General features: G+C 43.7%; 2 protein-coding genes across 3 annotated transcripts; both read left to right on the top strand.

Moving 5' to 3' along the window:
• The first annotated feature begins 16651 nt into the window (after nucleotides 1-16651).
• LOC135527542 (solute carrier family 26 member 6) lies at nucleotides 16652-32881 on the top strand. The gene is made up of 19 exons (XM_064956042.1): nucleotides 16652-17171; nucleotides 18662-18801; nucleotides 18942-19052; nucleotides 19616-19791; nucleotides 19971-20135; nucleotides 20267-20419; nucleotides 20850-20932; nucleotides 24788-24935; nucleotides 25078-25191; nucleotides 25466-25543; nucleotides 25627-25722; nucleotides 28967-29073; nucleotides 29479-29548; nucleotides 30235-30327; nucleotides 30546-30668; nucleotides 30834-30989; nucleotides 31204-31258; nucleotides 31595-31728; nucleotides 32482-32881. The coding sequence occupies exons 1-19, from the start codon at nucleotides 17044-17046 to the stop codon at nucleotides 32503-32505; spliced, it is 2154 nt and encodes a 717-aa protein (XP_064812114.1). The 5' UTR covers nucleotides 16652-17043; the 3' UTR covers nucleotides 32506-32881.
• A 5141-nt stretch (nucleotides 32882-38022) lies between these two features.
• mgll (monoglyceride lipase) lies at nucleotides 38023-53123 on the top strand. Of its 2 annotated transcripts, XM_064956837.1 has the most exons (8): nucleotides 38023-38176; nucleotides 39301-39445; nucleotides 42239-42345; nucleotides 44087-44223; nucleotides 49230-49340; nucleotides 49612-49701; nucleotides 50397-50612; nucleotides 51916-53123. In XM_064956837.1, exons 2-8 carry the CDS (start codon nucleotides 39321-39323, stop codon nucleotides 52036-52038), a joined length of 909 nt encoding a protein of 302 aa, XP_064812909.1. In that variant the 5' UTR covers nucleotides 38023-38176; nucleotides 39301-39320; the 3' UTR covers nucleotides 52039-53123. The 2 variants fall into 2 exon arrangements, with proteins under 2 accessions (XP_064812909.1, XP_064812908.1); XM_064956836.1 differs by lacking the exon at nucleotides 38023-38176 and having other exon boundaries at nucleotides 39084-39445.
• Nucleotides 53124-53334: the final 211 nt, after the last annotated feature.

The following is a 53334-nucleotide window of genomic DNA, read 5'->3' as shown; positions in this document are numbered from 1 at the left end:
TCTTTATTTAGTATGGTCAGGGCCTGAGTTGGGGTGGGCAGTCTGTTTGTTTTTCTATGTTTGGTTTCTGTTTCCGCCTAGTATGGTTCTCATTCAGAGGCAGGTATCGTTAGTTGTCTCTGATTGAGAATCATACTTAGGTAGCCTGGGTTTCACTGTTGGTTTGTGGGTGTTTGTGTCCGTGTGAGTGTTTGTCGCCACACGGTACTGTTTCGGTTTTGTTCATGTTCACATTTATTGTTTTGTATTTTATAGTGTTCAGTTTATTTATTCAAGTAATCATCATGGACACTTACCCCGCTGCATCTTGGTCCGATCCTTATTCCTCTTCAGACGAAGAGGAGATCTGCCGTTACAGTGTGTGGCAGTACAACTTACCTTCCTTTGTGGCCTCATACAGGTGAACGCACACACACACTGCCAATTGTCTCTGTTACTCTACAGATAGTGTTGTTTTTGTTGGGGTGTGTGTAGCTGGCTGTCTCAGCCCCTGTTGAGTGGCTACACCATGGCACCAGCGCTCCATATCAACATCCACCAGCTGCCTCTACTCTTGGCATCCCAACCTACAGGCACAGCGGCATTCTGGTTGTAGGCTGGGTAAGCTTTGCTTGGTGTGTGTGTGTGTGTGTGTGTGTGTGTGTGTGTGTGTGTGTGTGTGTGTGTGTGTGTGTGTGTGTGTGTGTGTGTGTGTGTGTGTGTGTGTGTGTGTGTGTGTGTGTGTGTGTGTGTGTGTGTGTGTGTGTGTGTGTGTGTGTGTGTGTGTGTGTGTGTGTGTGTGTGTGTAGGAGAGAGTGAGAGACACTGGTTGATGTGCTGTCTACACCTGCATTGCTTGCTGTTTGGGGTTTTAGGCTGTTTCTGTATAGCACTTTGACATCAGCTGATGTAAGATGGGCTTTCTAAATAAATTTGATTGATTGAATGTTGCAACGCCTGGCATGCTGTTCTGGTCATCTCTGTGGTGATCCTGGTGGGACTTAAGATGCTGAATAGACTCTTCAAGATGAAGTTACCCATGCCCATTCCATGGGAGCTGGTGCTGGTAGACACACACACATATACACACACACACATTCAGAAATGAGTCAGAATTGCATAAAGGTCTGTCTTTCTGTGGATGACTGTTCCAATATGATGATTTCCTCTCCTCTGTTCTCTTCACTTTATCCTCAGATAATCCTGGCCACCTTCCTGTCAATGCAGTTGGAGTAATCCTGGTCACCTACCTGTCAATGCAGTTGGAGTAATTCTGGTCACCTTCCTGTCAATGCAGTTGGAGTAATCCTGGCCACCTTCCTGTCAGTGCAGTTGGAGTAATTCTGGCCACCTTCCTGTCAGTGCAGTTGGAGTAATCCTGGCCACCTTCCTGTCAGTGCAGTTGGAGTAATCCTGGCCACCTTCCTGTCGGTGCAGTTGGAGTAATTCTGGCCACCTTCCTGTCGGTGCAGTTGGAGTAATCCTGGCCACCTTCCTGTCGGTGCAGTTGGAGTAATTCTGGCCACCTTCCTGTCGGTGCAGTTGGAGTAATTCTGGCCACCTTCCTGTCGGTGCAGTTGGAGTAATCCTGGCCACCTTCCTGTCGGTGCAGTTGGAGTAATTCTGGCCACCTTCCTGTCAGTGCAGTTGGAGTAATCCTGGCCACCTTCCTGTCAGTGCAGTTGGAGTAATCCTGGTCACCTTCCTGTCAGTGCAGTTGGAGTAATCCTGGCCACCTTCCTGTCAGTGCAGTTGGAGTAATCCTGGCCACCTTCCTGTCAGTGCAGTTGGAGTAATCCTGGCCACCTTCCTGTCAGTGCAGTTGGAGTAATCCTGGCCACCTTCCTGTCAGTGCAGTTGGAGTAATCCTGGCCACCTTCCTGTCAGTGCAGTTGGAGTAATCCTGGCCACCTTCCTGTCAGTGCAGTTGGAGTAATTCTGGCCACCTTCCTGTCAGTGCAGTTGGAGTAATCCTGGCCACCTTCCTGTCGGTGCAGTTGGAGTAATCCTGGCCACCTTCCTGTCGGTGCAGTTGGAGTAATCCTGGCCACCTTCCTGTCGGTGCAGTTGGAGTAATCCTGGCCACCTTCCTGTCGGTGCAGTTGGAGTAATCCTGGCCACCTTCCTGTCGGTGCAGTTGGAGTAATCTTGGCCACCTTCCTGTCGGTGCAGTTGGAGTTGTCTCAAGGTAGTAGGACACATACCCACTGAGCCAGTCTTACTGTCTCTCTTCATCTGTTTGTGCAATGTAGAGAAATAATAGTGAAAGTGAATTTATTTGTGATATAAAACTTAAGTTATTATGTTCCCAAGCTACATGGGATGGATACAAACATATGATGACACTACCAGTATGCCCCCTCTCTCTCTCTGTGGCTCCAGCCTGCCACCCTTTGCCTTGATGACAGCTTTGCACACGCTTGGCATTTTCTCAACCAGCTTCATGAGGCAGTCACCTGGAATGCATTTCAATTAACAGGTGTATCTTGTTAAAAGTTAATTTGTGTAATTTCTTTCCTCCTTAATGCATTTGAGCCAATCAGTTGTGTTGTGACAAGGTAGGGGTGGTATACAGAAGATAACCCTATTTGGTAAAAGACCAAGTCCATATTATGGAAAGAACAGCTGAAATAAGAAAAGATAAATGGCAGTCCATCATTACTTTAAGACATGAAGGTCAGTCAATCCAGAAAATGTCAAGAACTTTGAAAGTTTCTTCAAATGCAGTCACAAAAACCATCAAGCACTATGATGAAACGTGCTCTCATGAGGACTGCCACAGGAAAGGTAGACCCAGAGTTACCTCTGCTGCAGAGGATAAGTTCATTTGAGTTAACTGCACCTCAGATTGCAGGCCAAATAAATGCTTCACAGAGCTTAAGTAACAGACACATCTCAACATCATTTGTTCAGAGGAGACTGTGTGAAATCAGGCCTTCATGGTCGAATTGCTGCAAAGACACCACTACTAAAGGACACCAATAAGAAGAGGCCAAGAAACATGAGCAATGGATATTAGACTGGTGGAAATCTGTCGTTTGGTCTGATGAGTCCAAATTGGTTCCAACCGCTGTGTCTTTGTGAGACGCAGAGTAGGTGAATGGATGATCTCCGCATGTGTGGTTCCCAACATAAAGCATGGAGGAGGTGTGATGGTGTGGGGGTGCTTTGCTGGTGACACTGTCTGTGATTTATTTAGAATTCAAGGCACACTCAACCAGTATGGCTACCACAGCATTCTGCAATGATATACCATCCCATCTGGTTTGGGCTTAGTGGGACTATCATTTGTTTTTGAACAGCACAATAAAATAAAGGAAACACTTGAGTAAATGAGGAATACAAAGTATATTGAAAGCAGGTGCTTCCACACAGTGTGGTTCCTGATTTAATTAAGCAATTAACATCCCATCATGCTTAGGGTCATGTGTTAAATATCCAGTTGCCCATTTTTTAACAAATAACACCTTGGCCTATGTATTTTTATTGCATTTATTTCCATCAATAATTAGTCCAATAAGTATTGCACCTGAATTTGACCCCAAATACATGACTGTTATATTTTCCCTTAAAGCTTTTAAACAATTAACATAATGCATTGTAATTTTATTTCAGTAGCTAAATAAGGAGGTGGACATATCAGTTCCAGCTAAAACTTGGATTGGAATCACGTGCAGCAATAGATCTCTGTGTGCAGGCAGCCTGCTTGAGCATATCGGTCAACATACCCGTATGGTAGTTGGGACAGTGCCCCTGGTAGGCTACACAACAACAAAGCAGGAAACAACAGTTTCTCAATGTACACAAAAAAATGCAAAAATATTTGACTGCTAAATGGTATTCCCTGTTCTCCAGGTATAACATTTTTGGGTTCCATGAAGAACCCTTTTCCACAGAGGGTTATACATGGAACCCAAAAGGGTTCTACCTTGAACCAAAAAGGGTTTTCCTATGGGGACAGCTGAAGAGCCCTTTTTTGAAAGTTCCAGAAGCTTTAAAATGTGGGCCAGGTTGTCAGGATGCATAATGTACTGTATAAGTACATATTAATTACAAGTAAGTACCCCTCAAGATACATTTAATTTTAACTATCTAAATCCTGTGTAACACCTAGTAATTACATTGTACTTATGCAAACATTACATTGAGGAGATACTGACTTCATCACTTCTTTTTATAAGAAACACTAATGTGTTGATAATCCCAAATTGTTTGCATTGCCAATTTACACACAGCTCTGACACACACACTTATCCCACCAGAACCAATACACGCAGTCAGTCAGGAAAGCTAAGGCCAGCTTCTTCAGGCAGAAATTCGCATCCTGTAGCTCCAACTCCAAAAAGTTCTGGGACACTGTGAAGTCCATGGAGAACAAGAGCACCTCCTCCCAGCTGCCCACTGCACTGTGGCTACTCCAACCTCGGCCAACAGCTCCGCCCCCCCCCCCCGCAGCTACTCGCCCAAGCCTCTCCAGGTTCTCCTTTACCCAAATCCAGATAGCAGATGTTCTGAAAGAGCTGCAAAACCTGGACCTGTACAAATCAGCTGGGCTTGACAATCTGGACCCTCTATTTCTGAAACTATCCGCCGCCATTGTCGCAACCCCTATTACCAGCCTGTTCAACCTCTCTTTCATATCGTCTGAGATCCCCAAGGATTGGAAAGCTGCCGCTGTCATCCCCCTCTTCAAAGGGGGAGACACCCTGGACCCAAACTGCTACAGACCGATATCCATCCTGCCCTGCCTATCTAAGGTCTTTGAAAGCCAAGTCAACAAACAGGTCACTGACCATCTCGAATCCCACCGTACCTTCTCCGCTGTGCAATCTGGTTTCCGAGCCGGTCACGGGTGCACCTCAGCCACGCTCAAGGTACTAAACAATATCATAACCGCCATCGATAAAAGACAGTACTGTGCAGCCGTCTTCATCGACCTTGCCAAGGCTTTCGACTCTGTCAATCACCATATTCTTATCGGCAAGACTCAGTAGCCTCGGTTTTTCTGATGACTGCCTTGCCTGGTTCACCAACTACTTTGCAGACAGAGTTCAATGTGTCAAATCGGAGGGCATGCTGTCCGGTCCTCTGGCAATCTCTATGGGGGTGCTACAGGGTTCAATTCTCGGGCCGACTCTTTTCTCTGTATATATCAATGATGTTGCTCTTGCTGCTGGTGATTCCCTGATCCACCTCTATGCAGACGACACCATTCTATATACCTCCGGCCCGTCCTTGGACACTGTGCTATCTAAACTCCAAACAAGCTTCAATGCCATACAACACTACTTCCGTGGCCTCCAACTGCTCTTAAACTCTAGTAAAACCAAATGCATGCTTTTCAACCGTTCACTGCCTGCACCCACACGCCTGACTAGCATCACCACCCTGGATGGTTCCGACCTTGAATATGTGGACATCTATAAGTACCTAGGTGTCTGGCTAGACTGTAAACTCTCCTTCCAGACTCATATCAAACATCTCCAATCGAAAATCAAATCTAGAGTCGGCTTTCTATTCCGCAACAAAGCCTCCTTCACTCACGCCACCAAACTAACCCTAGTAAAACTGACTATCCTACCGATCCTCGACTTCAGCGATGTCATCTACAAAATTGCTTCCAACACTCTACTCAGCAAACTGGATGCAGTTTATCACAGTGCCATCCGTTTTGTCACTAAAGCACCTTATACCACCCAATACTGCGACCTGTATGCTCTAGTCGGCTGGCCCTCGCTAAATATTCGTCGCCAGACCCACTGGCTCCAGGTCATCTACAAGTCCATGCTAGGTAAAGCTCAGCCTTATCTCAGTTCATTGGTCACGATGGCAACACCCAACCGTAGCACGCGCTCCAGCAGGTGTATCTCACTGATCATCCCTAAAGCCAACACCTCATTTGGCCGCCTTTCATTCCAGTTCTCTGCTACCTGTGACTGGAACGAATTGCAAAAATCTCTGAAGTTGGAGACTTTTTTCTCCCTCACCAACTTCAAACATCTGCTATCTGAGCAGCTAACCGATCGCTGCAGCTGTACATAGCCTATCGGTAAATAGCCCACCCAATTTTACCTACCTCATCCCCATACTGTTTTTATTTATTTATTTTCTGCTCTTTTGCACACCAATATCTCTACCTGTACATGACCATCTGATCATTTATCACTCCAGTGTTAATCTGCAAAATTGTAATTATACAATTTTAGATAGTTTGTGTGTATGTATTGATATGTAAGCTACGAGTGCCTTTTTTTAAATGTATGTAGTTCTGTCTTTGAGCTGTTCTTGTCTAATGATGTTCTGTATTATGTTTCATGTTTTGTGTGGACCCCAGGAAGAGTAGCTGCTGCTTTTGCAAAAGCTAATGGGATCCTAATAAAATACCAAGTGACATTCTATGCTTTGAAATAGTGTGTTTTCAGTTAACCCAGATGGTACACTTTATTATGGTGGCAAGTGCTAGCAATAACATTGGCTGGAGATATATTTTCAACAGTCCACATTCATGGGTAAGTAATTAGTCTGTTGAGCATAAACTCTCGGACACCCAGCACATCCACAAGGAGTCACAACCTTTGTGAGAGTTGTTACTGAATCGGATGCAGCTGAGAAGAAATATGTAGTGGAAAGCTGCCCATTAATTGTTACAGCTTTGTAATCACAGACCACAATTACTACCAGTTACTTGTTATTACACTAACTATTAGTTACAGTTAACTACAATACTTGTTACACTGTAATTACACATGCAATTACACTGTAACAAGCAGCCCTTAATATGAAGTGTTACCCCAGGTTATGATGAGGTCTTAACTATGACCAGTAGGCCACATAGTGGTCAGAATCATGACCTGCTGGTCGTATGGTGGTCAGAAAAAGACATTCTGGTCAGTAATAAGACTTCATAAAAATGGCCGACTAGAATAAGCCGTCATAAAAAGACACCATACGTCCGTCTCTCCCTACAGCTGGTGTTTGGCCACCCTAATCTCCACCCTGCTGTCCAACCTGGATCTGGGCCTGGCTGCTGCCATGTCTCTCTCTGATAACTGGAGCGGCTGTATTCTCCTGCTCCAACCCTCTGTGCTTTGCAAACGCTGAGCTGTTCTTCAGCTCTCAGAGGTACTGGAGGTAGGCTACATGGCACGAGACATAAACTATACCTCAACCCAGACAAAAAACATGACCCATACCTCAACCCAGACAATATAACATAAACTATACCTCAACCCAGACAATATAACATGAGCTATACCTCAACCCAGACAATATAACATAAGCTATACCTCAACCCAGACAATATAACATAAACTATACCTCAACCCAGACAATATAACATAAGCTATACCTCAACCCAGACAATATAACATGAGCTATACCTCAACCCAGACAATATAACATAAGCTATACCTCAACCCAGACAATATAACATGAGCTACACCTCAACCCAGACAATATAACATGAGCTATACCTCAACCCAGACAAAAAACATGAACCATACCTCAACCCAGACAATATAACATAAACTATACCTCAACCCAGACAATATAACATAAGCTATACCTCAACCCAGACAATATAACATAAGCTATACCTCAACCTAGACAATATAACATAAGCTATACCTCAACCTAGACAATCTAACATAAGCTAAACCTCAACCCAGACAATATAACATAAACCATACCCCAACCCAGACAATATAACATAAACTATACCTCAACCCAGACAATATAACATAAGCTATACCTCAACCTAGACAATATAACATAAGCTATACCTCAACCTAGACAATATAACATAAGCTATACCTCAACCCAGACAATATAACATAAGCTATACCTCAACCCAGACAATATAACATAAACCATACCCCAACCCAGACAATATAACATAAACCATACCTCAACCCAGACAATATAACATCAATTATAAACTGGGTGGTTCGAGCCCTGCATGCTGATTGGCTGACAGCTGTGGTATATCAGACCGTTTCCCATAGGTATAACAAAACATTTATTTTTACTGCTCTAATTACATTGGTAACCAGTTTATAATAGCAATAAGGCAATTCGAGGGGTTGTGGTATATTGCCAATATACCATGGCTAAGGGCTGTATCCAGGCACTCCGCGTTGTCTTGCTTAAGAACAGCAGTCCTCATTGAGAACCATCCCTTACCTCAAATGTCAGGAACAAGGCACGGTCTGGTGCTAGAGTTAACCTCAGTCATCTTCATGGACTCTGTCAATCAAAGCACATTGCAAGGTGAGTCCAAACAGTCATTGCCTGAAACAAATAACACAAACCCCATGTAAAGACAATGATGTTACCACACTGTTAGGTCATTATCTCGAGTTCTGCATTCCAGCTGTACAAACAATTTGCTTTATTGTGTTGATTGTCTTTAACAATAGCTTTGTGACTGGTGCATAACATATTGCATAATCCAGCCAAACATAATACCCATTATATCATAAAATATGACTGTGCTGTGAGATCAACATGTATGGGCCTCCTTTACCTCACAGCACATCATAATGGATGTTGTTGATGTTATCTGTGTGTCCTGTGTTATCTTCAACCATACAGATAGTTTTTGAATAAGGTGTGTGTGTGTGTGTGTGTGTGTGTGTGTGTGTGTGTGTGTGTGTGTGTGTGTGTGTGTGTGTGTGTGTGTGTGTGTGTGTGTGTGTGTGTGTGTGTGTGTGTGTGTGTGATAATGAGCATAAGAGAGAGCGTGAGATAGAGATATTCCATACTGTGTGTTTCTGGCAGCTTGCCCAGATAAATTCCCACAAACCGTCATGTTACTGCCATAACAACCTCCCTTATAAAACTCCCTGCTCTACCCTCAACAGTGATTGATGTACTGTATATACTGTATATCCTATTGTGAAACTGGACATTGCTATGATATTGTACCTCTCAGGACATTGATAGTACTGTTGTGATGTGATGGCAGCTGCAGTTGCTTTAGAAATCAGTTTCAGATTGTAATGTACTGGGCATGTCGGTTTCAGATTGTAATGTACTGGGCATGTCGGTTTCAGATTGTAATGTACTGGGCATGTCGGTTTCAGATTGTAATGTACTGGGCATGTCGGTTTCAGATTGTAATGTACTGGGCATGTCGATTTCAGATTGTAATGTACTGGGCATGTCGGTTTCAGATTGTAATGTACTGGGCATGTCGGTTTCAGATTGTAATGTACTGGGCATGTCGGTTTCAGATTGTAATGTACTGGGCATGCCGGTTTCAGATTGTAGTGTACTGAGCGTGTCGGTTTCAGATTGTAATGTACTGGGCATGTCGGTTTCAAATTGTAATGTACTGGGCATGTCGGTTTCAGATTGTAGTGTACTGAGCGTGTCGGTTTCAGATTGTAATGTACTGGGCGTGTCGGTTTCAGATTGTAATGTACTGGGCATGTCGGTTTCAGATTGTAATGTACTGGGCATGTCGGTTTCAGATTGTAGTGTACTGAGCGTGTCGGTTTCAGATTGTAGTGTACTGGGCATGTCGGTTTCAGATTGTAATGTACTGGGCATGTCGGTTTCAGATTGTAATGTACTGGGCATGTCGGTTTCAGATTGTAATGTACTGGGCATGTCGGTTTCAGATTGTAATGTACTGGGCATGTCGGTTTCAGATTGTAGTGTACTGAGCGTGTCGGTTTCAGATTGTAATGTACTGGGCGTGTCGGTTTCAGATTGTAGTGTACAGGGCGTGTCGGTTTCAGATTGTAATGTACTGGGCGTGTCGGTTTCAGATTGTAGTGTACTGGGCGTGTCGGTTTCAGATTGTAATGTACTGGGCGTGTCGGTTTCAGATTGTAGTGTACTGGGCGTGTCGGTTTCAGATTGTAATGTACTGGGCGTGTCGGTTTCAGATTGTAGTGTACTGGGCGTGTCGGTTTCAGATTGTAATGTACTGGGCGTGTCGATTTCAGATTGTAATGTACTGGGCGTGTCGGTTTCAGATTGTAATGTACTGGGCGTGTCGGTTTCAGATTGTAATGTACTGGGCGTGTCGGTCATTACGATGGCATCCTCATTTCCATTTCCATTGCAGGCCTGCTGTACTACTGGCATTGCCCAGGTGGGTTGGTCAAGTTTATAAAGACAAATGTCAAGGTGTCTTTCATGTTACATAGAAATAAATCATGACTGACTGACTCGCCCTCTTGTCACATCATTTCCAAATCAAGTGTAATTCAGGAGGGTAAATGTGGATGGCTTTTTCAACCTCGCTCAGTGAAAGGTTGTACATTGTGTGTTTTAGAAAGAATGGAAATAGAAGCTGTTTATATAACATATGTATTGGAGCAATATGGTATCTTGTGTTCAATTCTACGTTTCATAGCAGGTTAGTGTTTTGAAGGGGAAGAGAAAGGTTAAAGAAGGATTTTTAAACCTTGAGACAATTGAAATATTGGATTGTGTATGTGTGCCATTCAGAGGGTGAATGGGCAAGACAAAATATTTAAGTGCGGTATATGGTAGTAAGTGCCAGGCGCACCAGTTTGTGTCAAGCATTGCAATGCTACTGGGTTTTTCACACTCAACAGCTTCCCGTGTGTATCTAGAATGGTCCACCGCCCAAAGGAAATCCAGCCAACTTGACACAATTGTGGGCCAGCATCACTATGGAACGCTTTCGACACCTTGTAGAGTCCATTCCCCGACAAATTTAGGCGGTTCTGTGGGCACAAGGGGGGAGTGTAATCAATATTAGGAAGGTGTTCCTAATGTTTGGTATCTTCAGTGTATATATCCACTCACAGACAGGCAGACAGACAGGCATAAACTCAGACAGACAGGGATGCAGGCAGGCAGACAAACTCTAAACTCAACCCGAAACCTAACTTCATATATATACACATATAGCCATAACCCTAACCCTAGCCATAACCCTAACCCTAGCCATAACCCTAACCCTAGCCATAACCCTAGCCATAACCCTAACCCTAGCCATAACCCTAACCCTAGCCATAACCCTAACCCTAGCCATAACCCTAGCCATAACCCTAACCCTAGCCATAACCCTAGCCATAACCCTAACCCTAGCCATATCCCTAACCCTAGCCATATCCCTAACCCTAGCCATAACCCTAGCCATAACCCTAACCCTAGCCATAACCCTAACCCTAGCCATAACCCTAACCCTAGCCATAACCCTAGTCATAACCCTAGCCATAACCCTAGCCATAACCCTAGCCATAACCCTAACCCTAGCCATAACCCCAGCCATAACCCTAGCCATAACCCTAACCCTAGCCATAACCCTAGCCATAACCCCAGCCATAACCCTAACCCTAGCCATAACCCTAACCCTAGCCATAACCCTAGCCATAACCCTAGCCATAACCCCAGCCATAACCCTAACCCTAGTCCCCCACATCTTGGCTCTGCTCTTGGAGTTTGGGTTGATGAGGCCAAGATGTGGACATGAAGCGAGGGTTAGGGTTAAGGGTTGAGCCGTGAGTTGATATGAAGATGGGTTGAGGATAGGTTTTAGGGTTGAGCTGGGTGTGGACATGAAGCTAGGGTTAGGGTTGAGGCTAGGTTTAGGGTTGAGCTGGGATGTGGACATGAAGCTAGAGTTAGGGTTGAGGCTAGGTTTAGGGTTGAGCTGGGTGTTGACATGAAGCTAGGGTTGAGGCTAGGTTTAGGGTTGAGCTGGGTGTTGACATGAAGCTAGGGTTGAGGCTAGGTTTAGGGTTGAGCTGGGTGTTGACATGAAGCTAGGGTTGAGGCTAGGTTTAGGGTTGAGCTGGGTGTTGACATGAAGCTAGGGTTGAGGCTAGGTTTAGGGTTGAGCTGGGTGTTGACATGAAGCTAGGGTTGAGGCTAGGTTTAGGGTTGAGCTGGGTGTTGACATGAAGCTAGGGTTGAGGCTAGGTTTAGGGTTGAGCTGAGAGTGGACATGCAGCTAGAGCTGGGGTTGAGGCTAGGTTTAGGGTTGAGCTGAGAGTGGACATGCAGCTAGAGTTAGGGTTGAGGCTAGGTTTAGGGTTGAGCTGGGTGTGGACATGAAGCTAGAGTTAGGGTTGAGGATAGGTTTAGGGTTGAGCTGGGTGTTGACATGAAGCTAGGGTTAGGGTTGAGGCTAGTTTTAGGGTTGAGCTGGGAGTGGACATGAAGCTAGGGTTAGGGTTGAGGCTAGTTTTAGGGTTGAGCTGGGAGTGGACATGAAGCTAGAGTTAGGATTGAGGCTAGGTTTAGGGTTGAGCTGAGAGTGGACATGAAGCTAGGGTTAGGGTTGAGGCTAGTTTTAGGGTTGAGCTGGGATGTGGACATGAAGCTAGAGTTAATGTGCTTTTGAGTGGCATCAGCAGAACGGTTGAGGCTTGAAACAAAATTTGGGCATGGGGATTGTTCAACAGAATGCAAGCCTACTTGAACTCTTTACAGTGAAAACTTGGTCCCACAGAGAACAAGGCTTTTTTCCATAGAAAAGCATTACCTAAAGCCCTCACATAACCATGTTGCCCGCGTTGAATGCGATTAAATTAGCTAACCGCCCGTGCCCACAACCAATCGGGAGCTTATAGGGATGCTCTATGTTGAGGTTCTAATCCATGTGGCAACAGGAAATGGCTTAATTAATCAACATGGTCCTTTATTCTCTCCCTGCAGTTACACAAAAACTCTTCCATCATCTGTAGAATGGTCCAAAAATATATATTTAAAAACTTTTCAGGGGGTAGATCAGCTTTAATATTGCAGATAGATTGTAGCTTCCATCAATGTAATTTTCTTCACTATTATTCGACAATGTAAAAAATAGTAAATAAAGAAAACCCTTGAGTGAGTAGGTGTCCAAACTTTTGACTGGTTGTGTGTGTGTGTGTGTGTGTGTGTGTGTGTGTGTGTGTGTGTGTGTGTGTGTGTGTGTGTGTGTGTGTGTGTGTGTGTGTGTGTGTGTGTGTGTGTACAGTTGAAATCAGAAGTTTACAAACATTTAGGTTGGAGTCGTTAAAACTAGTTTTTCAACCGCTCCACAAATTTCTTCTAAACAAACTATAGTTTTGGCAAGTCAGTTAGGACATCTACTTTGTGCATGACACAAGTAACTCTTCCAACAATTGTTTACAGACAGATTATTTCACTGTATCACAATTCCAGTGGGTCAGAAGTTTACATACACTAAGTTGACTGTGCTTTTAAAGAGCTTGGAAAATTCCAGAAAATTATGTCATGGTTTTAGAAGCTTCTGATAGGCTTATTGACATCATTTGAGTCAATTGGAGGTGTACCTGTGGATGTATTTCAAGGCTTACCTTCAAACTCAGTGCCTCTTTGCTTGACATCATGGGAAAATCAAAAGAAATCAGCCAAGACCTCAGAAAAAAATGGTATACCTCCACAAGTCTGGTTCATCCTTGGTAACAATTTCCAAACACCTGAAGGTACCACGTTCATCTGTACAAACAATAGTACGCAAGTATAAACACCATGGGACCACGCAGCCGTCATACAGCTCAGGAAGGAGACGCTTTCTGTCTCCTAGAGATGAACATACTTTGGTGCGAAAAGAGCAATTCAATCCCAGAACAACAGCAAAGAACCTTGTGAAGATGCTGGCGGAAACAGGTACAAAAGTATCTATATCCACAGTAAAACAAGTCCTATATCGACACAACCTGAAAGGCTACCCAGCAAGTAAGAATCCACTGCTCCAAAACTGCCATAGAAATTCCAGACTACGGTTTGCAACTGCACATGGGGACAAAGATGGTACTTTCTGGAGAAATATCCTCTGGTCTAATGAAACAAAAATAGAACTGTTTGGCCATTACCATTGTTATGTTTGGAGAAGAAAGGGGGAGGCTTGCAAGCCAAAGAACACCCTCCCAACTGTGAAGCATGGGAGTGGCAGCATCATGTTATGGGGGTGCTTTGCTGCAGGAGGGACTGGTGCACTTCACAAAATAGATGGAACCATGATGAGGTAGGAAAATTATATGGATATATTGAAGCAACACCTCAAGGCATCAGTCAGGAAGTTACAGCGTGGTTGCAAATGGGTCTTCCAAATGGACAATGACCCCAAGCATACTTCCAAAGTTGTGGCAAAATGGCTTAAGGACAACAAAGTCAAGGTATTGGAGTGGCCATCACAAAGCCTTGACCTCAATCCCATAGAACATTTGTGGGCAGATCTGAAAAAGCGTGTACGAGCAAGGAGGCCTACAAACCGGACTCAGTTACACCAGCTCTGTCAGGGGGAATGGGACAAAAGCTTGTGGAAGGCTACCCAAAACGTTTGACCCAAGTTAAACAATTTACACTCAATGGTAGCATTGCCTTTGTGTAAACTTCTGACCCGCTGGGAATGTGATGAAAGAAATAAAAGCTGAAATAAATCATTCTCTCTACTATTATTCTGACACTTAACATTCTTAAAATTAATTGGTGATCCTAACTGACCTAAGACATGGAATTTTATACTTGGATTAGATGTCAGGAATTGTGAAAAACGGATATAAATGTATTTGGCTAAGGTGTGTGTAAACTTCCCACTTCAACTGTATATATGTACATATATATATATTTTTCACACTTCTTTTTAAAATATATTTTCCTTCATTATTTACTTCATTATTTACGCTAACCCTACACTACACTAATTGGAGTAAATTAATGAACAACAACACAACACAGGCTTCTACTTCCAGCTTATACATACATACTATATACATTTCACGGACACAATCTCTTTTACAATGGTTCTGTTTTTGTTTTTAGTCCTCAACATCTCACATCTATCGGTCAATTCTTAGCGTAAAGATTTGAAAGACAGGGCATCGTTAAACAGTGTCCCCAGGAAGCTATACATTGAAGTGACTTAACTGGGCATCGTAGGGGTGGTTTCAAAGGGTTAAAAAAGTTGAATCTATTTGTGATCTGGGGACCCTGCATATGAAATCTGAAGTCAATCGAACCAAAAGCGTTTTTGACCTCTATTGGACACAATGGTCTTGCAGTTCTAGAAAACTAATTGAATTATTGAATGAATTCTGAAGAAAATATTGGTCAATTTTTGTTTTTATTAACTTGAAACTGTCTTTCTGTTTCTCTGCCTGCCTAACTGCCTGTCTGTCTGTCAGCCTGTCTGTGTCTCTGTCTTTGTCTGCCTGCCTGCCTGCCTGCCTGCCTGTCTGTCGGCCTGTCTGTCTGTCTGTTGACCTGTCTGTCTGTCGGTCTGTCTGTGGGAGAGAGGAGAGAGGAGGGAGAAGGAGAGAGAGAGAGATGAGAGTAGGGGGAGGCAGGGAAAGAGTAGAGGGAGAGAGAAGAGAATGAAGGGGGATAAAGAGGAGGTAGAGAGTGAGAGACAGATAAATGAGAAAAACGTCAACCCTGTGACATTCATATTTTCCCATTGACTGTAATGTATTGCGAAAAACGTCAACTACTGTGACATTAAAAAATAAATTAAAACCAAGCTGACGTTATCCTGTGATATCATGTTGTAACCACACCTCTAACCCTAACCTTAAATTAAGACCAAAAAGCACATTTTTGTTTTCATAAATCTTTACAATACAGGCAATTTTGACTTTGCAGCTGGGGAAACCTGATGACAATAAAAATGTCAACCTGATGTTTCATAGGGGAGAGTGGGGTAAGTTGAGCCACCCTTGTTTCTAATACATACACAAAATTAAGAATTTGACCAAATAGGACTCTGCACTGACACACACACACACACACACACACACACACACACACACACACACACACACACACACACACACACACACACACACACACACACACACACACACACACACACACACACACACACACACACACACACACAGTTTCCACAATGGTGGGTTTACTTTTAATGATTGACAGGTGCAACACCCCTGTTAGATCACTTATCATTAGGATTCTTTTCCCAATGCAAAGTTGTGAAGTCAATACTTCTATTTAACTCTATGTGAACCTTTTGAATAGTAAATAAAGTCATATTGTTTCAACATATATCATCAAGCTTTAGATAGAAATGAAATATGAATAAATATTAAATATCTGCTCCATGTCAGAAGAGGGGGGAAGAGAGTACAGCCTATAATTTAACTTTACTGCAAAGGGAGGGACAGAAGACCTGCCCATAGATAATAATCAGAGAGCAGAGAGCATACATATAGTTACATATTAGGGACTCCACAAGAGGGGTGAACTGGAGGGCAAAGCACATCCAGGATCACCGTTTTAGGCATTTCCTTTGACATGGACCAACAATAACCTGTTCCAAAAGAGGTTTGGTTTTTAACATTAGAATGTCCAACCAACTCCAACCCAACAGGTTCATTATTTATACCTCAAGGTCCCCTAGTATCATTATTGGGGCCGTATCAGTTTGTGCACACAACCTGGTCGTACACCATCCACACCAAGCAAAAACAATGGTAATATCCCTGACTCCCTGATGTCCTCTATCTAATCAGGCCCAGATAAGGCTCCTCATATTGTCTCTTTCTAAAGACCTGCTGTCTCACTGCCTTGGCTTGAAGCTCCAACGTCCAACCGCATGCCTGACTGTCCGTCTCAGCTGTGACAAATGATTGACTGGGACTTTGCTCTCCTCCTCAGTCCTCCCCACCTCCACGACTATATCTCTGTTTTGTCTTCAAGGTCCACTGTCAAGATACTTGGACAAGCGGGAATACTCAGTAACAGAGAAGGCTAAGGAGGAAAAGAGTGTGGCTCTCAGTGAATCTCAAAGGGATTAATAAAATAAAAAATATCCTCTCTAACTGGAACAAAGTCGTACAAAGGCTCAGACAGTTTGGACACAGATTCATCAAGCATTTGGATGACCATATTTGGACAAACCGAAATTGAAGGAGAGAAACATCTTTCCACAGGTTGAAACTACGACAAGTGGGATATCACAACTGATCCTTGAGAATCAACCTGAAGCCAGTTTCTATTGACACATAAGACATTTAAGTCATAAGATCACAACACATCAGAGCACAGGGAGAGACAAGGTTGAAGGAATTATCAGAGGTGACCTCTACACATACAGGACACACAGGCCCAACCATGGAGGAGAGAAGGCGTGTGGGCTACTGTGTTCACAGAGAGGTGCTGGATGAGGGAAAAGTGGACCAGTTGGCTGAGAAATCAGATGTTAGAGTCCCTTTCTCTGAAAAGATCAGAGAGTCATTGAGGTAAGGTGATAACCTTACTTTAACCTAGCATACAAAAAAATGAAATGAAATGAAACTGTGACAAAACAGTGTTTAGTGTTGATGTCTCTAGAATGCTGTCTCAGAAATGACTCACAATTGAGTGAGTATTGTAAAGTATAATAATGCACATGGTTGGGTAGGTTAATTTGTAAATGTAATCAGTTACAAGATACCTGTCCAAAATTATGAGTAACACAACTTTTGAATTACTCAAACTCAGTAATGTAATCTGATTACTTTCCGTTACTTTTGGACTGCTTTTCCCCTAAAGTTGCCGTCTGTGATCTTAAGCACAACAAATTTGTAGCATTTACGAATTGGATTCGCAACATATCATATGAATTACCAAAAATCAGGGGGGAAAAAAATTTTTTTTGCTGTACACCACGTTCTACTGTCTGAAATTAGACAAAAGTTCTGAAGCATCACTTTGTGAGGCATCCATCAAATGCATTTGGTATGTCATTATAGGGATCTCTGACTCGTCATCAGACTCCTTCAGGTGGAACAAACTTAAACTTGCAAATGTTTTAAATTCTGAATTGAATGTCATTGAGTAAACAGAACGGTGTCGTCATGTATTTTCTTAATTCCCCGGGTACCGATGATTAATGAGGCAGCCCCCCGCACCTCTCTGACTTAAAGGGGTTGGGTTAAATGCGGAAGGCACATTTCGGTTGAATGCATTCAGTTGTGTAACTGACTAGGTATCCCCTTTCTCTTCCCTAAAACCAATCCAAGAAGTAATCATCCAATTTTTCAAAAGTATCTGTAATCTGATTACAAAATTTGAGCTGGTAACGGTCCTGTGTGGCTCAGTCGGTAGAGCATGGCGCTTGCAACGCCAAGCGTCGTGGGTTCGATTCCCGCTGGGGCCACCCATATGTAAAAGTAGTGCCCCCAGCCGACATGTAAGTCGCTTTGGACAAAAGCGTCTGCTAAATGGGATATATTATTATATTATATTATATATTATAACGTAACTGACTACAGTAAATATAATAACATCTGTAATGCTGGACAGTCTCAGTGTATCCTATGTTGTTCTAGCAGTTGGTCTAAGAGTACCTGAGTGTGCCTCTTAGTTCCCCCTACAGATGTGGGATCTTAATATGAGCAAGTTTGCTACAGCAGGAAAATGATTCTGCCGCAACCGGAAATGTCAATTATTAAGATCCTACACCTGTATGTCTCAGTAGGTCCTGTGTGCCTGTTTCAGGGCTTTAAGAGATGATCGGTACTCAATTTACTGTTGTCATACCAGGGTTAAAACATTAGAACTGGAAACAGTAGAACAGTAGAACATTAGAGGCGAAACTCATATGAGGCGTACCCTCATAAACCATATGTCTCATTAGTGTTAGCTTTTCTAAGTCTCTCTGTGTGTGTGTGTGTGTGTGTGTGCGTGCGTGCGTGCGTGCGTGTGTGTGTGTGCGTGCGTGCGTGCGTGCGTGTGTGTCTTCTCTCAGGTGTTCTGGCCCCAAGCTGAAGAGTTGTATGTTGTCGTCTGTTCCTGTCCTCTCCTGGCTGCCTCGCTACTCCCTCAGAGACAACGCCATCGGAGACCTGATCTCAGGCATCAGTGTGGGCATCATGCACCTGCCACAAGGTCTGATTGCCTGACTAAATATAACGTCTGTATTTAAAACATCCTTTTATGTGTCTTGTATTATTGCCTTGTTACCCTCTTTAATAAACACATATTAACCATCTTTGAGTAACCTTTGAATATATGTTGTGTCACTGTAGGGATGGCCTATGCTCTGCTAGCAGCAGTGCCACCAGTGTTTGGTCTCTACTCTTCCTTTTACCCCATCCTCATCTACTTCATCTTTGGGTCGTCCAAACACATCTCTGTGGGTAAGTTCTTTACTATGTAGAGAGTGCAAACCATGTTTAATGTTTGATGTCACACACAGGGACCATGGGTCCTACTAATCACCCCAGACAATCCAAAACAACCCAAAACAACTCAAAACAGTTACCCTAAAGAACCTCAAATAACCTCTACATGCACAAACATTTCAGTCATACTTTTTTTATTATCTCTGCTATCGTGACAATATAGAATATAGTATCCTGAACCCAATAAAGCACAAACCAGTACCTGTTTGTGGTTGTTTTGGGTACTTTTGGATTGTTTTTGGTACTTTGGGGGTTCTTTTGGGGTGTTTTGGGTACCTTTTTTCGGTTGTTTGGGGTGTTTTAAGGACATTTTGGTTACTTTGGGGTTGTTTTGGGTATTTTGGGTTCTTTTGGGTTGGTTTGGGTACCTGTTTGGAGTTATTTGGGGTGATTAGTAGGACCCGAGATGACTATACCTTATTTTGCCATCCAGTGAACACAACACTAATGTTTTGCCTAGTCAGAACATTTCAAACTAACTACTTTACTGTACATAAACCTCTCTCTCTCTCTCTTAGGTACATATGCAGTGATGAGTGTGATGATTGGGGGAGTGACAGAGCGCTTGGCCCCAGACACTAACTTCATGATGTATGATAACGCCACCAATCAGAGTATGGTGGATGTTTTGGCTCGAGACACAGAGCGGGTGAAAGTGGCTGCTGCCGTTACTTTCTTGTCCGGCCTCTTCCAGGTAAATTTGACTGAACTTCCACTGCATGCCACAAGACTGTTAGCCTGCTGAGCTAAAGCCTAGAAAATCTTTAGGTCTCAGGCAAAGTTATTCATCATTACTTTTCTCCAAACTACCTGTTACATTAGCAGAGATTGTATGACAGCCTCTCCCGTGTGCGTGTGTGAATGTGTGTGTAGATGCTCCTGGGCCTGGTTCAGTTTGGCTTTGTGGTGACCTACCTGTCTGAGCCCCTGGTCAGAGGGTACACCACTGGAGCAGCCATCCACGTCATCGTCTCTCAGCTCAAGTACACCTTTGGCATCAGTCCAAAACGCCACAGCGGACCCTTCGCCCTGATATTTGTAAGTACTACAAACACACAGTTAAATGCATATACTCAAGCATGTGTCCTGTCCCATGTCCTGATGCCCATCTCTCTCTCTCTCTCTCTCTCTCTCTCTCTCTCTCTCTCTCTGTCTCTGTCTCTGTGTAGACGGTGATAGAGGTGTGCTATCTGGTGCCAGAAACCAACATAGGCACTCTAGTGGTGAGCCTGGTGTCCATCATTGGCCTCGTCATGGTCAAGGAGCTCAACACCTACCTGGGCAAAAAGCTGCCAGTACCCATTCCTGTAGAGCTGCTAGGGGTGAGTCACAGTCCCACTCCTCCTACACCCAACAGAGGATAAACAGATTAGTTCCCATCGTGAATGTTAGACCAATTAATGGCATTGAGATAAAATTGTTGTGCATTAACAATGGATAATGAAGTGGAATAGGAGGAACACTGTTAATGTAGAACAAAAATATAGTAACTTTATTTTGACCACATAAACAGCCAAACATTATTTTTATGAAAGTACAACAAGGTACTGTAACAACTATCTATAGATAGAGTATATTTTATTCAATCTAAGTTCCAACTGTGAAAAAAGTTGCTCTCTCTCTCTCTGACATTGACTTTAATAGCAGATTTTTTTTTTATACAAAAGATTATCTAGAAATAATGTATAATGTCCACTAATACCAAATGTGGATTCAAACATTGAATTAATCTCTTCGTCTGTCTGTTGTCAGATCATCATCGCCACGGTGGTCTCCTGGCAGGTCAACCTGGACGGGAAGTATGGAGTGGAAGTGGTGGGAGAGATCCCCTCTGGGTGAGGAGAGGAGCATTATACACACATAGAGATACACACATAGAGATACCGTCATTGAAAATAAGAATTTGTTCTTAACTGACTTGCCTAGTAAAATAAAAAAATAAAAAACATAGATACACAACCACATAGATACACAACCACAGATACATATTTGTTTAATGTTTTATTTTATTTCACCTTTATTTAACCAGGTAGGCTAGTTGAGAACAAGTTCTCATTTACAACTGCGATCTGGCCAAGATAAAGCAAAGCAGTGTGGCACAAACAACAACACAGAGTTACACATGGAATAACAAACATACAGTCAATAATACAATAGAAAAACTATATATACAGTGTGTACAAATGAGGTAGGATAAGGGAGGTAAGGCAATGAATAGGCAATAGTGGCTAAATAATTACAAAATAGCAATTAAAACACTGGAGTGATGGATGTGTAGAAGATAAGTGTGCAAGTAGAGATACTGGGGTGCAAAGGAGCAAAATAAAGAAAATAAATAACAGGAGCGGATGAGGTAGTTGGATGGGCTATTTACAGATGGGCTATGTACAGGTGCAGTGATCTGTGAGCTGCTCTGACAGCTGGTGCTTAAAGCTAGTGAGGGAGAAATGAGTCTCCAGCTTCAGTGATTTTTGCAGTTTGTTCCAGTCATTGGCAGCAGAGAACTGTAAGGAAAGGCGTGCGAAGGAAGAATTGGCTTTGGGGGTGACCAGTGAAATATACCTGCTGGAGCTCATGCTATGGGTGGGTGCTGCTATGGTGACCAGTGAGCTGAGATAATACGGGGATTTACCTATCAAATACTTGTAGATGACCTGGAGCCAGTGGGTTTGGAGATGAATATGAAGCGAGGGCCAGCCAACGAGAGCATTCAGGTCGCAGTGGTGGGTAGTATATGGGGCTTTGGTGACAAAACGGATGGCACTGTGATATACTGCATCCAATTTGCTGAGTAGAGTGTTGGAGGTTATTTTGTAAATGACATCGCCGAAGTCAAGGATCGGTAAGATAGTTAGTTTTATGAGGATATGTTTGGCAGCATGAGTGAAAGATGCTTTGTTGCGAAATAGGAAGCCAATTCTAGATTTAATTTTGGATTGGAGATGCTTAATGTGAGTCTGGAAGGAGAGTTTACAGTCTAACCAGACACCTAGGTATTTGTATTTGTCCACATATTCTAAGTCAGAACCGTCCAGAGTAGTGATGCTGGATGGGCGGGCAGTTGTGGGCAGCAATCGATTGAAGAGCATGCATTTAGTTTTACTTGCATTTAAGAGCAGTTGGAGGCCACGGAAGGAGAGTTGTATGGAATGAAGCTCGTCTAGAGGTTAGTTAACACAGTGTCCAAAGAAGGGCCAGAAGTATACAGAATGGTGTCGTCTGTGTTGAGGTGGATTAGAGAATCACCAGCAGCAAGAGCGAGCGACATCATTGATGTATATAGAGAAAAGAGTCATCCCGAGGATTGAACCCTGTGGCACACCCAAAGAGACTGCCAGAGGTCCGGACAACAGTTCCTCCGATTTGACATACTGAACTCTGTCTGAGAAGTAGTTGGTGAGCCAGGCGAGTCAGTCATTTGAGAAGCCAAGGCTGTTGAGTCTGCCGATAAGAATGTGGTAATTGACAGAGTTGAAAGGCTTGGCCAGGTCGGTAAATACAGCTGCACAGTATTGTCTCTTATAGATGGCGGTTATGATATCGTTTAGGACCTTGAGCGTGGCCGAGGTGCACCCATGACCAGCTCTGAAACCAGATTGCATAGCGGAGAAGGTATGGTGGGATTTCAAATGGTCGGTGATCTGTTTGTTTTACCTGTTATGGATCCCTTCGCGCGCCAATCCCTTTAGCGAATCGATTTGACAACATCTAATGAAATTGCAGAGCGCCAAATTCAAGCTACAGAAATATCAATATTCAAGATTCACGAAAATATAAGTATAATACATCAAAATAAAGCTTAACTTGTTAATCCAGCCGCAGTGTTAGATTTCAAAAAGGCTTTACGGCGAAAGCAGACCATGCGATTATCTGAGGACAGCACCCGCATACAAGCACTTGAAAATAATTTTCATCCAGGCAGGTGGCGACACAAAAGTCAGAAATAGCGATATAATAAATGCCTTACCTTTGAAGATCTTCTTCTGTTGGCACTCCAAAATGTCCCAGAAACATCACAAATTGTCCTTTTGTTCGATAATGTCCTTCTTTATATCCCCAAAATGTCAATTTATTTGGCGTGTTTGATTCAGAAATACACTGTTTCCAACTCGCCCAAAATGACTACAAAGTATCTAATAAGTTACCTGTAAACTTGGTCCAAACATTTCAAACAATGTTCCTAATCCATCCTAAGGTATCCTAAAACGTAAATAATCAATACAATTTAAGACGTAATATACTGTGTTCAATACCGGATAAAAACAATGTGAAGCGCGTTCCAGTTCACGCGCATCAAACAGTAGAGTCCACTTGGAATGATACTTACAATGAACAACCCTACTTCTTCATATCTCAAAAGAAAAACATCAATCAATTTCTAAAGACTGTTGACATCTAGTGGAAGCCATAGGAACTGCAACCAGGTCCCTATTAAATAGGGCTGAAAACAATGACCTCAATTTTTTTCCCACTGACAAATCAGTTCTGTTATACTCACAGACATTATTTGAACAGTTTTATGCATATCCTAGCTTCTGGGCCTGAGTAACAGGCAGTTTACTTTGGGCACGCTTTTCATTCGGACGTGAAAATACTGCCCCTATCCCTAAGACATTTTAACTTGGCTTTCGAAGACCTTAGAAAGGCAGGGTAGGATAGATATAGGTCTGTAGCAGTTTGGGTCTAGAGTGTTACCCCCTTTTGAAGAGGGGGATGACTGCGGCAGCTTTCCAATCTTTGGGGATCTCAGACGATATGAAAGAGAGGTTGAACAGGCTAGTAATAGGGGTTGGAACAAATTTAGCGGATAATTTTTGAAAGAGAGGGTCCAAAATGTCTAACCCGGCTGATTTGTAGGGGTCCAGATTTTGCAGCACTTTCAGAACATCAGCTATCTGGAAAGTAGAAATGGGGGAAGCTTGGGCAAGTTGCTTTGGGGGGCGCAGAGCTGTTGACCAGGGTAGAGGTAGCCAGGTGGAAAGCATGGCCAGCTGTAGAAAAATGCTTATTGAAATTCTCAATTATCGCAGATTTATTGGTGGTGACAGTGTTTCCTAGCCTGAGTGCAGTGGGCAGCTGGGAGGATGTGCTCTTATTCTTTAGTGTCCCAGAACATTTTGGAGTTTGTGCTGCAGGATGCACATTTCTGCTTGAAAAAGCTAGCCTTTGCTTTCCTAACTGCCTGTGTATATTGGTTCCTAACATTCCTGAAATGTTGCACATCGCGTTGGCTATTCGATACATAACCACATAGATACACAACCACAGATACATAACCACAGATACACAACCACATAGATACACAACCACAGATACACAACCACATAGATACACAACCACAGATACACAACCACATAGATACACAACCACAGATACATAACCACATAGATACACAACCACAGATACATAACCACATAGATACACAACCACAGATACATAACCACATAGATACACAACCACATAGATACAACCACAGATACACAACCACATAAATACAAAACAACATACAGTACATACACAGCCATAACAGCCCATATCCCAGATACTCAGTCACATAGTCTAACTACACAACCACTCGTACAGATGCCATTATACCTAGCTATACAACCACCAAACTACAGTACACAACATGATCAAACAAAGATATCATTGTCAACGAGAATAATGTTACCCTTGTTTCTCTTCCCTAGTCTACAGCCCCCTGTCATGCCTACAGCCTCTCTATTTGGGCAGGTGATAGGTGATGCCTTTGCTCTGTCTGTGGTTGGCTACGGCATTGCCATCTCCCTCGGACGGATCTTTGCCCTAAAATATGGCTACAAAGTTGACAGCAACCAGGTAAAATCATTGTCAATGACTATGTGATTGTAAATCTCTCTGGGTGTGGTTGTTGTAATGTGTGGCATGCACTACTTGTGAATGACTGGTTGTGCTATTCACTCCCCCATTTACTGAAGAAAGTGGTCTCTACCTGGTTTAGGAATTGATAGCCCTGGGTCTCAGCAACACCATTGGAGGGGTGTTTCAGTGCTTTGCAATCAGTTGCTCCATGTCCCGCACCATGGTACAGGAAAGCACTGGGGGCAAGACTCAGGTACAGACTCCTCTCATTATGACAGTAGTCATACATTATTCTGTAGTCATACATTATTCTGTTGCATTGATAAGTGGGTTCATTAAAAAACACTTGAAGAGTTAATTAAAACTACATCACACACCCACGTGGGTTCATTAAAACACATATAATTAGTTGTATAGCTCATCATTTAAACAGACAGGGCTCAATATTCACAACATTACACAATTACAGGAGGGCCTGGTTGTTGTCTGTTTTAACCCTCACTGATCCATCACTCTCTCCCTCCCAGGTGGCGAGTGCTCTTTCAGCCATGGTGATTCTGGTCATCATGCTGTGGATTGGTGCTCTCTTTGAAGAGCTGCCAAAGGTACCATTCTATTAGCTGTTTGTTAATAGACTGAGGTGGTTCTGTGTGTGATTGTGATTGGTGGCTGTCGCTCTGTCCACCAGGCCGTGTTGGCAGCCATAATCTATGTGAACCTGCAAGGGATGATGAAGCAGTTCATGGACATCCCAACTCTGTGGAAGAGCAATAAAGTGGATATGGTGAGTGAGTGAGAGAGAGATGGAAGGGGGAGAGAGAGAGCAGGGAGAGATGAAGGAGGAGAGAGGAGAAAGAGGGCGGGGGAGGAGGGGGAGGGGGATATATTGGAGAGGAAGGAGGAGAGCAGAAAGAGGGCGGGGGAGGAGGGGGATATATTATAGAGATCAAGGAGGAGAGTGGAGAAAGAGGGTGGGGGGAGGAGGGGGATATATTATAGAGATCAAGGAGGAGAGTGGAGAAAGAGGGCGGGGGGAGGAGAGGTAGGGGGATATATTGAAGAGATGAAGGAGGAGAGCGGAGAAAGAGGGCAGGGGGAGGAGGGGTAGGGGGATATATTGGAGAGATGAAGGAGGAGAGCAGAGAAAGAGGGCGTGGGGAGGAGGGGTAGGGGGATATATTGAAGAGATGAAGGAGGAGAGCGGAGAAAGAGGGCAGGGGGAGGAGGGGTAGGGGGATATATTGGAGAGATGAAGGAGGAGAGCAGAGAAAGAGGGCGTGGGGAGGAGGGGTAGGGGGATATATTGGGGAGATGAAGGAGGAGAGAGGAGAAAGAGGGCGGGGAAGGAGGGGGAGGGGGATATATTGGAGAGATGAATTAGGAGAGGAGAAAGAGGCCGGGGGAGGAGGGGGAGGGGGATATATTATAGAGATGAAGGAGGAGAGTGGAGAAAGAGGGCGGGGGGAGGAGGGGGATATATTGGAGAGATGAAGGAGGAGAGCGGAGAAAGAGGGCGGGGGAGGAGGGGGATATATTATAGAGATGAAGGAGGAGAGCGGAGAAAGAGGGCGGGGGGAGGAGGGGGAGGGGGATATATTGGAGAGATGAAGGAGGAGAGCAGAGAAAGAGGGCAGGGGGAGGAGGGGTAGGGGAATATATTGTAGAGATGAAAGAGGAGAGGAGAAAGAGGGTGGAGGGGGAGGGGGATATATTGGAGAGATGAAGGAGGAGATGAGAAAGAGGGTGGGGGAGGAGGGGTAGGGGAATATATTGGAGAGATGAAAGAGGAGAGGAGAAAGAGGGTGGAGGGGGAGGGGGATATATTGGAGAGATGAAGGAGGAGAGGAGAAAGAGGGTGGGGGAGGAGGGGTAGGGGAATATATTGGAGAGATGAAGGGGGAGAGGAGAAAGAGGGCGGAGGGGGAGGGGGAGGGGGATATATTGGAGAGATGAAGAAGGAGAGTGGAGAAAGAGGGCGGGGGGAGGAGGGGTAGAGGGATATATTGGAGAGATGAAAGAGGAGAGGAGAAAGAGGGTGGAGGGGGAGGGGGATATATTGGAGAGATGAAGGAGGAGAGGAGAAAGAGGGTGGAGGGAGAGGGGGATATATTGGAGAGATGAAGAAGGAGAGTGGAGAAAGAGGGCAGGGGGAGGAGGGGAAGAGGGATATATTGGAGAGATGAAAGAGGAGAGGAGAAAGAGGGTGGAGGGGGATATATTGGAGAGATGAAGGAGGAGAGGAGAAAGAGGGCGGGGGGAGGAGGGGTAGGGGAATATATTGGAGAGATGAAAGAGGAGAGGAGAAAGAGGGTGGAGGGGGAGGGGGATATATTGGAGAGATGAAGGAGGAGAGGAGAAAGAGGGTGGGGGAGGAGGGGTAGGGGAATATATTGGAGAGATGAAGGGGGAGAGGAGAAAGAGGGCGGAGGGGGAGGGGGAGGGGGATATATTGGAGAGATGAAGGAGGAGAGGAGAAAGAGGGTGGGGGAGGAGGGGTAGGGGAATATATTGGAGAGATGAAAGAGGAGAGGAGAAAGAGGGTGGAGGGGGAGGGGGATATATTGGAGAGATGAAGGAGGAGAGGAGAAAGAGGGTGGGGGAGGAGGGGGTAGGGGAATATATTGGAGAGATGAAGGGGGAGAGGAGAAAGAGGGCGGAGGGGGAGGGGGAGGGGGATATATTGGAGAGATGAAGAAGGAGAGTGGAGAAAGAGGGCGGGGGAGGAGGGGTAGAGGGATATATTGGAGAGATGAAAGAGGAGAGGAGAAAGAGGGTGGAGGGGGAGGGGGATATATTGGAGAGATGAAGGAGGAGAGGAGAAAGAGGGTGGAGGGAGAGGGGGATATATTGGAGAGATGAAGAAGGAGAGTGGAGAAAGAGGGCGGGGGGAGGAGGGGAAGAGGGATATATTGGAGAGATGAAGGAGGAGAGAGGAGAAAGGGGGTGGGGGAGGAGGGGGGGGGGATATATTGGAGAGATGAAGGAGGAGAGGAGAAATAGGGCGGGGGGAGGAGGGGTAGGGGGGTATATTGGAGAGATGAAGGAGGAGAGTGGAGAAAGAGGGCGGAGGGAGGAGGGGTAGAGGGATATATTGGAGAGATGAAGGAGGAGAGAGGAGAAAGAGGGCGGAGGGAGGAGGGGTAGAGGGATATATTGGAGAGATGAAGGAGGAGAGAGGAGAGAGGGCGGAGGGGGATGGGGATATATTGGAGAGATGAAGGAGGAGAGTGGAGAAAGAGGGCGGGGGGAGGAGGGGTAGAGGGATATATTGGAGAGATGAAGGAGGAGAGAGGAGAGAGGGCGGAGGGGGATGGGGATATATTGGAGAGTTTAAAAAATATATTTTACCTTTATTTAACTAGGCAAGTCAGTTAAGAACAAATTCTTATTTTCAATGACGGCCTGTTCAGGGGCAGAACGACAGATTTGTACCTTGTCAGCTCGGGGGTTTGAACTTGCAACCTTCTAACCACTAGGAGGAGAGAGGAGAAAGAGGGTGGGGGAGGAGGGGTAGGGGGATATATTGGAGAGATGGAGTGGAGAAAGAGGGCGGAGGGGGAGGAGGGGGAGGGGGGTATATTGGAGAGATGAAAGGAGGAGAGTGGAGAAGGAGGGCGGGGGGAGGAGGGGGAGGGGGGGATATATTGGAGAGATGGAGTGGAGAAAGAGGGCGGAGGGGGAGGAGGGGGAGGGGGGCATATTGGAGAGATGAAGGAGGAGAGGAGAAAGAGGGCGGAGGGGGAGGGGGGGGGGGGGTATATTGGAGAGATGAAGGAGGAGAGGAGAAAGAGGGCGGAGGGGGAGGAGGGGGAGGGGGGTATATTGGAGAGATGAAGGAGGAGAGCGGAGAAAGAGAATAGAGGGGCAAAAGGGGAGGATGAGCTAGATTTTATTTAATTGTTTTTTCCTCACAGAGGTAATATGATCCCATAGTAGAAACAGAAGTCTCAGGGGTAAAGTGAGAGAGTTTGGTGAGGGAGGAGGATGTGTGTTAACTTTCGTCTGTCTGCCCCCCCCCCTCTCCCTAGCTGGTGTGGGTGGCCACTCTGATCCTGACCGTGCTCTTCAATCCTGACATTGGCCTGGCAGCCTCCATTGCCTTCTCCATGCTCACGGTCATCTTCAGGACCCAGCTGTGAGTACACAACTGCTCTCACACACTCACACACACACACACTAGAGTGTACACGCACCCTTGTTTCTAATACATACACAAAATTAAGAATTTGACCAAATAGGCCGCTGCATTGACACACACACACACACACACACACACACACACACACACACACACACACACACACACACACAAAACTATCCCAGACAGACTCCACCTAACCACAGACATCCAACACTATTCATTTGGATCTACCCCACACATCATTAAACCACCCATTCACTCTTAAAAGTCATTTTAACAGATTTAAAGGGGACGAGATGTCATATCGCTACACTTGTGAAACTATCTTTGAAAAAACATACCAAATTGTGTAATAAATTGTGTGTTAAATCGCTACACCTGTCTATTTGTCCCTTTCAGGCCGAAGTACTCCCTCCTAGGGCAAGTCCCTGAGACCGACATCTACAGACCAGTGGAGAACTATAATCAGGTATGCATCCATGGCAACAGGATATAAAAACATACAGCATGTATTCAGTTACTCTCTATTCATACTGCCACTCAATCAAGAGGGAGTCTTCAACGTGTAGGTATCAGGTCTATGTCTGTGGAGGTGTTTCACTTTGGTTTTCTACAGTATATCAGTTGTAAGGTATACTTCAACTAGGGTCTGGGGTGACGTTGCCCCTAGTTACAGATCTAGGATCAGCTTCACCTCCCCAATCATATTCTTAATACTGGAATCATTAGTTGCAACATCCATTTTTGGACTTATAAATGAATGATATACACCCATTGATTCTAGAAGAATATCATTTATAAATGCCTTAACTGTCGTAACCGATCAGAACCCAAAATATTAGCTGTTTTACTCCAATGTTTGTAAACAACTATCCCTCCGCTTTTTACCACAACAGTGGCAGGGTAACCACTTTGGTATTGTTTCAATCATAGCCGCGGGAAATAGGGGTGCTGAGGGTGATGCAGCACCCACTGAAAAAACATCAATAAATACAAAGGATTTTTCCCCAAAAGTATTGCACTGGGCCTTTACAAGTCCTGTATTAGCGGACCCATACAGACATCTGTAGCATGGCCAAACCTTTTTCCAGCACCCCTCCCACCTTAGTCTTTATTATAATAAGAGCATTGATAAAAATCACCATTGTCTCTCAGGTGAATGAGATCCCTGGTGTGGTGATCTTCCGCTCCTCTGCGACTCTCTACTTTGCCAACGCTGAGATGTACCAAGATGCCCTGGCAGAGAAGGTGAGGTCACAGGAATTACTATGCACTACACATACTTTGTCAAAACGCCTGCCCTGTTTTGCTTCCATTCTGCTGTGTGCGTATGGAGAGCGTGACAGACATTGTTAGGGTGGCATCTCTTCCTCTCTCCTCTCTACAACCCCATTATGCTGTCATGTTCCAAGGCAGGAATAATAAAAGATGATAGATGTCTCACTCCCTTGCTATTGCGTCTCCAGAGTGGGATTGACATCATCAAGCTCATCTCCCAAAAGAAGAAAGCAGAGGCCAAGAGACTGAGGAAGGAAAAGAAGGAGGCCAGGAAAGCCAAGAGGGACGCAAAGAAGAATGCACAGGAATGGGTGAGGAGGAGGAGTGGCACTGAAGAGATCATTCCAGTCTGTTTGTATATCTCCAATGAAATCCACTAATATGGTCAATGTGTTCGGAGAGTATTGGATTACTATGCAGGTAATGTGTTGGGTGAGTGTCTTATGGATGATCCATCCATATCTTGTCCTGTCCAGGAAGGCGAGCCAGACAGTTCGGAGAACGAGGTGGAGAAGGGTGTGGCCACAGTGGAGGAAGGGAGTAAACCTGACTCCACCCTTCCTCGTGCCATCATCCTGGAACTGAGTCCAGTCAACTTCCTGGATACTGTGGGCGTCAAGACTCTACGCAATGTGAGTCGTCTGTATGCATTGATATCCATCTTACTCAACCTTTTAACCTGTTCTGCCAGCTTACCTCGCTCTTTCTCTCCCTCTATGTTCTCTGATAAAATGCAAAAAAATGCAATGTTGCCAAAATGAGAGACACAATTCAAGCAAAATTAATGGAGCAGTCTCTTTCTCGCTCTCTCTGACCTGACCTTTGACCTCTCTGGTGCTGCTTCAGATCCAAAGAGACTACGGTGATATCGGTGTAGAGGTGGTCCTGTGTGGATGTCAGAGTGAGTGTTACATTTTCCATGTACTATTACCAAAACCTCCAATGCTAAACATACAGCACTGTAACATACATACCCTGGGTGCTGAAAATAGTGTGTGTTCCTGTAGTTGTTTCTGTGTTTTTCATCATGTTTTCTGAGTTATTTACTTGCATTCTCTTATGGAATTGCTTATCATTACTAATTATACAGGCAAAAATCACTAAAGTGGCCAATGTTTAGGTAGTTAAGAATGTTGATTAACCATAATTATGAATGTTTGATCACATCACTCACTACTCTCTCCCCATCCATTCCTCCCTCCTCTCTCTCTCTCTCTCGCTCTCTCTCTTTCTGTAGCTGGTGTTATTGAGAACCTGGAGAGTGGAGGGTTCTTCAGTGAGAAAGTTAGCAAAGCATCTCTCTTCTCCTCAATCCACGATGCAGTGCTTCACTGTCAGACAGACAGGGCCAAGATGAACAAAGATGACGAGGTGAAACATACTAACACACATGGGCACGACACGTGCACGAACACACAAGCATGTCTACACAAATATACACACACACACACACAAACACACTCACATTATTTTACTAAAATAATGTGAACCTGTTTATATTGTTTATACACACAAATGGTTATTTTCAAACATTTGGTTTTGTTGGGTTTAGGTGTTGGTTGCTGGCAGCTCTGTTTTAGCATTTAGTTGCAAGCGTGACTATTCTACAGCTCCACAGGGAGATTGTACATGTCTGTGGTAGTTGGTCAGGGAACACACAGTACAGTCAGGGAATGTTTTACCAGTGATTAGGCAGGTTATACTGATAGATCCTGAAAAGCCTTCTCTGAAAGTGTCAAGCGGTGTTTAGAATACACAGCCTCTGACCTAAGCCTCTCTGAAGCATTGTGCAGAGACTATGTTATGAAACTGCCGAGGGTGGTGGCTGTGTTGAAACAGGAAGTGCCATTAACTTCACAAGATCTTCCTCTCAAACCAATAAACTCAGTCTGCTAACATTATGTGCCGGGTGGCCCCAAACATCTATGTGACTATACAAGAGTGGTCCACAATGTACGTGACCCTGGGTGGAGCTTTTGCCTTTAGTTTTAGATTGTAGTTGTTAACTATTTATAACCAAACCAGCCATGGTATAACACTCTGTCCTCTCCTCGTTTCTCCCCACTCTCTCTCTCTCTCTCTCTCGCCTGCCTGTCTTTCTCTATCTCCCTCTCTGCTCTCTAGGAAATGCAAGCGACTCATTTCTGAATACTGAGGGTAATGGAGGCATCTTTCTGTATGGGACTTGGGTACTTATTAAAAAGTTCAGAATACTTGACATTCATATTATGTCCACATATTACGACACAGAAAGAAAGTATGAAAGAAAGAAAGTATCAAAACGAGACACAGATACAAACACTTCAACGAGACACACAAACCTTGACAACCCCAGATGAATGTTAGCCTTGTACTCCATGCAATGTGCCAAGGATGTACATTGAAACAGAATAGTATTATTCTATGACCTTCCTATAAGCAAATAGATACACCTTTGGGGAAACTTTTATATTGAAAGATATTTACATTTTCTGTGCTAAATAAACTATTGTATATGTATTGTTTAAATTGATAACAAATAAAAAAAAACATCTAAAAACATGTTTCTCTTCATACCTAACTTTATATTTGTTGTAGGAAGAATAGTGTTAGTTATCTGTTGTGATTGTCAACATACATGTTTGATTCTATATTGCAGAGATGCATTGTGTTCAGAGTCATGTCTATATCAGTTCATTGTCAAATGTTCAATGTCAATCAAAATAATGACTTAATGTTCAATAGTATCTGCATGTGCTGTGTCATATAATCTTCATTTACTGATGTAGCTAAGCTTGTGCTCAGGATGCAGAGCATGATGTATAGGTACGCTGTTATCTCATGTTCTACCACCCAAGGCAGTGTTCAGAGTGTCAACAACATATGCTGCCTATATCTCTTAAAGGCACAGGCAGGAGAGAGTGTTAGAAAAGACTATATGATACCGAGAGACTGAGAAACAGCTTCTGTCACCAGGCCATTAGACTGTTAAACAGCCATCACTAGCAAGGTACCTTCCCGGTACTCTGCCCTGCACCATAAGACTAATGCCCCATGTATAGAGAGATATTGAACACTGGCCACTTCATATACTGTTTACTCACTGTGTATGTACAGTTGAAGTTGGAAGTTTTTCCAACCACTGCACAAATTTCTTGTTAACAAACTATAGTTGTGGCATGTCGGTTAGGACATCTACTTTGTGTATGTCAGAGGCTTTTGTATTCCAAACACCGCTTGACGCTTTCAGAGAAGGCTTTTCAGGATCTATCAGTATAACCTGCCTAATCACTGGTAAAACATTCCCTGACTGTACTGTGTGTTCCCTGACCAACTACCACAGACATGTACAATCTCCCTGTGGAGCTGTAGAATAGTCACGCTTGCAACTCAACATATCAAATCAACGTGTATTGGTTGCGTACACAGATGTGCGCATTTTAAAGTAGGTACAGCAAAATGCTTATGTTACTAGCTCCATCACTGCAGTATAATGTCTAGCAAATGCTATACAAATACACAAACGGAAGTCGTGACAGTACTTTGGTGCCGAAAAGTGCAAATCAATCCCAGAACAACAGCAAATGACCTTGTGAAGATGCTGGAGGAAACTGGTACAAAAGTATCTATATCCACAGTAAAATGAGTCCTATATCGACACAACCTGAAAGGACACACACACATGGCCAAAAACAAAGAAATAGAAAACATAGACTTTCCCACCAGAGTCACACCCTGACCTAACCAAACATAGAGAATAAAAAGGATCTCTAAGGTCAAGCAAAGAGGCACTGAGTTTAAAGGTAGGCCTTAAAAATACATCCACAGGTACACCTCCAATTGACTCAAATGATGCCAATTAGCCTTTCAGAAGCTTCTAACGCCATGACACAATTTTCTGGAATTTTCCAAGCTGTTTAAAGGCACAGTCAGCTTCGTGTATGTAAACTTCTGACCCACTGGAATTGTGATACAATGAATTACAAGTGAAATAATCTGTCTGTAAACAATTGTTGGAAAAATTACTTGTGTCATGCACAAAGTAGATGTCCTGACCAACTTGCCAAAACTATAGTTTGTTAACAAGAAATTTGTGGAGTGGTTGAAAAACGAGTTTTAATGACTCCAACCTTAGTGTATGTAAACTTTCAACTTCAACTGTACTGTCTAAACACACCACATATTTATATTTTTCCTGTGGATTCTGACACTGCTCACTCTAATATACGTGTCTCCTTGGATTGTTAATTGGACTCATTCTGCCATTTCTTGATTTCGTTTTAGATCATTTGTGCATTTGTATAGCATTTGCTAGACATTATACTGCAGTGATGGAGCTAGTAACATAAGCATTTTGCTGTACCTACTTTAAAATGCGCACATCTGTGTACGCAACCAATAAACGTTGATTTGATATGTTGAGTTGCAAGCGTGACTATTCTACAGCTCCACAGGGAGATTGTACATGTCTGTGGTAGTTGGTCAGGGAACACACAGTACAGTCAGGGAATGTTTTACCAGTGATTAGGCAGGTTATACTGATAGATCATGAAAAGCCTTCTCTGAAAGTGTCAAGCGGTGTTTAGAATACACAGCCTCTGACCTAAGCCTCTCTGAAGCATTGTGCAGAGACTATGTTATGAAACTGCCGAGGGTGGTGGCTGTGTTGAAACAGGAAGTGCCATTAACTTCACAAGATCTTCCTCTCAAACCATCAAACTCGGTCTGGGACTGCTGATGTTGTGTGCAGGGTGGCCCCAAACATCAACTATACCAGTCAAAAGTTTGGACACACCTATTCATTCTAGGGTTTTCTTTATTTTTATTGTAGAATAACAATGAAGACATCAAAATGATGAAATAACACATATGGAATCATGGAGTAACCAAACAAGTGGTAAACAAATCAAAATATATTTTAGATTTTTCAAAGGAGCCACCCTTTGCCTTGATGACAGCTTTGCACACTCTTGGCATTCTCTCAACCAGCTTCATAAGGTTGTTACCTGGAATGCATTTCAATTAACAGGTGTGCCTTGTTAAAAGTTAATTTGTGGAATTTCTTAACTTCTTAATGCGTTGGAGCCAATCAGTTGTGTTGTGAAAAGGCAGTAGTATACAGAAGATAGCCCTATTTGGTAAAAGACCAACTCCATATTATGGCAAGAACAGCTCAATTAAGCAAAGAGAAACGACAGTCCATCATTACTTTAACTTGTCATGCACTAATTGATTCGGGTGTGACAATATCACTCATCTCTCAAACATTGTTTGATGATCTCAAAAGGGCTTTGAAGCCAACTAAACGTTGGTTAAAAGTGGAACGATGCGACACTACACTTCGAGGGGTCACTCAGAGTACCGCGTCTCTCACATTGAGAGTCATGCTGAAACTATACTTCAAGGACATATCGCTCGTTCACCCTGTGTATGTTACCAGCCTCGAAACTGTAACCCTGCTACTTGGAGCAGACTTGATGGATCGGTTACTCCCATTGATGGATTGGAAAACCAACCAGGTATGGACACAGGCCACCGTGCCTTCTCCACTGACCACACTGTCTCCCCCTAACGCTAACTGCAAAGCAGTCATTCACGAAGGGTATCTGTCGAAAGCACCTCTTGGGAAAAAGATGTTTAGAAACCTCTTGGGGCAGAATCCGATCCAAGGAGATATTACGATATCTCGACACATTCCATCAGCCAACTTGATAGACCATTCTTTTCATGATTTCGAGCCAGCTGTCTCTGTGAAAAATAAGCAACTTCCCTCCGATGATACACCTTCCGCTTTGTTGGGGACTGTCACCGCTTACAATGACACTAATGGCGTCAGTCCAGCAACTGACCCGATGACTCCTACTGGTGAAACACTGCGATATCACAGACCGATATCCTCGTCCCTAGACGGGGATTATCTTAGAACACATCTAAGATAGTCCTGAGGTGTACCACACTGGTCGTAAAGGAAGTCCAGTGGACTTGTCCACCTCCAAAACAAATGGCAACAATAATCATTCCTTGCCATGAGTAGGTTCAACTACAATACAACTAGTAAAACGCTCCAATCATGTGTTCCGGTAGTATAATATTTCAGCACCAGTACCAATACTAGCAACAGTCAGTCTAGCTATAATCAGTAAGAAGGTTAGAGACCTAACCAATCAAATTACCCTTGACAATAGCGACATAAGAGTCACTCAGAGTGCAACACGTGGAAGGGAATCTCCAGTGCACTCTTCCAATGGTTAACACACGTCACTAATACGCGTGTTAACACCACCTACGACTGGTCCAATACGTAAAGACTACTTCCGTCGTGAGGTTAGCTCCTCCGTGGATAACATAGCTATGACTTGTAGTAAAAACTACGACAGACTCCCTTGACACCAATTCTGACTGACCTCCAGGCATTGACCTGAAAATTACCTGACTACGTCAGACTCATTCTGAACAAGTTGTAATCTGCCAGGATACTTGGTTTCCTTCCCTTGACATGCGCGCTTGTGTAAGCATAAACACACATGCACAACGGAACATCTAACTAGGATTTATGCTAGGATCACTTAAGGGTCCAAGCAAAATATCAGCCTTAGTAAAGTTGAACATTTACTTCTAGGCCTTGGACTCTACAGCACTCACCAGTTTTCTTCCCAGAAGTCCATAGGTCATCCCAGGAGACTGCCCAAAACTAGTGCCTTACAGCTGTAAACTTATCATATAGTTATCAACTTAGAATAGTGCCTAAGCAACACACCAAGTAGGAAAACCCTAGATATGGCATTAGAGACAATGCCATGATAGTCATTTTGCAGGAACATTGGACGTATATAGAATACAGTCCATTTAGATGATTTTTGTGTGAGAACTATATTTTGTATATATTTTGTTTATGCTTTCATTCCTTTTCGGTTCAGTTCCTTTGACACTTAGGAAGTGATGGAGCCATTAACAAAGTCCCCATACAACCATCACTTAGTGCCACAACGCCGCTCATTGGGGAATGAATGTAATTATATACATTTCATCAGTGTGTGTTATTACTTCAAGGGCACTCTCTCTGTGTGTACATGTGTGTGGGTTTGTGTGCACATGTGTGTATCTGTGTGTGTGAGAAAGAGAGTGACCATTAGATTTTCATAGAAAAAAAGGTGAAAATCTAATGATCCACAGTTGCACAACCATGACAATCTATAATTGGAACTGGCCAAATCCAGTATTTGAACATGAACATTTAATAACTAACGGGTGGGCTTCATCACCTATTCTCTGAGAGAGAGAGAGAGAGAGAGAGAGAGAGAGAGAGAGAGAGAGAGAGAGAGAGAGAGAGAGAGAGAGAGAGAGAGAGAGAGAGAGAGAGAGAGAGAGAGAGAGAGAGAGAGAGAGAGAGAGAGAGAGAGAGAGAGAGAGAGAGAGAGAGAGAGAGAGAGAGAGAGAGAGAGAGAGAGAGAGAGAGAGAGAGAGAGAGAGAGAGAGAGAGAGAGAGAGAGAGAGAGAGAGAGAGAGAGAGAGAGAGAGAGAGAGAGAGAGAGAGAGAGAGAGAGAGAGAGAGAGAGAGAGAGAGAGAGAGAGAGAGAGAGAGAGAGAGAGAGAGAGAGAGAGAGAGAGAGAGAGAGAGAGAGAGAGAGAGAGAGAGAGAGAGAGAGAGAGAGAGAAATGTGTATGTGAGGCTCCATTCGCCTGCTGGAAATGGGTTTCAGTCAGTGTGTGTATTTGGGGTTTCCTCTCGCACACATTACTTACAAGCAAGCAGGCACGCAACTTCACCCGAAAGAGCTGAAAAGAAACAGATAGCCTTGTGAGAGGAAGCAGAAACTTGACAGACCTTTCAGGACATAAGGTTGGTTAACTTTTTTTGCCAGTCATCATCATTATAAAAACAAGACCTCAAGCATTGTTTCCATTTCTTGCTGTTATCTCAGCCAAGAGTTTACTGTCCACCTATGAATATTGAATTTTATTCAACAGATACAATGTTGCTACTAATAATAATGTAACAAATGTGACAGGTATGCCATTTAAATCACAAAAATGTCACGTTTGCCTACATTGTTATAAGTAGCAAAATGTGATATGTTGAAACATTGGACTGTGGATCCATATATGACACAGGCTATCAAAAATAACATCAAAGTATTTTCTGGCTATATGTATCGCTTGTGTATGCTATTTGATCCCACTTTCGACAGTGCCAAAACTAGTAGAGTTGTCGACAGTGTCCCCTCATGTCCCTTGAGACTGTGGCCGATCTATTTATAGCTTATCAGAAGCACTATCATCAATAGTTAATTGACCCAGGCGCACATTCGTTAACATTTATATTTTTGGTTTCACAAGCCTACATCAACTTGATAACTTGCCTCTTTTGCACGACATTCATTCTGTAGCCTACATTCAGTCACCTTGACTGCACTGTAGCCTATTGTCAGTGCTGGACTTGGACTGAAATAGGTGCTGGTACTCATTTTGGGTGCTGGTACTGTTTATATTTAGGTGCAGGAGCTCCACAATACTTTTGAGTTAATATTCTATAAGAAGAACAGGAGCTCAAACAGTAGAACATTTGAGGTGCTGGTACTTAGCTGAGGTGAGCGTCTGCCCAAGTCAAGAACTCCTATTGTTACTGAAACATAAGACTATATTGCTATCCATTTAATGTGCACTTGCCATAAAAGTCAGCTGCTGAGCGTGAAGGGGAGGGGAGGGGAGGGGTTGTGGTGAAGCGTGACCATCGTCGCCCAGGGAGAGGCGAGTTGAACATAGGCTTACGCTTCCGTGACGTAGATCGCTTGTATTGAATTGAAAAAAAATATTTCTAAACTGCGGAATCGCTTGCTGCTGACCACCAGCAAATTAATGAAAAATAGCGAACAATGAACGTCTTGGTCACGTGCTTGTTTTTCGCCGGTCTGTCCTACCTGTACAGCACCGACCTAATATCTGTGCTCCGTGTTTATGTTGCAGAGTGGGTCCTCGGCGCCTCCATGCCCGAACCAGGAGCTCCGCGGCGGACTCCGCAAGGTGTCCCCTACGCCGATTTGCAGCACATCGTCAACGCCGACGGACAGCACTTGTTCTGCCGCTACTGGGAGCCAGATGGCCCCCCAAGGTCAGTGGAAGAAATGTGATGTGATGTGTAAAACGAGGTATAATCCATAAAAGAGCGTGGATGATCGAAGACAAGGACATTGTTTTCGTCACCTGCCATGTCCGGAGGTTGTGCGTGTATTTTTGAAATGATTAACAATGCCTTCATTATTTAATAGAACGTCAACTGCTATGTATCCTATGTGTCCTATAATAAAAAGTAACATTTTACACAGAGATAATATCTTTTTGAGGCTACACCAGCCTGTTAGAGACTGTCAGACTCAAATAAGATACAACATAATGTTTTCAATACAGTAAGTTATTATGCATCTGTCCTGGGTCCCCTAATACCATTTAAAATGGAACAGACTCCAATACATCAGAGACAGAGAGTTGGGCCTGGAAACAGAGGCACACAACGTCTGGACTGTAATCAAGCTAGTGTCACACGCTTGCAGTAGCCTAAAACTGACTCATGCTAGCTATGACAGGGTGTTTGTGGTCTCACTTCTCTATAAACATGTAAGCATGTTCCTTGTTTGTGGGCGGATTGAGAATCTGTTTCGGATCACACACACACAGCTCCTGTCATATAGGCCAGGCAACAGAATGTACCTCCTAGTGTATGAACCTAATTCAATCAACATTACAGTCAGTGAAGACAGGGTGCAGGCTAGTCCAATGGCACAGTACAGTAAGTACAGTACACCCACATCTCACACAACAACAACCATTTACATGCCTGCACTGCAGTCTAGCAACGGTTACTGCAGCAACCATTCATCCTCCTCAGCAGCACAGTCTTACTACAGACGTGCTGTTACTATGGTTACCATCAGGTCCCTAGAATACTGCTAATTGAATAATTTCTACTGACAGTAGTGTGGGTCAGTTTATAGTAGAGCACTGTTTGTTTAGCACATGCTATTCTTTAGACTGGAGGCTAGTATTTGGCATCTCATATGGGGGTGGGAAAATCAGAGAGAAACATATTTTAGGGCTTTCTGTTCATGTGGTGGCATCATTTATAAAAATGACCATTTTGGTGTAAATCTCTACAAGCTATGGATTCTCCCCTTTATGATCTTGTGAGATCCAGCCCCTCAGGTTTTAAAGGTTGGATTCAAATAAAATAAATGCTTGTTTAAAAATGTGTTGTAACATCAACTGCATGCCATTTCTGCCGTACATGTCCATTGATGGCATCACTGACTGGGCATATAGAGTGCAAAGGCATCTGTGTGTTTCCCATCCGGAACAGTCCGTGCATATATTAAGACATTCTGGGAAGTTTTTGTTGGTTTTGGTCTTTGGCAAGTTTTTTTTTTTCGGGGGGGGGGGCTGTTCGTGCACAACATTTTGTTTTCTCGAAAAGCTTAAGTTCGGAGCCGAAGGCTACGCCTCTTTTGTCGGTCAATGGTCAACAGTAGAGATTCTTCAGTGAAGTGTTTGTTGTCATTCAAAGATAGACGACTCGTTTTCATGCATTTTTTTACTTGAGAAATACTGCTAAACCTTACCCCAACATTAACCCTAACTCCCTAACCTAACCAATATCCCTAATAGTAACCCTAACCCCTAAGCCTAAAATAGCCTTTTTACAAGTGAGGACCGGCAAAATGTCCTCACTTCTCTGAATTTTTGTTGGTTTGCTATTATTACTATAATTCCTTACCAAAGAAGGCTGACCTGAATGTTTGTCTTACTGCTTTTAGTCTCTCTCACTACTCACTGACACACACCTACCAAGACGTGCTCATTTGGCTGTTCTGGTTGTAGCTGTATTCACTGTGGTGTCCCCAGCCGTGTCTTACACAGTCTGCAGTCAGGTTTATGGCCCAGGAGGGTTGAGCAGTTTAGTCCCTTGATCTGATTAAGATGCCAGTGTTCAGGCCCTGGCCCATTTACAACCTCTCCCTACCTCGACTACACACGTGCAGCTTGATATGCCATAGAGATTGACCAGTCTTATTGTGTTTGAGTGAATGAATCTATTCATGGTGGATATCAGTCCATGTGCTATGCAGACTGAACTCATCTCATAAAGAGGATTATCGTCTTGGCTTGTTTCATGCTTCGGGAAAACTTGATGTTCTTTCAGGCTAGAGGCAGCATTTGATAAGCCTGGTTCAAAGCCACATTCTGGGAGACAAGTGGGTTTCAAATTCCTTGGAGAGATTGAGGGAGGGACAGAATTTTGACTCCCTACTACCATTCTCAAGACACTGAATATACTGAGATGAGCTCTATAGAAGTCCTACTGTCCCATGTGTGTTGGGAACATTATGTTCACACAAAGGCACGCTTTGAGAAACTCCTTCTTAGCCAACAAGTACATGTGAAGCTCTAGCCAGCCGGAGGCCCTCAAATAAGAATGAAGGAGAGAAACTGGAACAGAGATACTAATGAAGTTTAATGAACAGCCACTCTCACTCTTCCTTTCACATCTCCTTCTCTGAGCATATTCAGGCTAATTGCCATTGACTGAAAGCTTCACTCAGTTTTGCAAACTGGTTATAAGCAGGAACTAAAGCAGCATTGGCAAGCTGGGTTGGCTCCCTGCTCTTTCTGTTGGCTATGTCTGTTTTTGGAGATTAGTCCACTGTCTGTTTCCACTTAACTCTGCTGCTCTGTGGGCAAACAAGGGTGTGGCGTGGTTCTGATAGCTGCTATCGCTGGAGGATGTGAGATGTTTAATTCTGATGAAACCCTTGATGGTGATCACAAGGATGTTGTTTTTGTGTTGTTAATGTGTGTCCATGTGCCCATATGCATGTAATGTGACTGACTTCTCCTTCACCATTTCTTGCAGGGCTCTGGTGTTCGTGGCCCATGGGGCAGGGGAGCATTGTGGGCCTTATGATGAGATCGGCCAGACCCTGAAGGAACAGTCTCTGCTTGTCTTTGCACACGACCATGGTGAGTTAAACACCCTGCAGCACCTTTTACAGAGCCACAGGGGTACCATCCCCCATTACTATCCCCCATTTAAAATAAAAAAAAATATATATATATATATATATATATATATATATATACAGTACCAGTCAAAAGTTTGGACACACCTACTCATTCAAGGGTTTTTCTTTATTTTTATTATTTTCTACATTGTAGAATAATAGTGAAAACATCAAAACTAATGAAATTATACATAGGGAATCATGTATTAACCAAAAAAGTGTTAAACAATCAAAATATATTTTATATTTGAGATTCTTCAAAGTAGCTGTCCTTTGCCTTGATGACAGCTTTGCACACTCTGCATTTTCTCAACCAGTTTCATGAGGTAGTCACCTGGAATGCATTTCAGTTAACAGGGATGTTTGACACAGACGAGCAAGGACAGACACACACACCCTTCACTGCTATTTCCGGCACTGTTAATTTGTGGAATTTCTTTCCTTCTTAATGCGTTTTAACCAGTCAGTTGTGTTGTGACAAGGTAGCCTTATTTGGTAAAAGACCAACTCCATATTATGGCAAGAACAGCTCAAATAAGCAAAGAGAAACGATAGTCCATCATTAATTAAGACATGAAGTCAATCTGGAAAATGTCAAGACCTTTGAAAGTTTTTTCAAGTGCAGTCGCAAAACCATCAAGCACTATGATGAAACTGGCTCTCATGAGGACCTCCACAGGAAAGGAAGACCTAGAGTAACATTTGCTGCAGAGGATAAGTTCATTAGAGTTAACTGCACCTCAGATTGAAGCCAAATAAATGCTACACAGAGACACATCTCAACATCAACTGTTCAGAGGAGACTGCTTGAATCAGGCCTTCATGGTTGAGTTGTTGCAAAAACAACACTACTAAGGACACCACTAAGAAGAAGAGACCTGCTTGGGCCAAGAAACACGAGCAATGGACATTAGACCGGTGGAAATCTGTCCTTTGGTCTGATGAGTCCAAATTTGAGATTTTTGGTTCTAACCGCCGTGTCTTTATGAGACACAGAGTAGGTGAACAGATGATCTCTGCATGTGTGGTTCCCACCGTAAAGCATGGAGGAGGAGGTGTGATGGTGTGGGGATGTTTTGCTGGTGACACTGTGTTTTTTTTTTTTTTTTTAATTCAATGCACACTTAACCAGCATGGCTCCCACAGCATTCTGCAGCAATATGCCATCACATCTGGTTTGGGGTTAAGGAAAAGCAGCCAACAAATGCTCAGCACATGTGGGAACTCCTTCAAGACTCTTGGAAAAGCATTCTAGGTGAAGCTGGTTGAGAGAATTCCAAGAGTATGCAAAGCTGTGCAAAGGGTGGCTACTTTGAGGAATCTAAAATATATTTAGATTTGTTTACACTTTTTTGTTCACTACATGATTCCATGTGTGTTATTTCATAGTTTTGATGTCGTCACTATTATTCTACAATGTAGATAATAGTAAAAATAAAGAAAAACCCTTGAATGAGTAGCTGTGTCCAAACTTTGTGTGTGTGTATTATGGTAGCCACTATTTAGCAGCAGTGGTGTGCCGCTGCTGAATGCATATAGGGGAAACACTGGCTTCATTGGCATGCTCAGAGCAAAGTGTTCGCTCTCCCTCTTTTCTGCACAGAGAGTAATGAGAGGGAGAGTGGGCAATTTATTCCCCTCTTGTCTCTGTAACTCAGTAGTTTCTCTCGTCTCATCTCGTGTCTCTCTCCCTCTATCAGTTGGCCATGGCCAGAGTGAAGGAGACAGGATGAATATTAAGGACTTCCAGGTGTTTGTCAGAGACTCCCTCCAGCACATTGACCTGATGAAGGGACGACACCCTGACCTGCCAATCTTCATCATTGGACATTCTATGGTGCGGTACCCTCTTTAGTCTCCTCCCTGACCAAACATTGAGACTGTATTACTGCCAGGGGCTATGGTATGTTTACCTCTCAGTACAATACAGGACAAACTGTTTTCTCAGAGGTCATAGGGCCAGGGTTACCTTAAGGCTATATCCATCGCACAAACATTAGACAAGGCCTGCATTCAACACCCCCTACACTCAGTGTGACTCAAATGACCACAGATGCTCTGACATCACAGCTGATGTGTATGACATCATTTATTCTACATACTCTTGGGAGATGGTGTCCTTTGAAAGTCTAGCTTTGTAAGAACCAATAGTGCCAAGTCAGGCTTTCAAAAGGATTTACTGTATTTAGCATTAGAGGCCTCGTTTCCCTTCCGTGTTGCTCTTTCCTGTCTATGTTTGCTTGTTCTGCTGTTCTATGACTGAACTCTGCTTCTGTGACGTAAAGCCCACGAACAATGGAAACTACCTGTAGCCTATTGGTCAAGATCCTCATTGTTATAGCAATCTTTTAGATTCCCTCATGTACCACCAGCCATGCACATATAGACAGCCTTCCCCTGGGTTTGACCTGCTGTTATAATTAGAGTACTTTGTTTCACTATGCCTGGAATGTAGGCCATTTTAGTAGAGTAAATGTTTAGAACGTCTGAATGTAAACATTTAAACAGGATGTTTTAATGGGAAGTTATTGTGATGGAAAAGCCTGTGGAGTGAGGTAAGGCTTGGCATTTTACAGGCATGTGGGCTGGCTTCCCGGACACAGATCATGCTTAGTCTAGGACTAAAAGGTATGCTCAATGGAGAAGCTCCATTTAAAGTCATTTTTAGTCCAGGACTAGGCTTAATCTGTGTCTGGGATACCAGCCCCAAATGAATATGAAAAAGCAATGCTTAGAACCCATGTCTGATGCCTTGCGACTGTAATGTACGAGCAGCGTCAAATTGTGCACTTGTTGTGTCAGGCAAATTCCACCACCACCACTATTGGCATTAAAGCCCTGAAGCCTGTGGTCTCAGTCAACTTGACAAATCAGAGGAAGATTTTCAAAAATAAGTGAATATTTCATCGTTATTTGTGAATGTATAAAACGTGCCGGTGGAAAAATATTTTGACGTGGGGGGCCATCCTCAATCAATAGCATAGCATGTTTTCACTGTAATAGCTACTGTGAATCAGACAGTGGAGTTAGATTAACAAGAATTTAAGCTTTCAGCCGATATAGGACACCTATATTTACATAAATGTTTAAAATCCATAATATTTCTGATAATTTATTTGAATTGCTCGCTCGCCAGTTTCCACGAAAGTTGTTCCGCTAGCAGGACTCCTATCCCTAAGAAGTTTTTTTAAAGACCTGAAGCCTGTGGTCTCAGTCAACACAAATGTCATGTTTAAGATTACAGAGGAGAATCTTAATCCAGATACACATAGTCCCAAAGCATCCTTTACTGCAGTGCATGCACTGATCACTAATGAATTGACCAGTGACCCTCACTGCCCTCAAATACAGATCCTCTTATCCAAGCTTAAACCTTGCTACACTGCCCACTCTCCTACTGATCTTTCACTGCTGTCCTGGTTAGTGAGCTATACAGACCCTTGCTCCTTACTGACCAATTTTTTCCCCCCATCCCTCCTTCTCCTCCTCTTTTTCTGTACTTACTGACCACCTAACTCATTCCACCCTCCTTCCCCATCTCCCACTCTGGTTCTGTAGATCTGTCCCTCTTCCATTTCCAACTTCGTCAGAACCAGGCCTTTATGTAATGTCAGTATGTTAGGGCCTTACATAACCACAATCCAAGTATTCATAGTGTCAGGGGACGCAACACTATGCACGTATTTTCTCCCCTCATTGCAGTCTGGGATTAGTGTGTGTATTTCTAGTGGAGGCCTCTCTCATCAGTTCCTTAAAGAGCCTCTCTGTTTCTCGCTCACCCTTCCTGCTTAATCCCCAAAGGCCTCTCTCTCTCTCTGTCTCTCTCTCTGTCTCTCTCTCTGTCTCTCTCTCTGTCTCTCTCTCTCTCTGTCTCTCTCTCTGTCTCTCTCTCTGTCTCTCTCTCTGTCTCTCTCTCTGTCTGTCTCTCTCTCTCTCTCTCTCTCTCTCTCTCTCTGTCTCTCTCTCTGTCTCTCTCTCTCTCTGTCTCTCTCTCTGTCTCTCTCTCTGTCTCTCTCTCTCTCTCTGTCTCTCTCTCTGTCTCTCTCTCTCTCTGTCTCTCTCTCTGTCTCTGTCTCTGTCTCTCTCTCTGTCTCTCTCTCTGTCTCTCTCTCTGTCTCTCTCTCTGTCTCTCTCTCTGTCTCTCTCTGTCTCTGTCTCTCTGTCTCTCTGTCTCTGTCTGTCTCTGTGTCTGTGTCTGTCTCTGTCTCTGTCTCTGTCTCTGTGTCGTCTCTGTCTCTGTCTCTCTCTCTCTCTGTCTCTATAGCATGAAACACACAGGGAATCTCCTTGCCGATAGGTACTTATCACAGTGGGATGTCGTTCCTTCTCTTGCTAGAACAAAAGCGGTACTTGCAGCGTTATGACCGAGTTGCGACAAACCTACCGATTCTACTTGATCGCAATGCTCGTCAGTGGCCAACAAATTGACTTTGAGACAATCAGAGAACGCAAACCCCCACGCGGGGGAGCCAACAAAAAAGGAAAGAATTGGGCATTTTCTCTATACATCCACAGATGAGCCAGTAACACTTCATATGCAGTGTAGGCTATAGGTGGTAGCTAGCTAAGTGCACAGACGCAATGCACACAACACTAAATACTTCCTCCAAGCTAGCTAACCACTGTAGCTAGCGTTGACATTATAATTAAATCACTATAGATTAACTAGTTTCCATGAAACAGGTTTTTATAATTTTCAGCAAATTCTTCATTAAAGAAAAACTGATATCACATTGTCATAAGTATTCAGACCCTTTACTCAGTACTTTGTTGAAGCACCTTTGGCAGCGATTGCAGCCTTGAGTCTTCTTGAGTATGTCACTACAAGCTTGGCACACCTGTATTTGGAGAGTTTCTGCCATTCTTCTCTGCAGATCCTCTCAAGCTCTGTCAGGTTTGATAGGGAGCTCTTTTCTATTTTTAAGACAGGTCTCCCCAGAGATGTTCGGTTGTATTCAAGTCCGGGCTCTGGCTGGGCCACTCAAGGACATTCATAAACTTGCCCCGAAGCCACTCCTGCGTTGTCTTAGCTGTGTGCTTAGGGTTGTTGTCCTGTTGGAAGGTGAACCTTCTCCCCAGTCTGAGGTCCTGAGTGCTCCTGGAGCAGGTTTTCATCAAGGACCTCTCTGTACTTTGCTCTGTTCATCTTTTCCTCGATCCTGACCAGTCTCCCAGCCCCTGCAGCTGAAAAACATCCCCACAGCATGACGCTGCCACCACCATGCTTCACTGTAGGGATGGTGCCAAGTTTCCTCCAGACGTGACACTTGGCAATCAGGCCAAAGAGTTCAATCTTGGTTTCATCAGACCGGACCTGTTTCTCATGGTCTGAGAGTCCTTTAGGTGCCTTTTGTCAAACTCCAAGCGGGTTGTCATGTGCCTTTTACTGAGGAGTGGCTTCCGTCTGGCCATAAAGGCCTGATTGGTGGAGGGCTGCAGAGATGGTTGTCCTTCTGGAAGTTTCTCCCATCTCCACAGAGGAGCTCTGTCAGAGTGACCATCCATCCGGTTCATGGTCACTTCCCTGACCAAGGCCCTTCTTCCCCCGATTGCTCAGTTTGGCCAGGCGGCCAGCTCTAAGAAGAGTCTTGGTGGTTCCAAACTTCTTCCATTTAAGAATGATGGAGGCCACTCTGTTCTTGGGAACCTTCTATGCTGCAGAAATGTTTTGGTACCTTTCCCCAGATCTGTTCCTCGACACAATCCTGTCTCTGAGCTCTTCGGACAATTCTATCAACCTGTCATCTATAAGTCTTTGCTAGGTAAAGCTTCACCTTATCTCAGCTCAATGGTCACGATAACAACACCCACCCGTAGCATGCGCTCCAGCAGGTATATCTCACTGGTCATCCACAAAGCCAACACCCCCTTTGGCTGCCTTTCCTTCCAGTTCTCTGCTGCCAATGACTGACTGGAACGAATTGCAAAAATCGCTGAAGCTGGAGACTTATATTTATTTCCCTCACTAACTTTAAACATCAGCTATCTGAGCAGCTAACCGATCGCTGCAGCTGTACATAGCCCATCTGTAAATAGCCCATCCAATCTACCTACCTCATCCCCATATTGTTTTTATTTATCTTTATTCTCTTTTGCACACCATTATTTCTATTTGCACATCATCTGCACATCTATCACTCCGGTGTTAATTTAGCTAAATTGTAATTACTTGCTACTATGGGCTATTTATTAACAGGATGTACCTGAGCTCAATTTCGAGTCTCATAGAAAGGAGTCTGAATACTTATGTAAATAAAGTATTTCTTTATATTATTTTTAACTCATTTGAAATTTGTCTAAAACCTGTTTTCGCTTTGTCATTATAGGGTATTGTGTGTAGATAGAGGACATTGTTTTTATTGAATCCATTTTAGAATAAGGCTGTAACGTAACAAAATGTGGAAAAAGGGAAGGGGTCTGAATACTTTCGAATATGCCATTTAGCAGATGCTTTTATCCAAAGCAACTTGGTCATGAGTGTATACTTTTTACCTCTGGGTGGTCCCAGGAATCAAACCCACTACCCAGCATTACAAGTGCCATGCTCTACCAACTGAGCTAAATTGTATGGTTATTACTAAATAGATCTAGCTATGTTCGTGCTATATATGTGATCTATTTAGAGGCTCACTCGATAGAGGCCCCCACTCATGAATATTCAAATGTCTGGGCAGACACACTGTTCAAACAGATTGGTCTCCCAGAAAAACATCAAGAATTATCTGTGCCAAATTAATTAATTGTAGAAAGCGGTTGTGCATCTCCTAATTAGTTTACCCTCGCTTATTTGATTTAAATCACAGAAGATGTCATAACTTCTCTTCCTTTTCCCCTTTCATTCAGGGTGGAGCCATTTCCATTCTGACGGCATGTGAACGACCTAATGACTTTGCCGGTGTGGCTCTGATTGCTCCTATGGTCAAGATGAACCCAGAATCTGCCACACCCTTCAAGGTGGGTTTCACCCATACAAATATGCTTTACTTGCTGCTCACCCACCATCCTCCCAATAACTTGAACAAGGATTTCCGTTCTGGGATATCTAGTTCTATGGTTTCACCTGCACCCAGTCCATTCTCATTTAGCGGATCACCAATGTCTACAGATCCACACAACTCAGTACCATACCGTTTGTTTTTACAACTACTTAACCACTGACCAGAGCTGTATTAGTTCCCTACATTCCTTTGTAATCACTGGGGATTTCCTTATTTGTTGTCTACAGGTGTTCCTGGCTAAAGTCCTAAATCACATGGTGCCTAGTCTCTCTCTGGGCTCTATTGAGTCTAAATGGGTTTCACGGGACCAAAAACAGGTGAGACTGATCTATGGAGTGTGTGTGTGTGCATGCTTGCTTGTGTGTACATACATCCGTGTGCAAATACATGAAGCAGATGCTTAGGATGTAGAAGTTAGAGTTAAAGAGTTTATTTAGTCACAAAGGACAACGTGATTGAATGAAGAAAGAGAGTTGGAGATAAGGCTGGATAGGAGCCCATATGTCTGGGTTTGTGTGTTGTGTATGTTTTGCCGTTTCAAAAGCTGCTCCACAATAGAGTCTTGACTGAGATCCAGGCCTAGGGATTTGTCACGTCGTCCAGTTCTCTGTTTACACCCAAAGTTACCCTTAAACAAGGGAAGCAACAGACAACAATGGGTATCGGGCTCTCACCCTTCTCTCCTTTCACAACCTGTTATGTTGAGGAAATGCACTTGACACCAGACCTGCACCTGCCTTTGTTGTGATAAGCTTCTAGACAGAAAATAGGTAATGAGTGTTCTCCATTTTTTTTTATTTTTCAAAGCACCAGGATATGGCCTGAGATAAACTACAGCAGTGAGTGTTATATACTGGACACAATGTATTCAGGCCAGATCTTGTAGAGTAGTATTTGCATCATGTGTCAATATTGAGAAAGTATCCCACAGGGTACTTGGCTATCAGTGAACGTCTAAAGGAAATCAAACATGCTCAGTGGTCACTCAACGGTCCCTTCCTTTACCCTGCAGGTTGAGGCGTATGACAATGACGAGCTGAACTATCACGGTGGGCTGCGTGTGTCATTTGGCATGCAGCTGATGGGCGCGGTGGCGCGGATCGAGAGAGAGGTCCCTGCCATCACCTGGCCCTTCCTGCTTCTCCATGGTGACGACGACAAGCTGTGTGACATTAGAGGGTCCCAGATGATGTTTGACTTGGCCCAGAGCACGGACAAGAAGATTAAGGTGGGACCAGCACCAGAGACATACAGTACCAGTCAAGTGTGCACACACCTACTCATTCAAGGGTTTCTCTTTATTTTTCTACATTGTAGAATAATAGTGAAGACATCAACTATAACACATATGGATTCATGTAGTAACCAAAGAAAAGTGAAGGATCTGAAATATATTTTGGTTTGTTGAACAAAGTAGCCACCCTTTGATTTGATTACAACTTTGCACATTCTTAGCACTGCAGACAGGCCAAAACCAGACATATCTCAACAGCTGTGAATTTGTCAGACACTAAGTCATACAAACTGATATATACAAGCCAGTATATTGAGAGAGAGAGAGAGAGACAAACAAAGTAAGTGAGTGAGTGATGGGGCCAGAGAGAGAGACAAACACACACACAAACACAAACAAACAAAGTGAGTGATGGGGGACAGACAGACAGAGAGAGAGAGCGAGAGAGACAGACAAAGTAAGTGAGTGATGGGGGACAGAGAGAGAGCGGGGGGAACAGAGTGAGGGATGGGGGACAGAGAGAGGTGGTGTAACAGATAAAGAGCGAATGAGGGGTGAGCTAATCGTTTGTCAGGTTTCATTTGTTTGTTTGCGGTTTTGAAAACCTTAACAGAAGGCAGGCTTCATCAGCACGTCACACACCACTTTGCAATGAGCTGAAGGCAATATGCATTTTGAAAACATACTTACATTTTTTGAAACCTTTTAATACATATTGAGATGTTTATTTTATTTTTTAACTAGGCAAGTCAGTTAAGAACAAATTCTTATTTTCAATGACGGCCTACCGGGGAACGGTGGGTTAACTGCCTGTTCAGGGGCAGAACGACAGATTTGTACCTTGTCAGCTCGGGGGTTTGAACTTGCAACCTTCCGGTTACTAGTCCAACGCACTAACCACTAGACTACTCTGCCGCCCCATGTCTTACCTTGCTTCAAAGTAGCCTATTATATCTCTCTTTCTACATTTCTAACGGATATTTTAATCTTCGTCACATGGAACCGCTCATATGTGCAGTGCCCTTTTGAAAACTGTTTTCCGCTAATTGCATTATAGAACAAACATTTGCCTACGGTCTTGTGCGCATTGCTGCGCTTATGTGAAGAAATTGGGGTTTCGAAAAAAATGAAGGACCACACGTCGTTGCATCCTCACTTGCATGTTTTGTCATTCTGACGCCTTAACCCGATTATGCACCAAATGCATATGGGTCCGGAAAGTTTCTCAAATGTCCGGTAAATTTCCTGCTCCACATTTCCCTAATGGAAACCCCGGTGTGTGTGCTGTCTCCGTCAGGTGTACGACGGAGCATACCACGCCCTGCACCATGAACTCCCAGAGACGGCGGCAGCGGTGCTGAAGGACGTCACTGGCTGGATCTCTGAGCGTCTCGCTGGGTCTCCTTCTCAGGGCTCCTAGTCCCCTCCTCCTCTTCACCCCCCAACCCACTGTATGACCTAAATACATTTGTACTGACAGCATATACTCTACTGCTAGCCGACCAGTAGCGATCATTTTCAGTACAAATGTAGTTAACTGCACCTTACCCCAGCCCTGTGCACGTCAGTCAGACTTAAAACCTCTTGGTCCTCTGGGGAGAGGTGGGGGGTGACAGGTCAGGAGGCCCACAGGAGGTTTCCTTAAGGTCAACTTGTCAGTGACCTTTGACCCCCATGGCCAATGTAAGTCCTGATTTTCTAGGCTCTTCATTAGGGACAACAGTTGTGCCCCAGCTGCCAGGCAGCAGTTCATAGTACATATATCAGCCATGTCTCCTTGTACTGAGTTCAAAGAGAACAATGCTGAGAGCTAGGCCAGGCGCAATTCACAGAGGGATTTTTTTCCTCCTTTGTAATCACAGTGTTCAATAGGCCAACAGAAACATATTGAATTTGCCCAGGCTGAGGTGTTCCCTTTTGTGTGTTGCCATGGAGACAACTGGCCTTTGTTATCCCCACCGTATCTCAGATCCTTTGTTCATAGAGTCAAACATTTTGGACTTGTTTGAACACCCAGCTCCCCAGATTGCTGCCACTAGTGGTCATCTATCAGAACTGCAGGGTATAGGTGGCTGCAACCCAAGATGGAGAAGTTGCCCGTTACTATGGCAACACCTCAGGAAAAACCCTATGGGAAAAAAAGGCTGAATCCATTAGAGCACCACAGTAAGGTGAGGCATGCTGTGAATCATTATACAGTACATGCTGTGAATCATTATACAGTACATGCTGTGTACAGACAAAGGCGTCACTTCGCTGCAGTTCTTATATTGAAAAAGATGACGGCCTCAATTCATCACCTATAACCTCACCATTTATCTGTGTTTCTCCATATTTTGGATTGCTAACGACTAATACAGATTTTAATGTGTATGTATTATGTGAAATATCCATGTTACCGATATTCCTCTTTTTAAATGGTGGAAGTTGTTTTGTAAGGGGCAGACTGGTGAATCTAATTGTCTGATGCATTGAGCATTTAATAAAGTGAAATTCAATTGACTAGACATTTGTCAATAGACCATTGTTAGTAACTCAACCAAGGGGCCAGGGTTTCTGTATAGAAGCACGGTTTTGACTGCAGTTTGCTTTGGTACTGCAGTTTAACTGATACCCGGCCCAGAAATACAATTTCCTTAGTTGGCCATATAGAATACCACAGTATGAGTCATAATAGCCATAAAACCTAGCGGTCAAGCAAGGAACTGGTTCCAAT

Source organism: Oncorhynchus masou, chromosome 33, assembly GCF_036934945.1.
Source record: "Oncorhynchus masou masou isolate Uvic2021 chromosome 33, UVic_Omas_1.1, whole genome shotgun sequence".
NCBI classification, from domain to species: Eukaryota; Metazoa; Chordata; class Actinopteri; order Salmoniformes; family Salmonidae; genus Oncorhynchus; species Oncorhynchus masou.
This window is presented reverse-complemented; position numbering and strand designations above follow the sequence as displayed.

Bases quoted from the DNA above. Each gene is read 5' to 3' on its own strand.
- LOC135527542 (XM_064956042.1), top strand. From the start codon at position 17,044: ATGGAGGAGAGAAGGCGTGTGGGCTACTGTGTTCACAGAGAGGTGCTG. The intron at 25,544-25,626 runs GTACCATTCTAT...TCTGTCCACCAG, and splicing joins TCTTTGAAGAGCTGCCAAAG to GCCGTGTTGGCAGCCATAAT. The intron at 31,259-31,594 runs GTGAGTGTTACA...CTCTTTCTGTAG, and splicing joins GGTCCTGTGTGGATGTCAGA to CTGGTGTTATTGAGAACCTG.
- mgll (XM_064956836.1), top strand. From the start codon at position 39,210: ATGAACGTCTTGGTCACGTGCTTGTTTTTCGCCGGTCTGTCCTACCTG. The intron at 44,224-49,229 runs GTGCGGTACCCT...CCTTTCATTCAG, and splicing joins TCATCATTGGACATTCTATG to GGTGGAGCCATTTCCATTCT. The intron at 49,702-50,396 runs GTGAGACTGATC...TTTACCCTGCAG, and splicing joins TTTCACGGGACCAAAAACAG to GTTGAGGCGTATGACAATGA.